Below are 72089 nucleotides of genomic sequence, written 5' to 3'. Positions count from 1 at the left end.
GATTGACCAATGATAACCATGATTAACCATGAATAGCCTAGTGATCCAAATTGGATCATTATATTTTTTGTCATCTTGATTCATTTCGAGTGGAAAAAGTGGAGGAATCAGCTCGCGCGACTATTTTTACTGGCGGGACCTAGTTTGGTGAAACAGGGCCTAAAACCGAGCGTTTTGAGGCATCAACTAACGTTTTTTGGGGGTAAATTTTCTTCTATTTAGTGTGAAACATTTTCATGCTATTCTACATACATAGATCTTTCCAACGACACAAGAAGCATCTCAAACAAAGTCCGTATGCAAAATTTATGCCACTCAAAATTTGACCTTCCTGTTTTCACACCTATAGTTTGGGAGGATGTCGCGTCAGCCCCCATTATTCATGGAAAAGGGGCTAGCCACATATTTGTGATGTAAAAGACTCTAGAAGAGTCTATATTGTAACTATAGTTAAGAGTTTATGTAGTCAAAATTACCTACTAGTAGGCTATCAAGCTATCTTGTAATGGGCCACTAGGAGGAAGATGCATTCCATTATTTCAAGAGAATTTTGTTACATAGCTAAGAAAAGATAGTTAGGAGAGATATGAGGTAGAGCACACAAAGAGGATATGTGCATTGTGGAAGCCCACAGGTCACAGACATTACTTCTTTTTACCTACAGCCATATTTCCACACAAATAGAGAGAGCGAAGCGACCTCATCTTCCATTTGATTTTTGTTCTCAAAGCGTTTCCTAGAGAGCATATCTTATGTCTTATGTGTGTTTGAGATTATTTTTTCATTTTCTTTTTTTCTACATAATTTCCGTTTGCATAAATGCACTAATTAAATTTAAATATACAAATCTTAATGTTTAATAGAGCTGTAATAGTGTAAAATTTTAGTATTTTAATATATTATTATGATATCTTTTGTGATGAACTATTGAGTGGAATATCCATGATAATTTATGGATCACCTATGCTTCCCATGGTTGAATATGAATCACCATAGTTTCACGTATTTGGCTATTGTTGGCATACTTTTCTATGATATATTATGGTTTACCATTTTGGAAATGGTTGACCATGTTCAATCATAGAGATTGGTTGACCATGTTCAACCGTTCTAACCTTGATTGACCCTAGTTGGTAATTGGGAAGGTGTAGTGTTGGCATAGATCTCAACTATGGGATATGGTCATCTAGTCAGATAATTGTGTTGGCATTTTTTTCAATAGTCTTAGATGAGGTTACATGATGATTTAATCAAATGTTGATATCTCTAGTGGTTTTAGAGGCTTGGGAATATGACTGCAGATGGACTAAAGCAAGAATGGTATATATATAGATAGAGGTATTTATTTTTTGGCCGAAATAGAGAATGAATGTTGCAATATTTTTAGCAAACCGCATTTTTAAAAGAGTAAGTCCGTAATTTCTTCCACAAACATGTGTCTGTAGTCGATATTAAAGAGAGAAAACCTATTTCTATGCCTATAGGTTCCCAAAAGGAAATACCATGAGCATCAACTAGGGATTTTCAACAATATTTGTTAAGAAGTTTGATTGACTTGGCCCACAATAGTTATGTTGGAATTGGTCTCCAAAGGAATGTAGACACATTAAATTTCATGTGATCATGATAATGGATTTATTTTCTCATCATTTGAATCATTCATGTCTCGTTGTTGAAGGTGTGAATTCATTAAAAGTCATGCAATTGTGATATTGGTTCATCTCGTCGTCATAAAATAGTGGAGCACACTAATCATGTTGATTTGATCGATAATAATAACATGGATCAGGTAAAAAATGTAGTGTTTGATGTTAGTTTCTTAGATCTGGTCCTCATGAACTAATTTCTTTTTCAAATAGTCGATTTGGGAAATTTAGATTGCACTAGGAATTGAAGTTAAATAACTATGGCATGGATGTAGCTGAGGTTTGATCAGTAAATGTGTGAGTAATTGAAAGTCCTATGCATATCTGTGGGAGATATTTTGATGGTTTTTTAGTGTGTGTGTATCTAATAAGTCTAGATCTATAACAGGAAATTTTTATAGTGTGTATAGCGCCTACGATAGAGATTATTGAATAGAAAAGTGTGTGTATTGGGTTTAGTGAGACAATGGAAGGTTTGATGATTGTGTGCATAGAAAGGATGTGATGGATAAGCCCATAAAAAGAGAATAATATGCAATGATTTGATAAAAGGTTATTTTCTTATAGAGTGTGCATGATATAATTGAGAAGTAGATCATACAAATTGTGTAGAGATAGATCTCTGTGACAGCTTTGATTTGCAGAGGTAAATCGCTAGACAAGAGTCTAATGATATTGTCATTACAGACTAATTTTGCATGAGAAGGGTAAATTTTTGTTTCAATGGATATACCTATGTTTCTTATGGCTATCTTGCAAGTGATAGAGATAAGAGTTAGAGGCTTCATACATATGCTATATTATTGTAGCCTTGACTTGTTTCACATAGCATTATGGCTGAGCACTATCGTATATGGATAGAGTGTTAGTCATAGTCATATTTATTTCTTGTTGTAGTTTCATCATCCATATAAGGCTTATATTTTCATTATATCCCACTTGTCAGAGTTTCATTATGCTTGTTGGGATATTGAGTTAAGGTGATAGGGTGTTAGGATCATTAAGTTGTTATTTCATTGATGTATCTATGTTGTTGGTGATTCAATGTATGAAAAAAATTGTATGACAAAAAGTTTTGTTGCAGAGATTAATTATGAATGGTTGAGTTGTAGGGGGTTTGAGATTTTATTCAGTAGTTGTTGATCTTGTATTATTTAGTGGGTCCATTTTAAAAATGGGATGAAACATTGCCCATAGATTTCTGTTTTTGGTTAGGTGTATCCTAGTCTGAAATATTGTCAAACATTTCCCACATAAGATCTTGAATATTGGGGCCTTCAATGATAGCAAGTTGTGGCTTTCAAATCAAATGTGTAGCAACATCCTCTAGGTAGTGGCCTGAGAACTAATTGCAAGCAGTGGCTTCTATCGAGTGGTGGCTAGATATAATATTGGGTGTTGGGGAATCCAACAACTGGTGGCATGAAAAGTTGTGGGTGTCATGGCTTCTAATAGATGGTGGTATACAAAGTTCAAGAAGTGTTACCTTCAAATATGTAGTGCCCTAGAGAAAGTGTTGTTTGCATGATTATCAAGTTGTGGCTTGCACACTGGTGGTGGCCAATTCATATGTGAAAGAAGAATTTAATTAAGATGAGGTAAAGTAGAAGAGGATGGTGTTTTTTCTCCCTGACAGATTTTCACCTTACATACTTTGTCCTCATGTGTTCATATCATGATTATTGTGCTTATGTGTATTTCTACTTATTATTCATGTTTATGTTTAGATATTCTTACACAGTATTTTGTCACGCTTTCTACACTTCCCTGTGACATACCCTAAAATTCTCATGACCATTATACAGTATAATCCTCCATGTATGTGGCTAAGATCCCTCCTAAGACTTTGTTTGGAAAATATCTTGAGGTTTCCCTAAAGAAATAACTCTTAAAACCCTAAAATGAGAGTCATTGCTCTTATGAGGCTTAAAATAGTGATAGCTACCTGTTGCATTGTGTTTGACTTGTGATGCCATCACTCTATTCTAGTGCATACCCACGATGATCCCGAAAAGGTAGTTTTCCCAAAGGAGATGAGAGGCTTCGTGATCTAGAATCTTCAAAAGTGGCAAGCTGGAGGCTTTTTCACATAGATGATGTTGAATCCTCCCATTTTTACCTCTTTATCTTATCCCTATGAGTTACCTCCTTGAGATGTGGGCCTAATCCTATATTTCGAGAAGTCCCAACTACCTCTCCCAGGATATAAATTCCTCTTCTCCCATTTCCAAATGGTTGGTCTATATCTATTTGCACCCTTATTCTAAGATTTTTACTAGCGGCTATTCATTAAACTTGGAGAGGGAGTGCTTGGAGAGTTTCTTGGTTTGGAATTGGATTACCACTCAAGGGGAGCCTTTCAACATGAAGGATTTGGTTGTAAGCTTCCCTTTATTTCCTAGTTGTTTTACAACTGTTGGTTCATCTTCCCAAAATATATATGTTCATGTATTTATTTAGCTTGACATTCCTTGATCAGTTAAGTAGGTTGTCATTGGATTTTCTATTGGTTTTGTCATGCTTTGTTGTCTCTTGATCAATTGTGTAGGTACATAATCAATGAGAGAAGCAGGAATGATTCCGTGACACAAGTGGTTCGAGGCTATCAACAAAGTAAATCAGAATATCATCAGAACGAGGTAGGTCATCTCTTTTGTTCTACTTTTCAATTATAAGCTAGGAAGATGTCTAGTTTATTGTCACTTAAGTTTCTAGACGCACTCACTGGGCTAGAGGGACTGTCTTTGTTTGCAGAGAGGATTAACCTTGTCAACAAAATGGTGAATGCACTGGGGAGCCTATGACCCTTTCCTTCCCTTTCTTCACCTTGTATTTTTACGAGTTTGATCAACCATTCATTCTTGGACCTAATTGTTTGCCTATAGTCCATCTCACTTTCTAGTAGATGCTTGAAGGTTGTTGATTTGAGCTACTCTTGAATATTTTGTGTTTTTTCTTTGCTTTTCTCGACTATCACATTTTTTACCCTAACAGTTACGATGATATTGTGGGTTTGTTGATTCCAATAACGATGATCACTACTTTCCTCTTAACAGTTCTGATGAATGCAAAAGATTAAGAAATTTAGGGTTTGTCTCCTTATTTTTAGTTATGCTTTCCTTCTCCCAATGATTTACCAGTGTGATATTGGTTGACTCTCTTATTATCTAATTGAAATTACCTTTTAACTTTGTTTGAGTGTGCTTGAATTTTGATTAGCTTGTTAAGGTTTCTAGGTCTTCTAGGTCAACCTTCATCCACTCGTTGGTCTTCTCAACAGAGATCAAAGATCAATTACCTGTCTTAAAGAGTCTTTGTGTGTTCAAACATCCTTTGCATATCACTTTTGGTTGTTGTGTCTTAAGCTTTTTTCATTAGTAGATACTGTGAAATTCACTTAAGTTCCATTTGACAAATAATAGATTACAAATTGATTGTCTCATTTGAATCGAAAGGAAGTGTTCGCTTTGAGTTTTCTGTTTTGAAAAGTGAAAGTGAAAGTGTTTATCTTTTCATAGTTTTCAAAGAATTTTGATTCGAATTCAAATCAATAATGTGAAGAATATTTTCATATTTGTTGGCTTTCTTGTATTCTCTTTTACTTTTTCACTAGATTACATTAGTTTCATTCTGAAAAAGAGAAAAAATCATCATAATATCTTAAGGTAGTTTTGCTTTAAGCTTTGTTTTTGCATTACTTTTGCTTATCATATGAAAGATTAGATTTCATATTTTGCATTTAGCATTTGGATATTGTCACGGATGCACTTTTCCATTTGGTTTGATGCATGATTTCAATTATCTTCTTCCCTACATAGATAGCTTTCATTGAATTGAGGGATTTCATTTCATCATGTAGTTTGCATTTTAGGAATAGATAACATCATTAAGGCCTTGAAATCAAAACATAAATTCGAAAGAAATTTAATTTTAATATTACATTATTATTAGATGGTGTACTTCCTTTGTGGTTGATAGGATTATGGAAATTACAATTTTTGTTTTTGTGTAATCTTCAATATGTTTATTAGTTTCTATTTATTATATTCAAAAGAAATATAATTTTAATATTACATTATTATTAGTATTATTATATATAAAAATAAAATAAAATATACATATTTCTTAATAATGAACTGTTGTTTTTGAAAAATAATTTGCAAATTTCAAAATCTGAAAATTATTTTAAAAAATATATTTACTTAAATTTCCAGAAAAAAGAAATACTTTCATGCAGAGTGTATCATAAACTCCAAAATCACATATAAATTCATTTGTTTTATAAAGTTGTTCATTCATCATAACTGAAGTGTTAGACTTCAACACATTATATAAAAAAGACATTATATTTAATAAATTGTTATTAATATAAGAAACTTAAATAAAAATAAATTAATATAAATTAAATGGTAATAAATATTATTAATACCATGCCCGGAAATTGTTTAAATTTTAAGGCCTTTCATAGAGGTGATATTTTATCTTTAATGTCATCCTTGGAATTTTAAGGCTTTTCATACCTATTATTGGAATTTTAAAGTTTTTCACAATCATAGTATTTTGTCTTTAATGTCATTATTAAAAGATGTTGACAATTTACCATGAAAAAAAGGGCGTTATTCTAGACTCAACAATTTTCGTTTTCAACGTGTTTTTTGCACAAAAAATTTGCTTTTACTTCCAATTTAAAAATATGTTGAAGATTTACCTTGTAAAAGAAAAACGTTATTCCAGCATCACACTTTTTGTTTTCAGGCTATTTTTTCATGTTTTTTTGGGGTTTTTCATAGGGTTCTCATTTTGAGGCAATAGTTCTCGTTTGATTGGTAACTTTGTTGTGATTAGATAAGCCATTAATTAAAGTAGTTGGTGTTTTATTTTCTCCAAAAATTTTAAGAAATTATTCTTCAAACGTATCCCAGTTGGTTGTTGACCCTGCAAGAAAGGAAAAGTACGATGACCCAACTCATCCTTCAAACATATAAGGGAAAAGTCTACAGATGAAATCCTCCTCAGAGACACCATTGAGATTAATGGGCAGCATGAAATTATGGATATGTTCTTCAGCTGGAAGGCCATCATCCGGGCTATACTTTGGTAACCATCTCTCTAGATGTTTGGGAAAAGGATGAAAAGGGGGCTTAAATTTTACAGCTTTCGGGGAGTTCCAAGGTCAATCTTACATTCTAGTGGAGGAAATGGATCTGGAAGGAGATGTACTTGATGAAGGGGTGGATGTAGTAGTAGTAGATAATGATGGCGCGGTGGAACTCTAACAACAGTAGTGATTGTTAGTTCAATAGAAATAAAGACAGTGGATGAAACTTGGGTTGTGGATGTGTGAATGGAAGAAGTTAAAGTGTGGTAAGAGGTTGGTAAGGAAGAAGATGGTAATGGTTGTGATGAAATCGATGGGATATTAGGTGTCAGTAGAGGAGAGGATATAATATTCTCACTAGCAATAGAATCAGTGCGAGACGTGAGATTTTTCTTAAGATGAGTTTGAAAAGGGAAGTTAGATGGCCTGAATCCTAACTTTTCACTCTGAGCTCTCGTGAGAAATTCTCTAGAAGATTTTTAAAAATATGTAATACCACCCTCAAAATGCTTAGTATTGTTAGTATGCTCTCCAGAAATTGAAAAACCTTGAAGCTTATGTATAATGGTTTGGAAGTCAAGAGCCTCAATTGGTTGTAAGGGAAGTGGAGTATTTACTGAAGGCTAACTGGAATATATTCTTATAGGGCTAGGAGGTCTATGAGAAGGTTCTACAACATTAGATCTAGGAGGTGGAATTTAGAATGGGATCTATAAGTTGAAGGAGATATTTGTGGAGGAGACTGCATCTTGGGATGGATGCTACTTTTAGTATGTGACCTTATTTCCATTCACAGTCTAATGGCTCTCCTTCTAGCATGAAAAATTTTGATAGCCAAAATTGACTACATAAACATTTGGGAATCCACCCGATCAGAGCCCTAAATTAGACTCTTTTTCATTTGGGATGGTGGTTCCGACTGCTATTTTGGGTATGGTTACCAATACAAATGGATTATGGATGGAATGGAAAAGGTGGTAGTGATGACTAATAAACTTAGAGAACAAATGATATAAACTAGAAATAATCTAATTTAATTACTTTACTTACGTATCTCAAATCATATGTGATGAAAAAAATAACGTTATTTCATGAAAATAAAGATTCTCATAAGCCAACATTCACAATATCTGTTAAGGAATTAATTTGATTAAATAGTCAATCAAATTAATAGCAAGCTCAACACATATGGAAAGCACTTTCGTTTTTCATTGTATTTTATAATGAATTGATCCCACACATCAATAGTGACTATGCTTAAATCAATAAAAGCATATATATGAACAATGCATAAACACTTAAAATAATTCCATTTAAAAATAAAAAACAAACAGAACTAATAAAAGTACCTGATCTGTAGACAATATGTTCATTGTAGGATTGTAAAGGTTAATATATATTATAAAGTAAAACTCAAGTATAAAAGTGCAACGAGAGTTTTCCTTTTTCTTCACAAATTAGAACCCTTTGCATGAGTTTGAGAGATGGATTTATAGCCATCTTTACAATAAGAGAGTGAAACAAATTCTCCTACAAACGCTCAACTAAAAACATAACAAATATTATAAAAGTAAATGGTTATACAAGTATCAAATAGTTGAAGTCGAACCAATAATCTTTTTCCATTGGCTTTCAATTTCTAGAAGTGCTGACAAATTTGGAGGAGATCAGGGCTTGATGTGCACTTGACAGCTGAAAATGGATGCCTTAAGAGCTGGAAATATTTGAATTGTAGGTTTTAAACCCCTACAGAAATTATCTGCATATAAATTCTAAAAGCAGAAAATAAACAATGGCAAAAGAATAAAACATATATCAAATATACAAAGAGATTTTCCCCTGGATCCCAAAACTCAGATTACCAGATGGATTTTTCATTATATTCCTTTCAACGTTACAATACATATATATACATGTCGAAGCATCCACAAACCCAAATCCATTAACCTTGGATTAGAACACAACTGTAGTTCCGTTGACCAAATCTACAAAATTCCATGGAAATAAAACTATTATGCCCAAAACCACGTGTGAAATCCATGCACAAAATCAGGGCACTGTCCCAGACTCTATGCCTGCTCCCTTACATATCGCCTGACAGGGAGGGTAGCCTTCCCCCCTGTGGATGCTATGCCCGACACAATGTACAAGGGGGGATTATGCCCCCCCAGTAACCCCCCATGTGTGGGGTAGTCGTGGAAAGAATATAACACACACCCAACATGAATGGATGTATTGATAAGTTCTTTTAGGACTAGCCAATGACTATGGGGTTTGATTAGAAATTTCCAATTAAGTTCAACATTCACCTTGGTTAATTGGTCAATTCTTTTAGCAAATTCTACTAGTTCCTCAAACCGATCCTTTTCTAATTTGTCTACATTTGACAACGAGTCCTTTGAACGACTGGATATTAAATTTGATTCAAGTAATAAATATGTAATGGATTCCACTATAGAATTAGAAAAATCATGTGCTTAATTGACCAACTTCTTTACCAAATGAATTATGGTTGTGTAGCATTTGGAAACAATATATTTTTGCATTTCATAAACTTTGGAAAAATCAGATTTCTTTCCATCAATACTATTTTGCCATTTTAGTAGTTTATTCAAATCTCATTTGGTGTCATAGAGTAGGATTCAATATCAACCAACTCCTGAGTCAATGTATCTCCCATCTTGCACTTTGTTTGAATCAAACTCTGTGTCTCACAAACAAGTTGATGTTGTTTTTGGAGTTGAGCATTAAGTTAATAGGCCTCTTGTTTGAATTTGATTAAATGAGGGGTTCTGACCTGAATCTTCTCTAATTTTTAGTGTAAATCGTTGAGTTTTCCATCCATTAGCTTTATATATTTATCGTGATGGTTTATAGTGCATTAAACTATTTCTACAGCTCTGTCAAGGTGATATCCTTTTGGTTTAACTCTATCTACCACTGTGCTTTCAATTGTTGCTTTTCTTTTACATATTTTTCTTTCCATGGCTCATTCGTCTCCTTCAGCAATACATGTGCCTCTATTGCTTTTTCCATAGTTTCAAAGGCATAGGTACGTGTAAATTAAGTCATTTTACCTAGCTTATCTATAGTAGGAACAAAGGATCATTTCCAAAGGACTTCAAGAGAAGTAGTTAAAGGAGCTTTTCCTGGGACTAATGGTTATGAATCATCTAATTTTCTCTTCTGTCTTCCCCTTTTCACAACAATTTTATGCATTAGGTTATAAAATCTATCCATAAGAGGAATCTCCTTGATATCCACAAAGATTTCAGAGATAGGATTAGTAGGGATAATTTCTACTTCAATATGAGTCACTACTAGTGTCTTTTCAGGTGCCATTTGATGCGACAAAGTATTTTGCTTAGTGTTGGGATTAATATTTGGATTTTTCTGTTGAGAAGTAGTCTCTTCTTATAGGTCACGATTTCTTGTGCTCCTTTTTCCAACTGTTTAATGATTTCTATAAAAATTTTCCATACCTTTTCCCACTTCAGGTGTTCTACATGAACTTTTCCTTCACGGTTTCAAGAACAGGTTGTTCCCATTTGTTGCGATTGAGTGGAAACCACTATGTCCATTAGGGAGGAACATACTTCTAAACAAAGAAGTACTAAATTCATAGGTAAAATGAACAACCTTGAATTTATAAAATTGATGAATTGCTCTCGTTCTTTTCCTAATATTTTTTCATGAACATTGTTTAAAATCGTGTTGTATGAGTGGGCTTCAACAAACAAATCATCAAATTATTGTTCTTCATGACGAAACTTTCAAACGCCAGAGGTTGTAGCAATGTGTCGTGCTACTCCATTAGGGTCATATTTCCTAATGGGGAAGATGGACAGTTTTAAGACCTCTATAGGTTGCACCTCTTTTTCTACATGACCATAATTAGCCAAGGAATAAATTCTGAGAGGGAGAGGAAACTTGATCCAAACCCTTTTATTGTAGTCTTCCAGTGCTTTAGTTATTCCATGGGCTCCTGTCTAGTAACCCACTTCATTGCATATCAGTTTATGAGGAATGTAGATAGACAAGACATGAGTTGCTACATAACTTCACCAAACTCTCATATCTGTAAACAATTCCTCACTGAACCATTTCCCAATTTTCTTAAGGTTGTCCGTGGTTTTCGGGGACACTCTCGGAGGCTTGGCTTCAAATACTATTTCATAAATAGGAATGATGACTCAATGGAAGATTTCATGAAAATGGTCAAAACAATTGGACTCTCAAAGCACATTATGATAAATATGAATTGGGAGAGGATCAAAAGGGGTCCATTTCCATCCCATCCCTGAGAAATCCAAGGAAAAATAAAGGAAGTCCATAATATATGTAAACATGTAAAATGGGTGAATAATGTTTTCAGAAACACTTTGAGAGGTGCAGAAAGCTGCAATGTTCTTAGCTAGGTAATTGGAAAATAGGGTGTCCCAATATAGCCCTCAAATGCCCCATCAATTAGGGAAACCCAGCCATAAGGAAACTCAAAAATGTTGGGATGAGAATATAATTTGCACAACATAGTGGCAATTTGACATAAAGGAGTAGCAAGTGAGGCTATAGAAAACTTACTGTCCTCCTCTAATTTATGTTTATTCAGGTCTTTCCTCCAATCTTTTAAGGAATCAGTAGCTTCTCCATGTTTATTGACACAATCTTGCACATATTTTTTTGTCCAAAGTGCATTGTGGTTTTGAAAAATAGTACATCCCCTGAATGTATTTCAACATGAATGAGGAAATCACTATGCGTGGGTGTGAAATTTCACTTTGTAATGTTGACCTTCTCTACTACCCTTCTGACCATATCGATATAAAACATTAATCTAGACTTTACTATAATTCTTTGAAAAAAGGAATTCACTTGAGGGGTTGCCTCTGACGAAGGTACTTCGCCATCCACTATCACAATCCTCATTGTAACTTGTGCCCTTAATCTTCAAAAAAAAAATATAAATATTCTCCCACAAAGTACTCCTTGAATCTCGTTTACAAACCATGGATGAGAAAAAGCGTGAACCAGGAAGCTTATTATCTATAATCTCCAATCCCGTTTACAAACCATGGATGAGAAAAAGCGTGAACGAGGAAGCTTATTATCTATAATCTCCTTGTTTGGGCTGATAGGTTGCGGTGCAAGAGCTTTCCTTCTTCATTTCATCTAGTTGCGAAGTATCAGAGCTCCCGTATGAAAAGAGAAGAAAAAAATTAGCGAAACAAAGTAAACATGTGTAGTAGTAAAAATGAATCGTAAATTGAAAGTTTAACCCATTAAATGAACTAATTTACCACTATAAATGTGCCATTGAATAACCATAATGAGTGTATTTAATTGATTGGACAATGGCTAGGTGGGAGGCCATGTGTAGAGTGCCACGTGAGAACCTTGGTGTAAAGCACCCAAAAGAAAGTTAAAATTGGAATTTTATAAAGTAAGAAGGCTTCGGGCTTACCGGTAATGTAGGAGTGAGAGAGAAGCGATAGCTCAGAAGGGGAAAAACCCAAAAGTAAATAAAATAAAGTTTTGGTTATTGGAGGTGCAGGGTGAATAGAGAGGAGAGAGGAGTATCTAGAAGACCGAATGCTCGTAAGATATTATAAATTGAATTAGGAAAATGTTATGGGCTTCTGGAGTGGCCGACTAATAGAGAAAAGTGGGGCTACTACTAATAAAATAGGAAATTATATTATATGAGCGGAAGTGGGGACTCATACTCATAAATAAATCCTATAATACTATATGAGTGGGAGTGTGGGCCAAAACTTATCTGCACGCTATGCAATAATTGTGATGATGTGGACGCAAGAGACCCGCGTGCCCGTAATCTTTTGGAATTAAAATTTAAAGAGTTACGGGTTGCTGGGGTTCCAGGTACCAACTTGCCTAGTAGTTAAGTGCCAAATCAAAAGTTCACTCTCCAAAGTGTTTAAAAATATTAGTTGATGCTGCAATGCAATGGTCCTTTAAAAGGCATATTTTATTATTTTTTAAATGCTTGATTAATGCAAAAGGGTTTTTTAGAGGGTAAATTATAAACTTAGAAAAAACAAAAGGGTCCTCATTATTATTATAATATAAAAATTAATGAAGGTTGTTGTTTCCTACAACACAAAGACAAATTCAAATCTAAATAGATAAAATGAACATGGAGGCCCTTAATTATGGGATCGCAAATAGGGTTTTCATTTTGCATACTCGTAAAAATCCCATATTGTGTGTGCTAAGGCTGATATGCACCAAGAACTAACCAGTCCATATCTAACCCGTGGGTTTTTTGTACTAGATCTTCAACATTATGAGAAAAACTTGCCCATCTAACTCTTTCAAGTAAGCTCATGCCTATCATATCTCCTATGGCTCCTATGGCATTCATAAGCGACCCAAACGCATGTGTACATATAAAAAAATGAAATGAAATCTATACTCCTAGGGATACAATCAGCCTCTACCTCATTTAGAATGAAAGAAAAAGAAAAAAGATTCACCCCTACATCATTCTCTAAAGTCCCAATTTCACAATAAAATTTTCTCCTCCTAAAAAAATCACCAAAAAAACCATAGCAAACTGCACCATCACCATTGTGTGAATTCATCAATTTAAAAATTATATATATAATGTTTAAAAAATTTAATAAAATCAGTAAAAGAATGAAAATCTTATCATTAATATATATATCAACCATTGATCATTTTTAATATGGAATTCTTATAACTTTTAAATCTGGTAAAAAACGTTGGTGACGTAAGTCGCTGCTTGTGTGAAAGATACTTGCTAAGACTTATACAAAATTCAAACCGAAGACAAAATGAATAAATACCTTATAATTAATATATAATTTAATGTTTTATTATGGTTTAATTATGTATATAATTTTTAATTTAATTTTAATTTTTCAAAAAATGAATTTGATACTATGAATTTTATAGTAAGATGGTGCATAATTATTATTTTTTTATTAGGATGGTATAAAATTAATATCTATTTTAATAATGTTTTATTTTTATATTTATATATAATTTTCAGTAAAATTATAATTTTGAATTTTATTTAAAATATAGAATAACTACATTCAATTCCAGAATTATATAATTTAAATTCCATTTTATAAAAAATAAATAAATCAATAACACCTCAAAACATACAAGAAGTAAGCTAAAACTGTGCTGTACCAACCAATTTTAAACAGAAATTAATTTAAAATATTTTAGACAAAAAATAATTTTAAAAAACAAACCCGAACACACCAGAAATTCGAAGAGTTAAATAAAGCGGTCATATTGCAACCGGATGTCCAATGCCTACCGCTTTTGTCACTGTTCAGTAAGACTAGCTATGTTGATCCTGCCAAACTAAAGTTTTGTTCAACAAATATACAAGTTGTTAATAGGTAATAAGTTCAACAAATATACAAGTTGTTAATAGGTATTAAATTAGTTAAGGTTATATATATATTTTTTTTGGGTAATTAATTTGTTAAAATTTAATTGTGGGTATAGATAGCTCAGGCCATTTAATTCTTTTTCAACCTGTGTTTTCAGAATAATCTGCTAAAATCTAAAAATGGACATATCTAAAAGTGGACATATACAACCGGCTAATTTAATTCTCGTTTGCAAACTACTTATTTTCAACCCATGTTTTCACTGCAGCTATCAGGTCATGCTTTTCGTGGGCTGAGCAAACCATTTAGGTGAACACTGCAGCTGTCAGGTCATGCGTTTGGTGGGCTGAGCAAACCATTTAGGTGAACACTCCAGCTGTCAGGTCATGCGTTTGGTGGGCTGAGCAAACTATTTACGTGAACATCATAGTACCAACTGTGCGTTTTCACTGCAGTAATCAGGTCATGTGTTAGTACCAACTGTGCGTGTTCACTGCACTAATCAGGTCATGTGTTTGGTAGGTTGATCATACCATTTCCATGAACATCATAGTACCAACTGACTCTATTATAATGCTGGAATTGTGCTTAGCAGCATTCGAAGTTCTCGACTGATAGTTTTGCCCTGTAGTTTTGTCAAATCTGTGGAGAATGGTCGGTTCTGGAGTTTTCGTGGCTCAATGATAGCCTAATTGTTAAAATTTTCAACGATTTGGGAGACTGTTAATAGCGTCCATATGCTAGAGTTTTATGAGAGTAATGTTCTAAGCACAAATCGTATCATTTAATGCTGCACTTTTATGGGAGTAATGTTTTAGGCACCATGGTGACAAACGTATCATTTATTGTAAGGCGTGTGTTAAACGGGCCTGAAATGGGTAGGATTGGAAAGAAATGGATTCTAAAGAAGTGGACACGAGGTGAGTCTCAAATGACTTGCAAAGCACCTCTATTTATACAAAATCATGGAGAACAGGTTGGGGTTAATTTGGTTGTTGGCCAACCTTGATGAAGTAAGGTTTGGTTGTGATACCCTTGCAAATCTTGATCATCGAAGTCATTTCCGTTGGCACTCAGTGGGTAGTGAGAGGCCTTACATAGTACGCTCTCGTTGTGGTACCATACAAGTCTTGTAGGGTCATCAGATCCTTTCAATTGGCACTATGGAAATTTGAGAGATAGAATGGTCAGTGCAAAGAATGATATTTTTCAATCATTCCATGAATTCGCTTTTGAGGTGACATTGATTGATATATTAAACGTGTAACAATGTCCAACTTTGTTTTATTTATAAACATTAAAAAGATATAATTAAACATGATTGGCGTCATCTTAGAGTTTCAGTCTTTGCATTGTTCATTCCTGTATTATGATGTATTATGAGGTTTGATCTAAAGCGGCTTACGCCATAGTTATCCAATTCGGTAGTGTCTGTAAAAAAAATTGAAAATTCTCGATTCATTCTATTCTGCGGGATTTCTTGTCAAATTCCAATCCTCTAGCGGGGGATAGAGTTGAGTTGGTGTGATGTGATTGAAGGACTGATGTGATGTCTCAAGTAGGATGTTTCTTTCCCTAGTGCTACTGGGGGACCGGGTGTGGTGTATTGATGTTTTATCTAATATTTTTGGAATAGGGTTGATGTGACGCCGTCACGGCCTTTGTTTTTTTTTTTTTGCGTGAAACCAGCGTTGATGGATGACGAGTGTTTATCTTTCCATGTGTTTTCTCCTTTTATATATATTGGTTATGAACTTGTATCCTCTTTCTTCCAGTAACCAGGCTGGAGCAAGGGGTTTTGTATATGCGATTCCAATCATATCTTAATTGTTCTATAACTGACTTATGTTTTAAGTTAAAAAGGTCAATGATGGCCCATCGCACACCCCGTGTTGGAGATCCTGAACGCAATATATTGGGCAAGCTCAATGAAGAGGAAAATTAATAAATTTTTATTAACTATAATGGAGACTCAATTTTGATTAATAAAGGATCCATTCATGAATATGTCATTCGAGTGGCCAGCATCTAATGTATAGAATTTTGTTTTTTTCATTTTTTTTTTTTCAAATTAATATTGTGTAAAATACAAGGTAAGGGAATAATACCACTAGACGACGATGATTGGATCAGAAGATATGATAAATGTTGGGTATTTTTTTTACCAAAATATGTTAGTATAATATAATGCAAACCGTGAACAACATTCTTTGAATAGTGCCCCAAATTACAATGCCAATCGTATGCGTTTTTCATTATAATACCGACAAGACGTTCATTCTAGTTTAATTCTGCAACAAATATTTTCAAACTCTGTATCACATTAGGGTTAGGCTTTTATTTGCTTGAAAATAAATAAACAATTATCTCTCAAAAATTATAAAAAATTTCAAAAATTTTGAAAATTGAAAGCCTCATGTGTATAAATTGTCATGAGTAATTCTTATTTTAAAAGCTTTATGAATCTCCAAATGTCATGGATTACTCTAAATCTTACAACTACAAAAGAAGTTCTCATTAGAAGATATTGATTTTGTGATGAATGGTTTGGTTAATGGGAAAACTAAGGACATTGAAGGTTACGAGGGGAAATCTTAAAAATTGGAGGTCATGTCATCATCCCTCACATCCACGGTCAAGCAAGGGTTCCCTAAACCATGGACTCAAAGCCTAATTATCCATATTTTTAAAAGTGGGGATACTAATAACCCCTCTAATTATGAGACAATTATGATCATAGCTCTCCTAGCAAGTTATATGGTATTATTTTGGAAAAGAAGTTGAGAATATGGCTTGAAAGTGAAGGTAAGCAGGCTAAAGGACAAGGAGGTTTTAGAAGGCAACATCAACAAGTGACGACCTCATTAAGCTTAGGATCATTGTGGAGGAAAATTCAATATCTTTTGTTGCTTTGTGGGCTTTAGAAATACTTTTGATAAGGTTCCTAGAAACAACCTATTTCGATAAGGTTCCTAGAAACAACCTATGGAATAGATTAGAAGAGCTAAAGGTTCCTCTTAAGTTGAGAGCTGCGGCTATAAGTTTATAGGAGAATGTAATTGCCAAGTTAAAGAGCAACGAGGGGTGGTCGAAAGATATTAAGTCTAATATCACATTTAAACAAGATTGCCCCCTCTCCCCTACCCTATTTGGCATTTACATCGACAAGCTAGAAGGTTGTTTAGAGGAAGCATGATGTGCTAGCACGATCTTTGCTGGGATACTCATCATCCTTCTTCTATATGCTGACAATATCATTCTTCTCGCAAGGTGCCCATCTTATCTTGATAAGCAACTTAGACTTCTTAAGGATTTCTACTCTACCATGGATATGATTGTTAATACTCACAAAACAAAAATGATTATCAAATCCAAGAAGGACACTTACTCTAATTTTATGTATGACAATAGTAACTTGGAGGAAGTGCCTTCCTACAAGTAACTAGGAATTGATATTCACCACAAGTTCAACTGGAACTATAGCGTTGAGAAAAGGATTAATGAGGCATGGAAAGCTTATTTTGGTCCTGAAAATAATTTTAAAACGGCAAACCTCGTAATGTGGGATAGAAAGAAGTTTCTCTTTGAAACTTTAGTCACTCCGATTATCTTATATGGATGTGAGGTTTGGGGTTGTAGCATCTCTAGAGAATCTTGGAGAAAGAATCGATAAGCATTTTATAACGTACAACCTCAAAGTTAAAAGTAACACAACATATCCTATTCTCCTTATAGAAGTAGGTCTTTCCCCTATCGAGAGCCTAGCTATGACTAGGTTTCGATTGTACAATCACAAACTCAATAACATAGGAGACCATAGACTTCCTAAACTAGCTTTAAATTCCAGCCAAAACCACCTAGGGCTCAATCGAGGGTGGTACAAAGACACCAGAGCTTGGTTAAACCATTGGGAGATCGACAAGAATGTTGCATTGCAAAACATTAATAACATTAAAAATATTGTTACTTCTAAGTTCAAAGAAAAAATGTGGTGTGAGAAAGATTTAGCAACTAAAAGAAAATTAAGATATTATGAGGAGGTCATCAACCCCACCCTAGAATATCAAAAGTATCTCTTTGTTTTAACTAGCTCAATGAAGAAAATTAATATAGCAAAGATTAGAACAAACTCTCATGAGCTCCATAGTGAAATGGGTCATTGGGCAGTTCCTAAAACACCATGGATGGAAAGGTTCTGACATCTCTGTGAGAATATGAACATCGAGGATGAAAATCACTTCCTCTTAGAGTGCCCCGTGTACAACCACATTAGATCTTAGTTTCAAAATCTCTGTTGCAATACTCACCTTCCTACAATTTTACAATGTCAAAATTATAGTGAGCTCGGAATGCTTCTCTCCAAGCTTTTTGAGCATAGGAATAAAATCTTAAATCAAACTAAATAATTCATTTCTTTAGGTCCGATAGACCAAAGTTTGGTCTGAGCAGAGGTTAACCATCATCATCATCATCATCAATGAACTTCAAAAGAAATTAAGCCAACGAATGGTCAAAATGTGAGAAAGTCCCACCATTCATTCTGCATGATTTATTGGAAAAGTATGGTAAAATTTTGTAAAATACAACTTAAACAAAGGAGTCATTTTGTAATAAAAGATTGCCCCACCAAAAAATGTTTGCATTGTGTTGTGGACATAAATTATGGTTTATTGTTTGAGTAAAAATTATTGGTTTTTATTAACTTAATATTACTACTATAAACATATTTATTAATGTGGTTAATATAGGTAGATAAACATATTTACTAATGTGGCTCATATAGGTAGACATGTGTGCTTTTTGGCCATTGATGTATAAAAGGTAGATGAGCAACCACTTTAGTAAATGGTAGTTATGCTAGTTAACAACCTAAGTTTATGGGGTGGATTTATTGGTTATGGTTAACAAGGGTTGACAAGGTTCGTCATGGTTGAAGAGGGTTGACTTAGGGTATTGTTACATCAATCTATAATATTACAATAGTGTTGACATTATTAAATTGTTACACTAATATTGATCATGGTTGATCATTGTTACACATGATTGACAATGGTTCATGTTAGATTAATATTAATTCTAATTTTACAATTAATGTATCAATATATTATTTTTACATCAATATAATAATGTTACATTAACATTGACATGGTTACTCTATTACATTAATATTGACCATGGTTCACCATTCTTAACCATGTGTGACAAGAATTCATGTTACATAAACTTTAATGGTACATTAACTTTAGAAAAATGGTTGCATTAATTTTGATGAAGTGGGTTGATACGGCTAGACATGTTTCATAAGGTTGACCATGGTTGATGAGGGTTGACCATTATTGGTCAAAGTATAGCATGGTGGAATTTAGTTAACAATGATTAATAACTACTACCATGACTAACTAAGGATTATGATGAAAGATTATGGTTAACCTTGGTTTATCATTGTTGTCCATGGTTGATCATTATTACTTGGTCAACATTAATGTTGGCAATGGTTGACCATGGTCAACCATGAAATCTTCCATTAATGTTAATGTTAATGCTAATGATATATTATTTCTATAAAAATTGCTACATTAATCATTGAAAAGGGTTAATAGGGTTGACCATTGTTGATGAGGATGGCCATGTTTGAAGAGGGCTAACCATTGTTCATCAAGGGAGACAATGGTTGACACAAGTTGAACATGATTAACAATGATTACCTTGATTGACTTCGATTAAACATGAATGATAGTGAATCAAATGGTTGATGCCTTCGGACCATGATTTAAAATGATTACCATGGTTGGGATTTTTTCTTTGTGTTGTCCAAGAATTTATTTACTTAGAAATTTTGCACATTTTCTACACAACCATATGTCACATACCCTAAAAATTGTTAAGGAAAATATGACATGAAATTTCTTTTTTCGATTGTATGTTTGTGTCATTTTATTTATGCAACCACATTGGGATGTTAGTTGTGTAATGTGATTTTGTTATAATGTGTAACATTCACCAAAAGAAATTTTTTAATTATAATTATGATGTTCATTTGTTTATCGCTAGGTAACTATATTGACATTTTTCATCACATTGTACTAGCATTTGTTTCGTAGTACTTTGATGCCATTTTTCTTGCACAATGGCATTGAGATGTTAGTTTTGTAATGTGACTTTTTTATGAAACCAAAAATTTTATTCTATAAAATAAACAAAAAAGATAATTGTTTTGAAGAAATTGTGTTTAGACTTAAAAATCCAGATCTCACATTAACACCTACTCATATTAACGACATAAGAAATGTGTTTGTAATCTTGCATTGGGACAGTTGATATACATTGTCAAACGTAATCAAGCACATCAGTAAACCAGTGTGTTTTAAACCATATTATTATTAACATTATTAACATTTTTAAACATTGACTTTGGTGAGCATGGTTTAAAAGTGGGTGAACATGGCTAGACCAAGTTCACCGTGGGTGAACATGGTTTAACTAATTTCACCATATTTGGCCATAATTTTCTATGATAGGTTATGATTCTTTGTATTGATGATGAATGACTATGGTTTACCATGTTTGACTATACTAAACATTGTTGGCTAGGTTGACCATGGTTTTTGAAGGTTGATTATGGTGACTATGATTGACTAATGATAACCATCATTAACTATGAATAGCCTAGTGATCCAAATTGGATCATTATAATGTTTGTCATCTTGATTCATTTGAGGTGGAAAAAGTGGAGGAATCAGCTCACGGGACTATGTTTACTGGCGGGACCCGGTTTTGTGAAACAAGGCCTAAAACCGAGTGTTTTGATGCATCAACTGACGTTTTTGGGGGGTAAATTTTCTTCTCTTTAGTGTGGAACATTTTCATGCTATTCTACATACATAGATCTTTCCAACGACACAAGAAGCATCTCAAACAAAGTCCGTATGCAAAATTTATGCCACTCAGAAGTTGACCTTCCTGTTTTCACACCTATAGTTTGGGAGGATGTCGCGTCAGCCCCCATTATTCACGGAAAAGGAGCTAGCCACATGTCTGTCATGTAAAAGACTCTAGAAGAGACTATATTGTAACTATAGTTAAGAGTTTATGTAGTCCAAATTACCTACTAGTAGGCTATCAAGCTATCTTGTAACCGGGCCACTAGGAGGAAGATGCATTCCATTATTTTGAGAGAATTTTGTTACATAGCTAAGAAAAGATAGTCAAGAGAGATGTGAGGTAGAGCACACAAAGAGGATATGTGCATTGTGGAAGCCCATGGGTCACAGACATTACTTCTTTTACCTACAGCCATATTTCCACACAATAAAGAGAGCGAAGCGGCCTCATCTTCCATTTGATTTTTCTCCTCAAAGGGTTTCCTAGACAGCATATCTTATGTCTTATGTGTGTGTGAGATTATTTTTTCATTTTATTTTTTCCTACATAATTTCCGTTTGCATAAATGCACTAATTAAATTTAAATATACAGATCTTAATGTTTAATAAAGCTGTAATAGTGTAAAATTTTAGTATTTTAATATATTATTATGATTTCTTTTGTGATGAACTATTGAGTGGAATATCCATGATAATTTATGGATCACTTAGGCTTCCCATTGTTGAATATGAATCACCATGGTTTCACGTATTTGGCTATTTTTGAGCATACTTTTCTATGATATATTATGGTTTACCATTTTGGCAATGGTTGACCATGTTCAATCATAGAGATTGGTTGACCATGTTCAACCATTCTAACCTTGATTGACCCTAGTTGGTAATTGCGAAGGGGTAGTGTTGGCATAGATCTCAACTATGGGATACGATCATCTAGTCAGATAATTGTGTTGGCATTTTTGTCAATAGTCTTAGATGAGGTTACATAATGATTTAATCTAGTGGTTTTAGAGGCTTGAGAATATGACTGTAGATGGACTAAATCAAGAATGGTATATATATATAGATATAGGTATTTATGTTTTGGCCAAAATAGAGGATGAACGTTGCAATTTTTTTATCAAACTGCATTTTTAAAAGAGTAAGCCCATACTTTATTCCGCAAACATTTGTCTGTAGTCGAGATTAAAGAGAGAAAACCTGTTTCTATGCCTATAGGTTCCCAAAAGGAAATACCATGAGCATCAACTAGGGATTTTCCAACAATATTTGTTGAAGAAAGTTTGATTGACTTGGCGCACAATGGTTATGTTGGAATTGGTCTCCAAAGGATTGTAAACACATTAAATTTCATGTGATCATGATAATGGATTTATTTCTCATCATTTGAATCATTCATGTCTCGTTGTTGAAGGTGTGAATTCATTAAAATTCATGCAATTGTGATATTGGTTCATCTTGTCATCACAAAATAGTGGAGCACACTAATCATGTTGATTTGATCGATCATAATAACATGGATAAGGTAAAAAATGTAGTGTTTGATGATATTTTCTTAGATCTGGTCCTCATAAACTAATTTCTTTTTCAAATGGTTGATTTGGGAAATTTAGACTGCACTAGGAATTGCAGTTAAATAACTATGGCATTGATGTAGCTGAGGTTTGATCGGTAAATGTTTCAGTAATTGAAAGTCCTATGCATATCTATGGGAGATATTTTGATGGTTTTTTAGTGTGTGTGTATCTAATAAGTCTAGATCCATAACAGGGAAATTTTTTATAGTGTGTATAGCACCTGCGATAGAGATTATTGAATAGAAAAGTGTGTGTATTGGGTTTAGTGAGACAATGGAAGGTTTGATGATTGTGTGCATAAAAAGGATGTGATGGATAAGCCCATAAAAAGCAAATAATATGCAATGATTTGATAAAAGGTTATTTTCTTATAGAGTTTGCATGATGTGATTGAGAAGTAGATCAGACAAATTGTGTAGAGATAGATCTCTGTGACAGCTTTGATTTGCAGAGGTAAATCGCTAGACAAGAGTCTATTGATATTGTTATTATAGACTAAGTGTGCATGAGAAGGGTAAAGTTTTGTTTCAATGGATATACCTATGTTTCTTATGGCTATCTTGCAAGTGATAGAGATAAGAGTTAGAGGCTTCATAGATATGCTATATTATTGTAGCCTTGACTTGTTTCGCATAGCATTATGGCTGAGCACTATTGTATATGGATAGATTGTTAGTCATATTCATATTTATTTCTTGTTGTAGTATTCATCATCCATATAAGACTTATATTTTCATTATATCCCACTTGTCAGAGTTTCATTATGCTTGTTGGGATATTGAGTTAAGGTGATAGGGTGTTAGGATCATTAAGTTGTTATTTCATTGATGTATCTATGTTGTTGGTGATTCAATGTATGAGAAAAATTGTATGACAAAGAGTTTTGTTGCAAAGATTAATTATGAATGGTTTAGTTGTAGGGGGTTTGAGATTTTATTCAATAGTTGTTGATCTTGTATTATTTAGTGGGTCCATTTTAAAAATGGGATGAAACATTGCCCATATATTTTTGTTTTTGATTAAGTGTATCCTAGTCTGAAATATTGTCAAACATTTCCCACATAAGAGCTTGAAGGTTGGGGCCTTCAATGATAGCAAGTTGTGGCTTGCAAATCGAAGGTGTAGCAACATCCTCTAGGTAGTGGCATGAGAACTAATTACAAGCAGTGGCTTTTATCGAGTGGTGGCTAGATACAATATTGGGTGTTGGGGAATCCAACAACTGGTGGCATGCAAAGTTGTGGGTGTCATGGCTTCTAATAGATGGTGGTATACAATGTTCAAGAAGTGTTGCCTTCAAATATGTAGTGCCCTAAAGAAAGTGTTGTTTGCATGATTATCAAGTTGTGGCTTGCACACTGGTGGTGGCAAATTCATATGTGAAAGAATAATTTAATTAAGATGAAGTAAAGTAGAAGAGGATGGTGGTTTTTCTCCCTGAAGGGTTTTCTCCTTACATACTTTGTCCTCATGTGTTCATATCATGATTATTGTGCTTATGTGTATTTCTACTTATTATTCATGTTTATGTTTAGATATTCTTACACAGTATTTTGTCACGCCTTCTACACTTCCCTGTGACATACCCTAAAATTCTCCTGACCATTATACAGTATAATCCTCCATGTATGCGGCTAAGATCCCTCATAAGACATTGTTTGGAAAATATCTTAAGGTTTCCCTGAAGAAATAACTCTTAAAACCCTAAAATGAGAGTCATTGCTCTTATGAGGCTTAAAACAGTGATGGCTACCTGTTGCATTCTGTTTGACCTATGATGGCACCGCTATATTCCAGTGGATACCCATGATGATCCCATAAAGGTAATTTTCCCAAAGGAGATGAGAGGCTTCGTGATCTAGAATCTTCGAAAGCGGCGAGCTGGAGGTTATTTCATATAGATGAGGTTGAATCCTCCCATTTTGACCTCTTTATCTTATCCCTATGAGTTACCTCCTTGAGATGTGGACCTAATCCTATCTTTCGAGAAGTCCCAACTGCCTCTCCCAGGATATAAATTCCTCTTCTCCCATTCCCAAATGGTTGGTCTATATCTATCTGCACCCTTATGCTAAATTTTTTCCTAGCGGCTATTCATTAAACTTGGAGAGGGAGTGCTTGGAGAGTTTCTTGGCTTCGACTTGGATTACCACTCAAGGAGAGCCTTTCAACATGAAGGATTTGGTTGTAAGCTTCCCTTTATTTCCTAGTTGTTTTACAACTATTGGTTCATCTTCCCAAAATATATATGTTCATGTATTTATTTAGCTTGACATTCCTTGATCAGTTAAGTAGGTTGTCATTAGATTTTCTATTGGTTTTGTCATGCTTTGTTGTCTCTTGATCACTTGTGTAGGTACATAATCACTGAGAGAAGAAAGAATGATTCCGTGACACAAGTGGTTCGAGGCTATCAACAAAGTAAATCAGAATATCATCAGAATGAGGTAGGTCATCTCTTTTGTTCTAATTTTCAGTTATAAGCTAGGAAAATGTCTAGTTTATTGTCACTTAAGTTGCTAGACGCACTCACTAGCCTAGACGGATCGTCTCTGTTTGCAGAGAGGATTAACCTTGTCAACAAAATGCTGAATCCAATTGGGGAGCCTATGACCCTTTCATTCCCTTTCTTCACCTTATATTTTGACAAGTTTGATCAACCATTCATTCTTAGACCTAATTGTTTGCCTGTAGTCTGTCTCAGTTTTTAGTAGATTCTTGAAGGTTGTTGATTTGAGCTATTGTTGAATATTTTGTGTTTTTTCTTTACTTTTCTCGACTATCACATTTTTTACCCTAACAGTTACGATGATATTGTAGGTTTTTTGATTCTAGTAGCGATGATCGCTACTTTCCTCTTAACAGTTCTGATGATTGTAGAAGATTAAGAAATTTAGGGTTTGTCTTCTTATTTTTAGTTATGCTTTCCTTCTCCCAATGATTTACGAGTGTGATATTGGTTGAATCTCCTATTATCTAATTGAAATTACCTTTTAAATTTGTTTGAGTGTGCTTGAATTTTGATTAGCTTGTTAAGGTTTCTAGGTCTTCTAGGTCAACCTTTGTCCACTCATTGGTCTTCTCAACAGAGATCAAAGATCAATTACCTGTGTTAAAGAGTCTTTGTGTGTTCAAACATCCTTTGCAGATCACTTTTGGTTGTTGTGTCTTAAATTTTTTTCATTAGTAGATACTGTGAAATTCACTTAAGTTGTATTTGACAAATAATAGATTACAAATTGATTGTCTCATTTGAATCAAAAGGAAGTGTTTTCTTTGAGTTTTCTGTTTTGAAAAGTGAGAGTGAAAGTGTTTATCTTTTCATAGTTTTCAAAGAATTTTGAGTCGAATTCAAATCAATAATGTGAAGAATATTTTCATATTTGTTGGCTTGCTTGTATTCTCTTTTACTTTTTCACTAGATTACATTATTTGCATTTGGAAAAAGAGAAAAAATCATCATAATATCTTAAGGTAGTTTTGCTTTAAGCTTTGTTTTTGCATTACTTTTTCTTATCATATGAAAGATTAGATTTCATATTTTTCATTTAGCATTTGCATATTGTCATGGATGCACTTTTCCATTTGGTTTAATGCATGATTTCAATGATCTTCTTCCCCACATAGATAGCTTTCATTGAATTGAAGGATTTCATTTCATCATCTAGTTTTCATTTTAGGAACATATAACATTGTTAAGGCCTTGAAATCAGAACATAATTACAAGATCAAATTCAAAATCTATCAATTAATCTAAAGAGAATTTGAAACATTAACATTAATATTTAGTCGTCTAGGCTAGAGAAGTATTCCGACATCTTTAAAACTTAGCAGTTGTCATTCGCTTCGGCATTAGACAACACTAGCATAGACTTGTGTTCCTTGTACCATCGCATATATAAAGGGAGACCCCCATAGCTTGCAAACCTTTATCCATAGGAAGCCAGGTCTACCGCCTCGTAAACATGATATAATGAACACAACATTCGGTGAGATTGTCTACACGTACGCCAAGTCCTTGGTAAATTTATCTGATGAGGCATCGTTACTTGGTACTCCTTTTACCTAGATTCACCTGAGCAGTCATTTCGATATTTTCTGACTCTTTAATTAGCCAAGGAATAAACTCCAAAATCGAGATGAAAGATGGGCCAAACCCTTTTATTGTAGCATTTCAGTTCTTTAATTATTCCATAGGCTACAGTTTATTACGCCACTTCCCTATATAGTAGTTTATGAGGAATGTAGAGAGGCAAGACATTGGGTGAAGCACAACTACCCCAAACTCTAATATACGTAAACAATTCCTCACCGAACCATTTCCTAATTTCTTAAGCTTGTCCATTATGTCTAGGTACATTATGGAGGGTTTATCTTGGAATACTATTTCATAAATAGGATTGACGACTTAGAGGCAGATTTCATAAAAATGGTCAAAATAATTGGACTCCCAAAGGGAATTGTGATCAATATGAATTAGGAGAGGATCAAAAGTGGTGCATTTCAGTCCCATGGCTGGGAAATCAAAGCAAAAACAACAGTTGTCCACAATATATGCAGACATGTAAAATGGGGGAATAATGCTTTTAGAAACACTTTGAGAGATACTAAAAGAAAAAATGTGCTTAGCTAGGTTATTGGACAATAGGTTGACGTGATCAAATATATATCCCTAAGGTGCCCCATCAATTAAAGGAACTGAAGTATGAGGAAACTCATAAACATTGGGATAAGAATATACTCTACACAACATGGTGGAAATCTGATTGAAAGGAGAAGCGAGGCATTAGAATAATTATCGTACTCCTCTACTTTATGTTTATTTAGGTCTTTCCTCCAATATTTTATGGAATCAACAACTTCTCCATGTTTATTGAGAAAATCTTGCATCTATTGTTTGTGCATTGTGGTTCTGATAAATGGTACATGGATCGAAGGTCTTTCTGCATGAATGATCCAATCACTATGGCCTTTTAGGTGTGAAACTTTCACTCTGTAATGTTGACATTCTATACTACCCATCTAATCATATCGATATAAGGCATTAATATGGATCTCGCTACAATTCTGTGAAAGAAGGAATTCACTACATCTTGAGGGGCTTCCCCTGAGGCAGGTGCTTCGTCATCCACTGTCATGGTCCTCACTATAACTTGTGGCCCTTCATCTTCAAATATATTATAAATATTCTCTCATGAAGTATTCCATGAAGCCCATGTACAAAACATATGAGAAAATTCCTGCACCAGAAAACTTATCATTTATAATCTCCTTGTATGGGTTTAGGGGTTGTGACGGAGGAGATTTCTTTTTAGACTTTTCCCTCTTAATTTCATCTAGAAAGGAAGTATCAAATATCACCTGTGAAAGGAGCAAAGGAAATTAGTAGAGTAGAGTAAATACCAATAATAGTATAAATAAATTGTAAACCAACAGTTTAACCCCTTAAATGAACTCATTTACCACCATAAATGTGCCATCGAATAATCATAATGAGCATGTTAGATTTTCAGCTTATGTGGTAGTTTTTTGCAGTGGCATCATCCGGATTATCCACATTTTTGTATTCATTATGTCGATGTTTCAAACCCCAAAGGGAGTCCATCATCAAGACTTAAATTAGATAGAATATGAATGAAAGTTCTTTGAGAGAAGAGTCTTTCGACCTGAGTATAAATAAACCTAGATCCCTGATTTTTATAAAGAATCCGACATTTATATATGATTTCTTATTTATTTTTATTTATTATTATTATTTTTATTTCTTATTATTTTATTTTTATAATAATAATTTTATAATAATTTCTAATTTAGTTTATTAATTATTTAATCGAGATTATTTAGCTTTAATTATTCCAATTGTTTTACCTAGTACCTAAAAATATTTTAATTGATATACTTAATTCATAAATTAGTTTAATTAGTTAATTTATTTCTTTCTATTGTTTTTATTTTTATTTAATTAATTAATTTAAATTTAATTGATTTAATTTAATTTTAATTAATTTTATCCATAATTCTTTTTTATTTTATTATTGTTATTTACCATTTTCATTGTTAATCTTATTTAGCCCTAATTGTCTAATTAATCAATCAATTAATTAATTTATAATCTTTATTTTATTTATTTATTTATTTATTTTTTAATCAAAAGTTAATTTTTGGTTATTATTAATAATTTTAGTTTAATTAATTGACTAATTTTAATTAATTTTTATTTTATTTAATTGACTAATTTTTATTAATTTTTATTTTTATTTTTAATTAGCATTAATTAGAATTAATTTAATTAATATAATTAATTAATTAAAATTGAATTAAATTAATTAATTTTAATTAATTTGATTTAATCAATCTAATTAAATTTAATTAAATTTAATTAATTAATTAATTAATTTTATTAATATGAAAACCTTTGATACTATGCTTCCAAAGGCTTGGACGGGTTTATTTGTCCGATCAGGGTAAGCCAATTTCCACTAATTTCACTCCCATTGTCCCTGTTTGAGGTTCTAATGAAATTTCATAATTTCGATGGCCTCTCTGATTTTTCTTTTTCGATAATTATCCTCTCTTGCAATAATTTTAGTGTCTTCCAAACACACATGATGTTTGGTTTTGGACGAGTGTTCTGCAAGGGCTGATGTACGGGATCTCTCATTCTTTATATCAGCCTCGTGCTCTTTAAGTCTTATTTTCAGAGACTGACCTATTTCCCCAATATAACTCTTGCCACAAGAGCAATCAATCTTGTACACACCCTTGAGTTGTTGACGATCAATGTTATCCTTTACTGACCTCATCATTTGCCTTATTGTTCCACATGTTGTAAATTGAGTGTTTATGTTATTCTTTCTTAAAATTTTTGCAATCTTATCTGTAATCCCTTGGATGAATGGAAGGTAAAATTTTCCATAATTTTCTTTCTTGTTTTCAGGAGGATGCTTAGAGAGGACCTTATCCTGAGCTCTTCTTATAGCTTTCCTGATACTCAACTCTCTGTATCCTAGCTTTTTGAAGACAGAGGTTAAGTGTTCAATTTCTTCTTTTAAGTGATCAGGGTCAGAAATCCTGAGAGCCCTAATAGCTAGAGTGTTTAAGACGCCAAATTTTTGGGAAGGATGGTGGTATGAGTAAGCACAAAGATAGTTATTAGTATGAGTTTTATTTCTATAGACCTGGTGTCCCAAAGTACCATCCTCTTTTCTACTGATCAGTACATCTAGAAAGGGAATCTTACCGTTCTCTTCAAGCTCCATAGTAAACTTGATTTCGGAAGATATAGAGTTAAGATGATTGAAAAACTTCTCCAGTTCAGCCTTGCCATGAGTCCATTTCAGGTTAGTGTCATCAACAAATCTTTTCCACCAAGCTAGCTTCAAAGGGTATGAGTCAAGGGCTTTTCTTTCAAAGTACTCCATGTATAAGTTGGTGACAATAGGTGAGAGCGGGGAACCCATGGCGACTCCAGATATTTTCTCATAATAGTGATCTTGAAAGCTGAAAAAAGTGGACTATAAACAAATTTCTGCAAGCTTTGTTGTTTTAGGATCAATGGCCATCTTTATAACATGAACAGCTTCATCTAGAGGAATCTTTGTAAACAAAGAAACCACATCAAAACATACTAGAATATCATCTTTATCCACCCTTTCATTCTTAATAAGCTTTACAAAATCATTTGAGTCTTTTATAAAAGAGTCTGTGTTACCGACCAGAGGTTTTAGGATCTTAGCTACATACTTAGCTAATTCATAGGTAGGGGAACCAATGGTGTTAACAATTGGTCTAAGAGGGACCCCTTCCATATGAATTTTTGGTAATCCATAGATTCTAGGAATAACCTCACAGGATGGAATCAGCTTCTTTTTTGTTTTATCTTCCAGGTTTGTTTCCATGATGGCTTTCTTGACTTGTTTTATCACCTTGGGAATAGGGTTGGAGTTGACTCTTCTATAACTCCCACAATTTAAATTCTCATTCATCTTATGAATGTAATCTTCCTTATTTAACACAAAAGTGGCCCCTCCTTTATCACCTTTAAGTACAACTATCTCATCATTATTTCGGAGAGATCTAAGAGCCTCTCGCCCCTCTTTATTTAGGTTACTCTTTGGACGCTTAGATTTCAACATAACAAGGGAACATTCCTGTCTTAATATCTCTTCATTATTTAATGAAAGGCCTTGAGTCCCATTCTCAATGTTGCAGATGATGCTTTCAAATGGAATGTTGTTAGGAGAGACCGCAAATCCCAATCCTTTGCTAAGGATATTAATTTCTTTAGGAGTGAGCATTATGGATGAGAGATTAATGACTCTCTTATCATGTTTATTTGGAACATTAGGGTTCCTAATAACTGACCTATCATTGTCGGAATTATTAGATTCTGCCCTAAATTGATTATGAACTGTAGTTATGCTATTTCTGTCCTTATATTTATTATCATAGTGCGCTATAGTATTTTTATTCTCCAGGATTCTTCTAGCATCAATGCTACCATTTTTATTTCAACTTCCTTTATAGTTTCATTCCTGCTAATTGCGGATTCAATGCCACCCTCATTTACGCTTACACTGGTTTCATTAATATTATTGTTGTAACTTGATGTGCTAGCGTTGTTGGTGTAGGCCTTGTTGCGCTCCTTGTCACCATTGCTGGAACCAACACATGAGAAAGTGCAGGAAACCATGTTGCTTACCATGTTAATGTTGTTACTATAGTTCTCGTTTTTGTTCTGTTTCATGTTGCTAATGTAAGGAACAGTGTGGGAGACTATATTGCCCATCATGCGTTCTGGTGGCTTGTCGCAGGGAACAATGCAAGAGACCATCATGCGTTCTGGTGGCTTGTCGCAAGGAACAATGTAGGAGATCATCATGCATTCTGGTTTCATTTTTATGGCGTTATCATTCATGATTTCAACACACGGTTTCAACTTCATTCTGCTGGAAACCATGCTTGAGTTTCCAGCGTTATCATTCACAGCATTTGCTTTACTACCATCATTCACCTTGGGATTATTGGAAACTACACGATCTAAAATTGTTTCTATGCTGTCTTTCCTTGGTGAAATCGTTTCTGCACTGCCTTTCTTTAAAGCTCGATTGCTTTCCACAGTAGATTCACTGTCAACATCTGCGTTTAGTTGTAAATCTGCGCCTTCTTCTAACTTGGCTAGCTTCCTGGACTGTCTTTCCTAGGCAATTCTACCCTCGGTCTCGGCCTTCAAGGCAGCTTTTGCATCAATTATTTTCCATAGATCAAAGCTGATTATCATAGTTAGTTTTAAATGAGTGGAAAGGGCCGATTGACTGAGCCTATCCAACGCAGCCCTGGTTCTTCTGATTTCACTTCGAATTAGGGCCAAACTTAATTTTAAAAATGATATATTATTATATTGATTAAATAGTCTATGATTTACCTTAGCAAAAGGAGGAATGATTTCTTGTTTCTACATTGTTTCAGAAATTGTAGATCTGCAGTTCTTCTCTCAATTTTTATCCTTAAGATTTCGAGAAGACAGATCTCCTTCCATGTATCCCCTCTGTACAGGGAAGCTAAGTTAGATTTTAAGCTTATGTGGTAGTTTTTTGCAGTGGCATGATCCAGATTATCCACAGTTTTGTGTTCATTCTATCCACGTTTCAAACCCCAAAGGAGGTCCATCATCAGGACTTAAATTAGATAGAATATGAATGAAAGTTCTTTCAGAGAAGAGTCTTTTGACCTGAGTATAACTAAACCTAGATCCCTAATTTTTATAAAGAAGCCAACATTTATATATGATTTCTTATTTATTTTTATTTATTATTATTATTATTATTATTTCTTATTATTTTATTTTTATAATAATAATTTTATAATAATTTCTAATTTAGTTTATTAATTATTTAATCCAGATTATTTAGCTTTAATTATTCCAATTGTTTTACCTAGTACCTAAAAGTATTTTAATTGATATACTTAGTTCATAAATTAGTTTAATTAATAAATTTATTTATTTCTATTGTTTTTATTTTTATTTGATTAATTAATTTAAATTTAATTGATTTAATTTAATTTTAATTAATTTTATCCATAATTAATTTTTATTTTATTATTGTTATTTACTATTTTTCATTGTTAATCTTATTTAGCCCTAATTGTCTAATTAATCAATCAATTAATTAATTTATAATCTTTATTTTATTTATTTATTTTTAAATCAAAAGTTAATTTTTGGTTATTATTAATTATTTTAGTTTAACTAATTGACTAATTTTAATTAAATTTTATTTTATTTAATTGACTAATTTTAATTAATTTTTATTTTTATTTTTAATTATAATTAATTAGAATTAATATAATTAATATAATTAATTAATTAAATTAAAATTGAATTAAATTAATTAATTTTAATTAATTTGATTTAATCAATCTAATTAAATTTAATTAATTAATTAATTAATTAATTAATTTTATTAATATGAAAACCTTTGATACTATGCTTCTAAAGGCCTGGAGGGGTTTATTTGTCTAATCAAGGGAAGCCAATTTCCACTAATTTCACTCCCATTGTCCCTGTTGAGGTTCTAAGGAAATTTCATAATTTCGATGGCCTCTCTGATTTTTCTTTTTCGATAATTATCCTCTCTTGCAATAATTTTAGCGTCTTCCAAACACACATGATATTTGGTTTTGGATGAGTGTTCTGCAAGGGCTCATGTACGAGATCTGTCATTCTTTGTATCATCCCCGTGCTCTTTAAATCTTATTTTCAGAGACTGACCTGTTTCCCCAATATAACTCTTGCCATAAGAGCAATCAATCTTGTACACACCCTTGAGTTGTTGATGATCAATGTTATCCTTTACTGACCTCATCATTTGCCTTATTGTTCCACATGTTGTAAATTGAGTGTTTATTTTATTCTTTCTTAAAAATTTTGCAATCTTATCTGTAATCCCTTGGATGAATGGAAGGTAAAGTTTTCCATAATTTTCTTTCTTGTTTTCAGGAGGAAGCTTAGAGAGGACCTTATCCTGAGCTCTTCTTATAGCTTTATTGATACTCAACTCTCTGTATCGTAGCTTTTTGAAGACAAAGGTTAAGTGTTCAATTTCTTCTTTTAGGTGATTAGGGTCAGAAATCCTGAGAGCCCTAATAGCTAGAGTGTTTAAGACACCGGATTTTTGGGAAGGATGATGGTATGAGTCAGCATGAAGATAGCTATCAATATGAGTTTTCTTTCTATAGACGTGGTGTCCCAAAGTACCATCCTCTTTTCTACTCTAATTTATCTTTGAAAGAAAAGCCCTTGACTCATACCCTTTGAAGCCAGCTTGGTGGAAAAGATTTGTTGATGACACTAACCTGAAATGGAGTCATGGCAAGGCTGAACTGAAGAAGTTTTTCAATCATCTTAACTCTATATCTTCCGAAATCAAGTTTACTATGGAGCTTGAAGAGAACGGTAAGATCCCCTTTCTATAGACCTGGTGTCCCAAAGTACCATCCTCTTTTCTACTGATCAGTACATCTAGAAAGGGGATCCCGTACATCAGCCCTTGCAGAACACTCGTCCAAAACCAAACATCATGTGCGTTTGGAAGATGCTAAAATTATTGCAAGAGAGGATAATTATCGAAAAAGAAAAATCACATAGGCCATTGAAATTATGAAATTTCCTGAGAACGTCAACAGGGACAATGGGAGTGAAATTAGTGGAAATTGGCTTCCCCTAATCAGACAAATAAACCCCTCCAGGCATTTAGAAGCATAGTATCAAATGTTTTCATATTAATATAATTAATTAATTAATTAATTTTAATTAAATTTAATTAGATTGATTAAATCAAATTAATTAATTTAATTCAATTTTAATTTAATTAATTAATTATATTAATTTAATTAATTTAATTAATTAAATTAATTCTAATTAAAAATAAAAATAAAAATTAATTAAAATTAGTCAATTAAATAAAATAAAAATTAATTAAATTTAGTCAATTAATTAAACTAAAATAATTAATAATAACCAAAAATTAACTTTTATAAAAAATAGATAAGTAAATAAATAAAATAAAGATTATAAATAAATTAATTGATTGATTAATTAGACAATTAGGGCTAAATAAGATTAACACTGAAAAATGGTAAATAACAATAATAAAATAAAAAAGAATTATGGATAAAATTAATTAAAATTGAATTAAATCAATTAAATTTAAAATAATTAAGTAAATAAAAATAAAAACAATAAAAAGAAATAAATTAATTAATTAAACTAATTTATGAATTAAGTATATCAATTAAAACATTTTTAGGTACTAGGTAAAACAATTGGAATAATTAAAGCTAAATAATCCGGATTAAATAATTAATAAGCTAAATTAAAAATTATTATAAAATTATTATTATAAAAGTAAAATAATAAGAAATAATAATAATAATAATAATAATAATAAATAAAAATAAATAAGAAATCATATATAAATTCGGCCTCTTTATCAAAATTAGGGATCTAGGTTTATTTATACTCACGTCGAAAGACTCTTCTCTCAAAGAACTTTCATTCATATTCTATCTAATTTAAGTCCTAATGATGGACCTCCTTTGGGGTTTGAAAAGTCGACAGAATGAACACAAAACTATGGATAATCCAGATCATGCCACTGCATAATGAGCATGTTTAATTGATTCGACAATGGACAGGCAGGAGGCCACATGTAGAGTTACATGTCATAGCGTTGGTGTAAAGTGTTCAAAAGAAAGTTAACATGGAAATTTTATAAAATAGTCGGGTTTCTGGGCTTGTGGGAAGTAAAGGAGCGAGAGGTAGGTTATGTTCTGTAAGGGGAAGAGCCCAAAAATAAATAAAATAAAGTTCGAGTATTAGACGTGCAAGGTGAATAGAGAGGAGAGAGGAGTACCTAAAATCCCATATGCTCGTAAAATATTATGAATTGAATTAGGAAAACGTTACGGGCTTCTGGTTTGGCAGGAGAACAGAGTAGAGTGGGGCTATTAGTAATAAAATAGTTCAGTTGTATTATATAAGTGGAAGTGTGGCCTCGTACCCATAAAGAAATATTATAACATTATATGAGTGGGAGTGTGGGCCAAAACTTATATGCCCATTGTTCGAGAATTGTGATTATGTGGAGCGCGAAGACCCATGTGCTTGGAAGTTTTTGTAATTAAACTTTAAAGAGTTACAGGCTTCCGGGTTCTGGGTACTAGAGTGCCTATTAATTAAGTGACAAAGAAAAAGTGCACTTTTCAAAGGGTTTAAGAATATTCATTGAGGTTGCGGTGCTTTTTTAAAAGGAATAACTTATTATATTTTAAATTCTTAATTAAAAATAAAGATTGTTTTAAAGCGTAAATTATAAAATTAGAAAAACTAAAAGGGTCCTTATTATTATTATAATTTAAAAATACTGGGGGTTGTTGTTTGCTACAACAGTTGGCAACCCATTGGGGGAAACAACTATATTTTGTTATGAATATATGAAATTTATAAAGATAAAGAAATAGAAATTAGATGATATGTAAATGCCATAATTCAAATCTCCCATCAAATATTTCCCTCGTACACAAAACATCAAGAAGAATTTTATTATCATTATTTATGAATTGATGAATATTTTCCCCATAAATTGTACAATTATAGCAAAGTATGCATAAGAAATAGTAGATATTATTAGTGGTTAGCTTTGAGAATAAAAATTAATTAGTGGAGTTTTGTGTTAAAAAAAACATCAGTACCACAGGAAGAGCGACTGCTATCGATAGGCGTCCATAGTCTTGACAAGGTTATTGTTTATCCCTGGAAATGTTAGTATGCCATCCATTAGAAAGATGTTTAAAGAAAATATATTTTAAACATTTATTTTTACATAATTTATGTTAATTGAAAGCCACTATCCTCGCTTGGTGACTTAATATTATGAATTCCATTCACATGACCTAACAAGAGTGAGAAATCCAACTTGTCTTATAGTCATATGGATAAAAGCCATTACCCTGGCTTGGTGACTAGATACTGTAATGTCACTACTATTAGAACCCTTGATCATAGTAGTTCAGCTTGTGATGAGACCTCCTATATTTCATTTGATCTTTATATTTTTGAATTACACTGTAAAAATATTTAACTGATTGATGGGGAGGAAAATCCACTCTTGAGTGATGAGATGACGTAAAAATTCTAAGATAACTAATATTTTCTTGATTAATTTTGTATCTTGGAAGCTGATTAATTTGAGGCAACTTTTGATAGACATATTTTTTTTCATGACCTTGGGATTTAAAATAGTTTAGGAAATAATTACAGTAAACCACAATGAACCATAACCACTGATTCTATTGTTTTGGAAATCTAAACAAAAACATAGTAATATTATGTCAATTGTGATTTCCTTTAAAGATACAACTTCATATACAAATAGTAAAGAATAACATATAGCCCAATCACAAATCCAAGGACATAGCACACAACTACAAAACCGATGCATGTAAAGAAAGGCATGGAAGTAAAACTACTCATGAAAGGATAAAAAAATGAAACACATGAGATGTACATATGCTTATTTACATATTTATAAGATTAATGATGAGATTTCATGAAAAATATTTTTTATGAATTAGTCCATTTATAGGAAGAGTTTCTTTCCTTCATTGAAGATATTGGAAGATGAAGGTTGATGGACCAACTTATTTAACAATCTGAAATGGGTCTAACCATTGTTTTTTAAATTTAGTGGGTTTACATTTTTCTTCATGGGCATTGTCCCATTTTAACCCTAGGTCACCAACTTGAAAATGTTTATTGCCAATTGAACAACTGTCGAGCCACTCTTCGAAAATTTTTTGATGTTCAACGTAAGTCTAATTTACTTTCTCCCTATCATCCTCTAGTTTAAATATCTAAAGTAGTTTGTGTTGCGGGGATGATCAAGGTTGTTCCTCAATTGATTGTACTAAAGCCATGGAAGGAAAAGAAAAATTTGGTGGGAGAAATTCCCCTTTCCCATAAACCAGGAATTAGGGTGAGTTTCCTAATGATGATTTATAAGTTATTCTATTAGACTAAAGAGCTTAAATAAAGGCCTTATGCCAATTTATTATATTTTCATCTATTTTTCATTTGATAATCCTTAAGATATTTTTAGTGGTAGATTATGCTAATCCATTACCTTGACAGTAACAATTGGAAAAATACTTAATTCTAAATCTTCTTTTAAGTACACATTTAGTTATCGCGTTACCGAAAAAATATAAGACATTGTCAAACATTAAGGCATTAAGGAGACCAAACCTAGTAATACTATGTTGATAAAAAAAATCAATGGCTTGTTCTCTATTAACAACTTTTAAAGGGATGGCCTCCACCCATTTTGCGAAATAATATGTAATTGTGAGGATATAATTATGATTTGAGGAATGAGGAACAATCTCTTCTATAATGTTCAGTCCCCATTATTCAAAGGGTTGTTCAATGTTTATTGGTTATAATGGTAAGGTAGCCTTCCTTTCTTTGCCTGAAGCTATTTGGTAGATTTTGCATTTCCTAACATAAAGTATGAATGTCTTTAAATAGAGTTGGCCACTAGTATCCAACATGAAGTATTTTATGTGCAGTTATGTCACCTCCATAATGTTTACTAGCTAGTACATCAAGCATCTCCTAGAAGACCTTATCAACCTTGAATTTTTTAAGGCATCTAAGAAAAAAAATCATATTTTTTCCAAAAAATAATTCCATTTACAAGTTGATATTGATTTTCTTTCAATCTTAAGGATATTTTAATTTGAGGTTCAAATTCAGCAGGTGCATACGAGTGAGATAAATAAAAGATGAGGTATGGATATTGAGAATCAAATTAGAGAATGATTACCTCTTGTAATTATTTATGTTCAATTAAGATGTTATATGATGAAGTGTCACAAGAATCAATAACCATATTCCACAAGCCTTGTCCCTACGCAATCTTAGTAGATTTGATCTCTAAGTCAAACTCTTAAAGAGTTGTAATCCTATTTTCTCTTTTGTATTTGAGATCTTTCTGAATAAGTAGTCGTCTTACTGCTGAAAATGACACAACACCTTTGTATGAGATTTATATAGAAAGGGTATGAAATCTTTGATAGACTTGAAGACTACAAAGGCTTTTTTCTCGACATTTGAACAATTTAGTTATGTGCATTGTAATGTTGAGTTATTGAATTCAATAGGGCCTTCTTCTCTTGCATAATTCTTTTGTGTTAATACAGCTTCATATGAATGATCAGAAGTGAAAGTATGTAAAATAAATTATTTTGAGTAATAAAGAGGAGACAAGGAAGGATATTCAATTATGGCTTGCTTGATTGAGTCAAAAGAATTTCTCTCAATTATACCCCACTTATAAGTTGATTTCTTCATAACCATATTTTATAATGACAGGACAATTTGACAAAAACTCGAGATGAAACGCTTTGCGAAATTGATTTGTCCTAGAAAGGATTGCATTGATTTTTTGTTGTGAGGTAATGCAATCATATAAATGGATTTAATTCTATTAGGATCTATTTGATTCCTTCTTTAGAAACAATTAATCCTAATAGTTTACCCTCAATCAAATAAAAAAATGAATTTTTAGGGTTCCTAGAAATACTATACTTTCTACACCTTTCAATTTTTTTTTTGGGTCTTCTAAATGATTATATTAGTTTCTAGACTAAATCATAATGTCATTGAGGTAGATTACCACTTATTTACTGATAATACCCCTAAATTCTATATCCATGGCTCTCTAAAATGTGTCTCTTGCATTAATTAAACCAAAGGAAATTTTATGATAGGCATACGTACCCTATTTGGTTCTAAATGTGGTCTTCAACCTGTTAGAAATATGTAAAAAAATATGATTATAAAATGAAATGTAATATACAAAAGGCAGTAATTCACAGCCTGCTACTAATTGTAAAATTTTCTCCATAAGGGGCAACGAGAAATTATCCTTCTCAGATTCTAATTTGGTTCCACTAGAAGATGTAACATCTCAATTAGATGTAACATTGGCCAACAAATCAACACTTGCATTTTGCAATTTGGGAATAGGAGAAATATTAAATGTAAAAAATTGAGATGCTAAGTCCTGAGCCAAAGATTAATAATGTTTAATACAGTTAGAAACACAATGCATGTTGTTTCTAACTTATTTTATGACTATATATAAATCACCAAAGACTTTCAAGAACTTGACATATACACTAATTTCCCTTTTCATTCCCTAGATAATTGCTTCGTATTTTGCCATGTTAATTGAGCACTCAAACTCAAGCTTTCTAGTAAGCATGTTTTTTTCATTTTTTGGACTATCTAGAATACAGTCTGCTCCTGCACTATCATTAGACTTTGATCCGTTGAAATAAAGGGTCCAAAACAAACATTTTACATAATTATCTACAGAATAATCTACAATACTTACACATCAAGAGGAATCTATTTGTGAAAAAAAATCATTTTTTTATGAAAGAGATTCTAAAAGATGAGGATAGACCTGTGCGGGAAAATTACCAAAGAAGGATTCAATAAAATAATTACCAAAGATATTATTCATGCAAAGAAGAGGTTAATTTTCTGCATCAATATCAGTCACTGTATACTTCATGTGTTTTTCTCTATCAATCCTAATCTGATTTGGTTTTCCATTATATGGTAGCTAGATATGAGACCAATTACTAGGGAAATAACCATTAAGTTTTTCAGACTAGTCTATACTTAATATAAAACCATAACATTTTGGAATGTTAACAGCTATAATGTAAATTATTCAGAAATATTTAGGATTTGATGACAATCTAATTAAAACTTCATTCATCTATCCTAAGACTTTGACCTTTTATTTTTCTAGTTGAAGTATTTGAGTGACAAATTTTTGTGGCTTCACATTCAATTTTAAGAAAAATGAATCGGGCATCATGTTTGATGAAGCGCCTAAATCAACTAGAGAGTTATGAACATTTTTTTTAAAGACTTCAAAGGTTAAGAGGAAAGGAGGTGTGTGTGAATCCAACCTATTTCCAATGAGAATTACATTTGTTGGATGAATCTTGTCTGAAGATGAAGTAGGAGGCTTAGCATTATTTTTATTCTTAGGATCCTTAGTTGTAACAATATTTTATGGAAATGAAGAAGTTGGGACAACATTCAAAGTATTAATAAATAATTTCTACTATTGTTTTAGTTTACTGACTTCATAGAGTGGTATAGTTTCCTTAGTTTTCTGCATATATTCAACAATGTTATATTCAATACTATCAGATTCAATCAAGGTTTTGGATGAAGGTAAAATTGAATAAGAAGTTTTATGAGTACTAGATGAAGAACCAATAGATTGGTTAGAATTTTTCTTAGGCATACCTTTTTTACCTAAAAAATCACTTCCAACCTTTTGAGTTTTTGAGGGTGTATCTATAGGTCCTTTACTTCTCATTGTAATAGGAAGATCTTCTTCATCTTCCTCATTTGAGGTAGGTATAATGCAATCCAAAATCTTGTTTGCTTCAATTACTTCTTCTTCTTCTTCAATTTCTTCTTCAACAGGTTGTGCTTCCTCTTCTTCGTCTTCTTCATCATCTTTATCAACAATGGATATCTATATAGGTAACTATGTAGGGGGGACAGTTGTCTGAATTCTTCTGATAGGTCTAAAAAATTGTCTTGAGTAAGAAATTTCAGCTACTTCCTTCTTTAACTCAACCATTTCATTTGGAAAAATCTTAAGAACCTTTTGTAATCCTTCCATGTCATATGTATCGTGGGTACTTTTCTTGTTACCTCATCTTCAAATGTCATTTTTTTCATAGGCTTCCTTACATCGACAACTTTATTTTCCAGTTTCAAAATTATCTTTTCAACAACCAATGCTTATTTCATGTTTTTTGGAAGTGTTTGTTCATGTTGTATGTTGAAAAACATCAGTATAGAGGAGGGAAGATCACTAATGTACCAATAAAGTTGTACTTCTTCACCTGGCCTAGCTGTAACTAGGATATTATTTAAAATTTTATTAAATCTGGAGTTAAATTCTTTACCTTTTTCATTAGGTGTGACTTTGAGAAACATAGTAACCGATCAAATGAAAAAATTACCGATTACATGTTTTTTTAAGGTAGAAAAAAAATCACCAAATTTTGAAAAGTGGTTATTCATAATACAGTTTTTTTTGGAGCATATTTTTGGTACTTTAAATTTTCTTATGTCTCAAGTACTAACATTTTTTTAGATGTTACGACGATTTTCCAGTTGATTTTGAAAAGCATTGATGCAGCATCAACCCCTTTTTTGTGCATGGCTTATTTTTGACACTTTAAATTTAATAAAGGATTAAGTGTGAATAATTTTTTTAAATGTTGATTATTTAATGATTTATCAAGTTGTCTTATTCATCTTCTTGTTTTTCGCCCTAAGGGGTTTATTTTTTAAGGTTTTTCCAAAAAATGTGATTTTTGTTTTCCTTTGTAACGTTTTTTTATAAAGAAATTTTTAATTTGTTTTGAAAAGTTAAAAAAAAATAATAACATTAATATTTTGAGATTACGTTTTTTTTGTATATTTATATATCGTTAATGAATACTTCAATACACATAAAATAATTGACGCTCAAAAATAACAATTTTAAACACTTGAGAAAAAATATAGATTTCGCATATAGATATAGTTAAAAATATATGTATTTCAAGACATTTTCGGTGGAAATGACGTTTTCAACAAAATAATTTTATGTAAAAATTGAATATAAAGTTCAAAATCTAACAAATTTTATGAAATATTTAAGATTTTATTTTCAAAGATAATGATATTTTAAATATTTAAAAAAAAATGATTCAAATGAGATTTAAAGTAAAAATAACAAAAGAAAAAAGGACATACAATTAAAACAAGAATAGAAACATTAAAAAAATACAATTAAATTAAAAAGAAAAAAATATGAAAACAACTGAAAAAAAAATTGACTTAAAAAATAATTAAAAATAAATGAAATGAAAAGAAAGATAAAAAAAAATAACATATTTAAAAAAATAACATATTTAAAAAAATAACTATTAAAAAAAATTAAAATAATAATTACAAAAAAGAACATTAAAAAACTCTAATAAAAAAATAAAATTAAAGAAATAAAAAAACAGAGAAAAATAAAATTTTAAAACAATAATTAAAAAACCACATAAAAAAAATTATTGAAATAAAAAATATTAAGAAAACAAATTAAAATTATTAAAATAAAAGAAAACAAAAAAATAATAATTGAAAAAAACATAAAAAAAAAAAAAAAAAAACTGTTAAAATTAAGAAGAAAAAATAAAAATTTAAAAGAATTTAAATTTATAAAAAAAACAAAAAATTAAAAAAGAAAATGGGCCTTGGCGGGTGGGGAGTTCTGGGAAGCTCCCCACCTGCCGAGGCCCCAAGCCCTCTAGGCAATAAGTTGATTCCTGGAGCCTCCCTCACTCGCACATGCCCAAACCCGTTGTTTTTTATCTACTTTTTAATTTTGAATGTATTCTTTTTTAATTTGATTGTTCTTTTTTCAACTTTTAATGTTTCTAATTTTTTTCTTTTTCCACTGGAAAAATCGTAATCTTTCATTAATTTTGAAAAATTACATGTTGTAGATGCTATTAGCATATGTTGTATCCTTCTTGCCACTAAGGGCTCTGTCAAAATTTATAGTTTACCAAAAACTTGTGCTACTTTGAGCTTTCATCACCACGCAGGGTGTTCAGTCATTTTCTGTTATGGAGAAAAATATAAAAGAGTCTGTTATATGGTTGTACATATGCCACACAGGGCAATTAACACACACACACACACACACACACACACACACACACACACACACACATATATATATATATATATAACCTGTAAGATGTATACACTGAGCTTTCAATGCATGTTTCTCAAAAAATTACATGAAAACCAGTAATCAAGAGCTCTCTGCCCTGTGGTAGATCTGATCAATGTATGGTCAGTGGTAATAGTGGTATTCATTTGCTCCACGCTATTCCTAGATCATCCACTCTCCTCGGGGAAGTGTTGTGGCCTCCTCGGATAGCCCGTCAGAATAGCTGTTATGTTCCCTGTAAATGTGATTGCATGAGATGATGTTAAACGGTGCCTTAAATATATGTACTTCATCCAAAATATTACTAAGTGTGTGAGAGTGACAAACAGTAATATTATTGAACCAATTCACAATGATCTTTGAGTCCCCAAATATATTTAGACTCATACAATTATGACGCAATGAGAAATGCAAAAGATGACGAAGAGTAATGAGTTCTGCAAAATTGTTAGTTGTAGCTCCTAGTCTCATCTTTACTTTGAAAAAATGCCGATCATTTAGGTAAAGAATAAAAGCACCACCGCAACCATGGGGTTGTGCCGCACCATCGAAGAATGCCGAAGGTATAATTTTATCAATAGGTGCAGAGTCATGTGGTCTCTAGGGATGAGGTTGATGAGGTTCAGGTAGCTCGTTATAAGAAGATATAATGCGGGCTGAGATGTGTGGCCAACACACAAGTCGGCTGTCAAAAATAATGTTTCTAAGTTTTATTTTTGAGCATTTTTTTTTTTACTTTTTGGTTTTTTAAATTGTATGTTCTATTTTTTACGTTTTGTTTGGTTATTTTTACTTGAAACCTTATCTTAATTATTTTTTTCAAAAGAGGGTAAAAAAATAAAAAATAAAAAAACTTAAAATGTCATCATCTTTGAATATAAAATTCATCAAAATTTCATAAAATTTGTTATTTTTCCAATTTCTTCATAAAAATCCTTTATTTAACACACTGCTTTTTGCTCCCTCACTCGATTTATTTTTTTAATTTTTTTTAAGTACTTTTTATTTTATTTTAACTTTTTTTATTATTTATTTTAATATATTTTTAGTTTTTTTTTTTTTAATTGTGTTATTTTTAACATTTTTTTGCTTTTCTTTTTTTTAATGTTGTTGTTTATTTGCTTATTCTTTTGTTTGTTTTATTAATTTATCTCATCAATATTATTTATTCTTTTGTATGTTTCCTTTTTGGGTTAAGTTTTTAAATTCTTTTCTTAAATTATGTTTTTTTTAATATTTAAATTTTTATCTTTTATAAGTAATTTTTTTTATTTTTTCTTTAATTTCCTTTTTTTTTACATTTTTATGATTGATAATTGTTTTGTTTTGTCTTTTTGATATATTATTTTATGGTATTACTTTTTGTCATGTTTTTAATTTTTCTATGTTTTAATATATATTTTTGTTTAGTTGTTATTACTTTTTAAAAAAATTTGTTTATTTTTATTTTTAGGTTTTTTTCAATGTTTCCATATTCACAATATATTTGATTGGATATATATGTAAAAAAAAATATGTAAAAGTAATAATTCTCTGAGAACAATTTGTTGTTGATGGTGTACTTCCTTTGTAGTTTATAAGGTTCTGGAAATGACAATTTTTGTTTTTGCGTAATCTTCAATATGTTTATTAGTTTCTATTTATTAAAATCAAAAGAAATATGATTTTAATATTACATTATTATTAGTATTATTATATATATAAATAAAAATAATATATATATATTTCTTAATAATGAATTGTTGTTTTTAAAAATAATTTGCAAATTTCAAAATCTTAAAATTATTTAAAAATAAAATAATTACTCAAATTTCCAAAAAAACAATTACTTTAATGTAGAGAGAATCAAAAGCTTGACAATAACATATAAATTCATTTGTTTTGTAAATTTGTTCATTCGTCATAATTGAAGTGCTTCCTATCTAGTGACTTCAATACATTATATAAAAAAGACATTATATTTAATAAATTGTTATTAATATAATAAACTTAAAATAGAAATAAACTAATATAAATTAAATGGTAGGAAATTGTTTAAATTTTAAGGCCTTTCATAGAGGTGATATTTTATCTTTAATTTCATCCTTGGAATTTTAAGGCTTTTCAGAGACATGATATTTTATCTTTAATACCATGCGTGAAAATTGTTGGAATTTTAAGACTTTTCAGAGACGTGATATTTTATATTTAATGTCATGCATATCACTGGAATTCTATGGTTTTTCACCATCATGATATTTGCATAAAAAATTGGCTTTTACTTCCATTTTAAAAGAAATGTTGAAAATTTACCCTGTAAAAGAAAAACGTTATTCCAGCATCAACATTTTTCGTTTTCAGGCTATTTTTTCATGTTTTTTGGGGGTTTTTTGGTTAGAGTTCTCGTTTGATTGGTAACTTTGTTGAGATTAGATAAGTAATTAATTAAAGTAGTTGGTGTTTTATCTTCTCCAAAAAATTTAATAAATTATTCTTCAAAGGTAACCCACTTGGTTGTTGACCCTATAGGAAAGGAAAAGTACCATGATCCAACTCATCCTTCAAATGTATAGGGAAAAGTCTACAGAGGGCATCCTCCTCATAGACACCATTGAGATTAATGGGCAACATGAAATTATGGATATGTTCTTCAGCTGTAAGGCCATCATCTAGGTTATACTTTGGTAACCATCTCTCTAGATGTTTGGGAAAAGGATGAAAAGGGAGGTTAAATTTTACAGCTCTTGAGGAGTTCCAAGGTCAATCTTCGATTCTAGTGGTGGAAATAGACCTGGAAGGAGATGTACTTGATGAAGGGGTGGATGTAGTAGTAGTAGATAATGATGCCCTGGTGGAAATCTAAGGAGATGTATTTGATGAAGGGGTGGATGTAGTAGTATTAGATAATGGTGCCCGAGTGGAATTCTAACAATAGTAGTGACTGTTGGTTGAATAGAAATAGAGGCAGTGGATGAAACTTGGGTTGTGGATGTGTGAATGGAAGAAGTTAAAGTGTGGTAATAAGGTGGTAAGGAAGAATATGGTAATGGTTGTGATGAAATCGATGGGATAGTAGGTGTCAATAGAGGAGAGGTTGTAATATTCTCACGAGTAATAGAATTAGTCCCAGATGTGAGATTTTTGTTAAGATGAGTTTGAAAAGGGAACTTAGATGGATTGAATCATAATCTTTCACTCTGAGCTCTCATGAGAAATTCCCTAGAATATTTTTAAAAATATGTAATACTACCCTCAGAATGCACAGTATTGTTAATCTGCTCTCCAGAAATTGAAAAACCTTGAAGCTTATGAATAATTGTTTGGAACTTAGGAGGCTCAAATATCTTCTTATAGGGCTAGGAGGTCTATGAGAAGATTCTACAATCTTAGATCTCGGAGGTGGAATTTAGAATGGGGTCTATAAGTTGAAGGACATATTTGTGGAGGAGATTGCATCTTGGGATAGATGCTACTTTTAATATGTGATCTTATTCCCATTCACAGTCTGATGGCCGTCCTTCTAGCATGAAAAATGTTGATGGCCAAAATTGACTACATCAACATTTGGGAATATACCCAGTCACAACCCCAAATTAGAATCTTTTTCATTTGGGATGGTGGCTCCGACTGGTATTTTGGGTCTGGTTACCAATAAAAATGGATTATGGATGTAATGGAAAAGGTGGTAGTGGTTTCTAATAAACTAATAGAATGAATGATATAAACTAAAAATAATCTAATATACTTAATTTACCCAGGTATCTCGAATCATATGCGATAAAAAAATAATGTTATTTCTTGAAAAAAAAGGATTATGAGAAACCAAAATTTGCAATATCGGTTAAAGAATTAATTTGATTAAATAGTCAATAAAATTAATATTAATCTCAACACATATGAAAAGCACTTTCATTTTTCATTGTATTTTATAATAAATTGATCTCACACATCAATAGTGATTATGCTTAAATCAATAAAAGAATATATATGAACAATGCATAAACACTTATAATAATTCCCTTTAAAAATAAAAAGCAAACAAAACTAATAAAAGTACCCGATCTGTAGACAATCTATTCATTGTAGAATTGTGATGGTTAAGAAATATTATAAAGTAAAACTCAAGTATAGAATTGTAATGGTTAAGAAATATTATTAAGTAAAACTCAAGTACAAAAGTGCAACCATATTTTTCCTTTTTCTTCCAAAATTAGAACCCTTTGCATGAGTTTGAGAGATGGATTTATAGCCTTCTTTACAATAAGAAAGTGAAACAAATTCTCCTACAAACGCTCAACTAAAAACATAACAAATATTATAAAAGTAAATGGTTACAAAAGCATCAAATACTTGAAGTCGAACCAATAGTATTTTCCCATTGGTTTTGAATTTCTAGAAGTGGTGACAACTTTGGAGGAGATCTAGGCTTGATGTGCACCTGACAGCTCAAAATGGATGCCTTCACAGGTGGAAAAATTTGAATTGTAGGTTTTAACCTCGTACAGAAATTCCCTGCATATAAAATCTAAAAACACAAAATAAACAATGGAAAAAGAATAAAACATATAACAAATAAACACAGAGATTTTCCCCTGGATCCCAAAACTGAGACTACTAGATTGATTTTTCATTATATTCCTTTCAATGTTACAATACATATATATACATGTCAAAGCATCCATAAACCCCAATCCATTAACCCTGGATTAGAACATAACTGTAGTTTCCTTGACGGAATCTACAAAATGCCATGGACATAAAACCATCATGCCCAAAACCATGTGAGAAATCCATGCACAAAACCATAGGTAAGTCCGCCCACCTAAAATAGTCTCCAAAAAAAATTTCTAGGGGCGTTGTCCCAAACCCTATGCAGGGGGCTACTGCCCCCATGCATACCCCCTGATAGAGGGGGTATCTTTTCCCCCTGTAACTCTCCTACTGCACCCAATGCAATGTACAGGGGGGGATTACGCCCTCCTTGTGACCCCCCACTGGACGTCAGGTAATCGTGGAAAGAATATAACACACACCCAACATGAATGGATGTATTGGTAAGTTCCTTTAGGACTAGACAATGGCTATGGGGCTTGATCAGAAATTACCAATTAAGTTCAACATTCACCTTGGTTAATTGGTCAATTATTTTAGCAAACTCTGTGAGTTCCTCAAACCAATCCTTTTCTAATTTGTCTACATTTAACAACAAGTCGTGTGGATGAATGGATATTAAATTTGATTCAGGTAACAAATATGTAATGGATTCCACTATAGAATTAGAAAAATCATGTGATTCATTGACGAACTTCCTTACCAAACGAATTTCGGCTTGTAGCTTTTGAAAATAATATATTTTTGCATTTCATTAACTTTGGAAAAATCAAATTTCTTTCCCTCAATACTATTCTTCCATTTCAGTAGTTTGTTCAAATCTCATTTCGTGTCATACAGTAGGATTCAATATCAACTAACCCCTCAGTCAATGTATCTCCCATCTTGTACTTTGTTTGAATCAATCGGAATGTCTCACAGACAAGTTGATGTTGTTTTTGGAGTTGAGCATTAAGCTAATAAGCATCTTGTTTGAATTTGATTAAATGAGGGGTTTTGACCTGAATCATCTCTAACTTTTAGTGTAAATCCTTGGGTTTTCCATCCATTAGCTTTATCTCTTTATCATGATGATTTACAGTGCATTAAACTATTTCTTCAGCTCTGTCAAGGTGATATCCTTTTGTTTTAACTCTATCTACCACTATGCTTTTAATTGTTCCTTTTATTCTAAGTATTTTTGTTCCATGGTGGTTATCCTTTCATTCATCTCATTCAACAATACATGTACCTCTATTGCTTTGTCTATAGTTGTAGAGGCATAGGTACATGTAAATTAAGTCATTTTACCTAGCTCATCTATAGTAGGAATAGAGGATCCTTTCCAAAGGACTTCAAGATAAGTAGTTAAAGGAGATTTTTCAGGGCTAATGCTAAGGACTAATCTAATTTTCTCTTTTGTCTTCCCCTTTTCACCACAATTTTATGCATTAGGCTATAAAAACTATCCATAAGAGGAATCTCCTTCATATCCAGGAAGATTTCAGATGTAGGATGAGCAACGATAATTTCTACTTCAAGATGAGTCACTACTGGTGTCTTCTCAGGTGCCATTTGACATGACAAAGTCATTTTCTTAGTGTTGGGATTACTATTTGGATATTTCTATTGAGAAGTAGTCTCTTCTTATAGGCCATGATTTCTTGTGCTCCTTTTTTGAATTGTTTAATGATTTCTTTAAATTCTTGCCATACCTTTTCCCACTTCAAGTCTTCTATATGAACTTTTCCTTCACGGATTCAAGAACAGGTTATTCCCATTTGTTGTAATTGAGTGGAAACCACTATGTCCTTTAGGGAGGAACATATTTCTAAAAGAAGTTGTACTAAATTCATAGGTAAAAGGGACAACCTTGAATTTCTAAAATCGATGAACTACTCTTGTTTTTTACTAACAATTTTTCATGAAAAATTGTTTAAAATCATGTTGTATGAGGGGGCTTCAACAAACAAATCATCAAACTATTGTTCTTTGTTACGAAACTTTCAAACACCAAAGGTTGTAGCAATGTGTCATGCTACTCCATTATTTTCATATGTCCTAATGGGGACGATGACCAATTTTAAGGCCTCTATAGGTTGCACCTCTTTTTTTGCATGACCATAATTAGCTAGGAATAAATTCCGAGAGGGAGAGGAAACTAGATCCAAACCCTTTTATTGAAGTCTTTGAGTGCTTTAGTTATTCCATGGGCTACCCTCTAGTAAGCCACTTCATTGCATAACAATTTATGAGGAATGTAGAGAGACAGAGCATGAGTTGTTGCATAACTTCCCCAAACTCTTATATACGTAAACAATTCCTCACCGAACCATTTCCCAATTTTTTGAAGGTTGTCCATGGCTTTTGGGGACACTCTCGAAGGCTTGGCTTCAAATACTATTTCATAAATAGGAATGATGACTCGGTGGAAGATTTCATGAAAATGGTCAAAATAATTGGATTGTCAAAGCACATTATGTTAAATATCAATTAGGAGAGGATCAAAAGGGGTCCATTTCCATCCTATGGCTAGGAAATCCAAGGAAAAACAAAGGAAGTCCATAATATATGTAAACATGTAAAATGGTTGAATAATGTTTTCATAAACTGATTCGGATTTAAGCAGGAACACAACAAATTACAGAGATAACCATAAATACAGAGATGCAGGGGAAATAATACTTCATTTCATTACTGTAAAATACTGAAATATGCTTACAAACAGAAATGGAGATAAACCAGCTAGGGCGATGGTAGCTTATCTCTGAAAAGATATGTGGTGGCTACATGCCTCTGAACTATGTTTTTTTTTTTACAGAAACGAGTAGGTTGTTGTATTAATACTTGGATGGAAAGTCGTAATTCGGTTTACATAGAGATGCACAATGAGCTTGCATTTTTTACTAGCCGCAGTTCTTACAACTTTGTCTATCTTTCCTAGGCTGCTAATACAGACAAACTGCTTCATTAAAAGACAATAAAACATTTTAAACAGACTGATTTAAGGTATGGGGTCCCATCTTTCCTCTCCATCTCTTAGGAGCGTTCCAGAAGGGAGAAACACTGCTTTGTTGGCTTCTGCATCGGCTTCTTTATTGTTTTCTCTCTTAACATGCAGGAACTCCAGATTCTGGAAAGTGTTAATCAGAACTCTAATTCTGCTGAGGAGTCTTGCTAGTCTTACATCTGATGGAGTGGTTTTATCCACCATGAGCTTAATTATGGACTGAGAGTCTCCAAAGATGATTGCATCTTTGATGCCCAGATAGGTGAGCATCTTGAGTCCCTGAAGGAGAGCCAAGGCTTCAACTTGAATGCTGGACTTGAAGCCCACTCCCCAGGCATATCTAGATTTGATTCTGCCATCTGCATTCTTAATGACCCCACCAGCTCCAGAGTTGTCGGGATTGCCCTTTGCGGCTTCGTCAAAGAACAAAGTTTTTCTTGCCTTTATTTTGCATAATTCATCTAGATCTTCAGTATTGAGGTGGATTTGCCATTGCTTTAGGGAGAGGGGGGCCTGATTTTGTCAATGAATTGAAGGCCCAGAGAATTTCACCAAGCTGCGTCTTGATCACTGAGGCCTTCTCTGTCCAACTGAACTCCCATACAGTCCTTCAGATGACTTTTGATTTTGATCCAGATCATTGCAGGATCACTCTTTTTGTCATTAAATATCCTGTTGTTTTGTTCCAACCAAATGTGCCAACAGATGATTTTTGGCAGAGCGATCCAGGCTATTTTAATCTGCTGGTTTTGAGTGCCACCAGGATACCTGTGTAACCAGTTAGCAAACAGATCTGAGCAGTGGTTGGGCGTGATGAATTCAACATTCAGTGGACTTAGCACCTCTTCCCAGAGAAAAGATGCGAAATTGCATGACAACATCAGATGGGCGGCTGATTCCTCAGAGTTTCCACATAGAGAGCAGCGCGAGGGGCCATTGAATCCTGTTTTGTGCAATCTGTCTTCCGTTAGGATCCGATGGTGACCAAGAAGTCAACAGAAAACATCAATCTTGGGGATCGTAGGATGAGACCAAATCCCCTGCCAGGGTCTCGGGTTAGGCGGCGCGTATGATTTCTGAATGAGCTGCTTATATTCCTGTGAGACAGTATACTTGCCTGGGATCGATCCCCAACCTCGTGTATCTGCCTTGCTGATATTTAGAGGAGCTTTGCCATTTAGATGATTAAGGAGATTGGAGTAGTCTTTAGTCATGTGCGAAGGCACCTCAATGTTTCTCCAGCATTGCCAATTGTTATTTTCCCACTGTGATAAATCCCACAATATTTTGACTCCAGTGCTATCCATCCAGTCTTTTAGCAGGGACAGAGAGTAGTCATCCACAATGGGGTTGCTGCCCATAATGCAGTCTTCCCATATTTTAATACGTTTCCCTTTCCCATGGATCTAATGCAAGTGTTGTTTGATTAAAGCAGAGGCTCTGTCACATAGTTTATGGATCATAGTCCTAGAGGTGGTGATAGGATTGTCAAGACAGCGGGCTCTCTGCCCACGGAAGTACTTTTTCCATAACACAAGTTGAGCCCAGCCCGACTTTGACGCGATTATCCTCCATAGCAGCTTTGCACCCAAGGCAATATTTTGATTGTTAATGTTCTTGAACTGCAGACCCCCTTCCATTCTGGGCAGGGAGATTGTATCCCAGTTTATTAAGGGTATTCTCTTCTCATTGGCTTTCCCTCCTTTCCAGAAAAAAATCCTGATATACTCCTCAATTTTCCTTGTGATGCCAAGAGGAGCCATCATCACTGTAGCCTGATAGATAGGAAGACTATTTAGTACAGCTTTTATTAGCACTGTTTTACATGCTAGGTTGAGCCAGTTGTATCCCCAGGAACAGATTTTTGACTTGCTTTTATCCAGCAACGGCAACCAGTCTTTACTGAGGGCTCTTTTTTGGAAGATACGGAGTCCCAGGTACTTGAAGGATGACAAGGCAGAGGAGGCTGCAAAACCAAAATAGTTAGAAATAGATTGAATCATTCTGGCCTTTATATTCCAGCAGTAGATGTGGCATTTGCCTTTGTTGAGATTATTTCCTGAGTCCTCACAAAAGTCATCCAACAATTCCTTGAAATTTTTTGCTGAAGGAAGGGAGGCAGCGCCCAGGAGAAGAGTATCATCTGCGAACAGGGCATGATTTATACATTTGATGCCTCTTGCAATGTTTATTCCCATTATTTCTTCATCATCCTGCTTTTTGTTCAAGAGGAAACTAAGGACGGAGGCTTGGATCACGAAGAGCAAGGGTGATAAAGGGCACCCTTGCCTCAGCCCTCTAGAGGCCTTGAAAAAGTCTGTGGCCCTTCCATTCACCAAAGGGGCGATCCAAGGTTCACTGATACAAGCCTTTATCCAGTTGATGAACCTAGGACTAAACCCAAATTTGTGCATGACATCCAACAAAAACCTGTGCCTTACTCTATCAAATGCACTTTTAAGGTCTAATTTGACCACCATGCCTTTCTCTTTTCGGGTCAAGCTTGAGTGTATCGCCTCCTGGACCAGGATAACGTTGTCCACAATCTGTCTTCCCTGGATGAAGCCTCCCTGGTTCTCTGGAATGATGGACAGAAGGACAACTTTCAACCTATTGGCGATCATTTTTGTTATCAGCTTGTAACCTATGTTACAAAGGGAGATAGGGCGAAATCTAGAGAAAGTGTTGGCTCCTTTTTCCTTAGGGATAAGGGCTAAGAAAGCCGAGTTGGTACCTCCTCCTATTTTCTGGAAAGCTTGAGATTTTCGAACCATTTTGCCTAAATCTTTTTCCACTATCTGCTAGCAAGTTTGCAAGAATCTGGCGGTGAAACCATCTGGGCCCGGAGCCTTGTCGGGCTCCATGGCGAAGAGGGCGGCTTTAATTTCCTCATTAGTGACATATGCTTCCAATAATTGATTTTTTCTGGCCGAAAACAGAACTGGAACCTCATCCACTAAGGATGACATCTGTCTCTGGTCCTCTTTTTCACTATACAGGCTTTTGAAATGACAGAAGGCGGCATTTTTTATGCTTTGGATATCTCTATGGGTGTTATTCCCTTCCTTAATTTCAGAGATGGAGTTAAAGCTTTTCCGAGCCTGGGATTGCTTGTGAAAGAAAGAAGAATTCCTATCTCTTGCCTTGAGCCAGAGTCTACGAGATTTGACCCTCCAATACTCTTCCTCGGCCAAGCTTTCTTTTAGAAGCTTTTGCTGAAGCTCAGCTTCCTTATCCAAGACTTCCTTTGTGATCACTTCATTTTCCGCCTTCAACTGATGGATATCTAGGCATTTTTGGATCTTTTTCCGTTCCATTGCTGGATTGGGTAGGAGTTTAGCCCATGTTTTCAGAGCAGCCTTCACTCTCCTGAGCTTTTCTTCCCGAACGCAGAAGGCTAAGCCGTTGACAGGCTGCTTCCATGTATTTTTTACTAACTGCATGATTCTGCTCCTTGACCCACAAGGGTCTGAATTTAAAATGAATGGGGCGTTGGTCCATATGGGCCACGAGATCTAGCTTGATGGGTCTGTGATCAGACACACTGCATGGAAGAATGTGCATTATAGATTCTAAGCCAAGAAGAAGAAAAGAACTTTGAACAAAAAATCTGTCTAACCTTGCAGCAATGTGACCCAGGCCAAGTCTTCTGTTGGACCAGGTATATTTGCCTGATGAGGGCTTGATGTCGATCATGTCCTAGTCCTGAAGCAAGTCCTCCACCCATTCGCGTGTTGGATCCCTTACTATGCTTCCTCCGCGTTTTTCGGCCAAGGATAAGGTGAGGTTTAGATCTCCGGCAATGATGATGTTTTCCAGAATTTCAGAATCTGCCAATCCTCTAATGGATTCCCAACATACCTTTTTCTCTCCAGCATTGACTGGAGCATACATGTTAGTAAGGCAAAGGGTCTCATCTGAGCCCACATACTTCAGCTTTCTGAACAGCCAGTGAGAGTTGGCGATTTCTTAAACCTTCATGAATTTGTTTGTGTTCCATAGAGTTCCCAGGCCTCCTGAGGCACCCCGGGCTGAGACTGCTTGCCCTTAACTTTTTTCTATAGATTTTTTCCTATGTGGAGGAAGGCCTTATCCTCCATTTTAGTCTCCTGGATGAGGAGTATGTGAGGAGAATCGTATCTTATCAGACTTTTAATGGCTTCTTCTTTTATTTTTCTCCCCATACCCCTGTAGTTCCAAGAGACGATCTTCATTATTTGCTTTTGGAGTGGTGAGCTCCTTTGGAGCCCTGGATCTGGTTTCTAGTCATCTTTGGAGTCTTAACCAGGAGTTTCTCAAGGGTAGGTTGACTTCCTTGGACTTTGTCTTTGTATGTCTCCTGCTCTCTCTTTTCTCGGGCAGATTTTCAGCCTCTCATTGACAATTTGGGCGAAGCCTGTGCACTTGCTATTTCTCCTTCCTCTTCTGAATCCTCCGAGCTTTGCCCATCCTCAGTCTCTTCTGAGGGTATCTCTTACGTTATGATTGTATTTTTATCGGCTTGCTTTGACTCCGGCTAGGGCTCGTTGTGAGATGGTCCTTCATTTTGTGTCTCTGTTCCTCGGGAGTTTTCTGTTGCTGAACTTAACTGAATAAATTTGTTTCCTTGATCCTCCATGTGAGGGGTTTGAAGCCCTGAGCCGGCCTGTGGGGCTTTGGTATTGTTATTTCCGGATCTTGGAGCTTTGTTTTTGGCTCTTTTAACCTGAGTCCATCCTTCCTCCTTACCCTCCTCTGCATCACTGTTCTTCGGACAGTCTCCAGCAAAGTGGCCGTAGACATGGCATTTCCTGCACTTAAACGGGACAGTCTAGTTTTTGGACATGCGACCAACTGCCCACTTTAATCTTTATCGCCTCTGGCAGACCGATCTCCAGATCAACTTCAACATAGATTCTAGCACAGTCAAATTGATCTTTGCTGTTGGCACGGTCGATGAATTTACCTAGGGTATTTCCGATGTGCATGAGGGATTCCCAGTTCCAACAATGCATTGGCAGATTAGGCAAACGAATCCACACGGGGACGGCTAAGGGAACGTCCACTGTTGGGTCGAAATTAGGCATCCATTTGTTCAGATATAGCCCTTGATGGCCCATGAAGTAAGGGCCATTGCGGAATATCAGCTCCTTGTCTTCTTTTTTAGCGAATTCAAACAGGAAGAAACCCTTCCCCAGGAAATACAAGGTAACTCTGCTCTTGATGAGTGGCGCCCAGTTCCTTGCGACCCAACTCTCTGTGGATTTTGGGGAGGGCCAGAGCCCAGTGAACTGTCCAACTAATGCATGCTCAGCAAGGGAGAGGGCAACCTAGATCGGCTTCTCGGGAGGAAGCGAGATCTCAGGGATGTCATCCAAGCGTTTAACAAATTTCGCTGGCTCAGTCGTTTTCTTTTTGGGAAGAGATCTCAGCAGGCTGACAAAAGCCTCGGCTTCAGAGGGGGCCACAGGAGGCTCCATTGGATCAAAATTTTTCTCGAACCAGCCGAGCTCAACCTTGAGCAGCGAGCATAGCCCCCAGAGCAGCTCAGATTGGACAAGGATGGATTCGGATCATCAAAGGAAGGAAGGGGACTGCGCGCAGAGGGCCGAGGCGGCGGATCAGCAGTCGCCAACCCTAGGATGGAACGCGGTTCTGATCAAGTCTCTTTAGCTTTTCCCCCTCTGAACTATGTTACAATGAGGCTCAAAGTCCTATTTATTGTTGAGAAACAATGGAAAACCCTGAACATTCAAAACGTAACCCTAGAAGATGAAATGCCAAATCGTGGGCCTCGTTTGGGTAAATTGGTACATCAACTTCCCGGGGTCATAACTTTGGCATACGATCTTCGTTTGACACGCACAATAGATCATTAGAAATATCTATCTGAACACTACAACATTGGGAAGATAAACATCCGTCCATGGACCCATGTTGCGCCCATATTTTCCAAAAAAACATCATTTAGGGCCTCAAAACGGCTAGGGAAGTTTAGGACCCAAAAAATCGCTAAAAATATTAAATTGTGCTACAATTATGGAAACTAAAAAGATGAAAGAGACAGTTGTGGGGGTTCAAGTGGGATAGATGGGTGGCCACCAACATCCACCTGGATCATTCCTCCCCCCTTAGGAAGTAATGGTCCCCATTACGTCGAGTTCCTCCATCTGTTGAACTTCGTCCCTGGTGAGCTATTCTGTAATCTCTAATGTGTCCAGTAATGGTGGGAAGCATGGTAGGGGTGGTCGAAATTGAACACTCGATACAAGTGAAGAAATGGAGGAATGTTGTTCTCCAAAGAATTGTTTCCCACAACCTTGGTAGTAGTGTAAGGACCATGTCGGAGTGGTCTGAGCATCTAATAGGCTCTTGTAAGGCATTATTTTTGCATATGTCACCAAACTTTGTTGCCCACCTGAAACTTGTGTGTTACCCCTGTGGGTGAGGAGAAGTTGTTTGTGTGTTCTGTCATGACCGTATCCCTTTTTTGTTGCTACTACATGGAGGAACCCCTCGTGGGGTTTTTATGTGGCTACGATCTTCCCCTTACTTTGGGAGCGCATTAGACAGAAAATGAATTTCCTAGTCTAGGAGATGATCTCCCTGCATTTCTTAGTAGAGATCAAAGAGGTGGCGGTAGGTGGGGCTACCCCTTGTACCCTGTATAATGAATTACCCAAACTAATAATAACAGTGCGGGGCCTTCACCCATACACAACATGTCGCCTCGATAAGTATGGTTGGCCTAATAGTACATCACAAACATCCAGAGGTGCAACATCACACAATACCTCGTCTGTGAAGGGCTTGATGCTGTAGGGAGGCGACATTGCTAGCAAACTTAGAGATCTCGTCCTTGGTGAAGCCACCCAATATTGTATAGCTGCAGGTGTGGTGTAGTTGGTAGGCCCAACCGCTTCATGACCTCTGCTGAAATGAGGTTCTTTTGGCTCCCACTGTCAATAATGAATTGCAGTGGTGAACCCTTCACCCACATTTGTGAGTGGAAAAGTTGCTCCCCCTCCTCTAGATCTTTGGGCTCGTTCTTCTAGATCTTGGCAGTGGCAACAATGGCGCTAGGCACTACATCAATGATCTGCTTTCCTTTTCCGTTCCCCTTGTCTGGTTCTGACTTAGGGTCAAAACATGCATCTGATTATGAAGCCTTCAACTCGACTACCAACGATTACTTGGCCTGACACTCACTTGTGTTGTGAGTGGTGCTCTTGTGGAACTCACACCACTTTCATGTGTCCTTCTTCAACATCGTCGTGTTTTTCTTTTCTTGTGGCTTTGAAGGGTTGTCTTGGGTCACCCTGCCTTGGCTTTGTCCTTTAGTTTTCGGATTCGCAGATCCAAAGTATCGCTTCTTCTGTTTAAACTTCTTCTCGATTTTGACAGCATATCGGTATGTTGTGCCAAGCAATCAGATGTTTAGGAACTCCATCTCTTCCTGGATGTATCTATGTAGGAAACCATGATATTTGAGTACCAAATGCAGCTTAGAATTCTTGATACCTAATTATGTGCACAGGGTATGAAAAATGTTGGTGAACTTTGGCACATCTTGGCCCCTTCCTTGCCGCAGCATGGTCCATTTCATGTCTTTTTCCTTATAGCTTTTGACAGGGTAGTACTGCTCCTTGATGGCATCCTGGATTGAATCCCAAGTGGGTACGACTGAAAATAGTTACCATGTACTTTCATCCTTCTCCTCGCAGTAGATTTCCCACCAGTCCTTGACGTGGGGGGCTGCTTTGAGAAGAGTGAAAATAATCTTTTCCTGACTGGAAAAATAATGAACAGAAAAATAACCCTCTAGAAGATTTAACCATTTATCGATGGCATTTGTGTCTATCTGACCCTCGAATATGGGGATTTCAAAATTAACTTGTACCTTAAATGGTGTGTTGTTACCAGAGTAGCTGTTGGAATCCGATGAGTCGCCCCTGGGTAGACAATGAAGGATCTGGGTAAAGTTGTCCATCATCGCGTTCCTTTGTCACTCGAGGGCTTCTTCGAGCAATATTTTGATAGGGTCTCCTGCCCCATCGTCTTTCTTTTCATCCGCCATGGGAGGCCGTCGAGATTTGTGAGGCTGGTCTTGCAAAGGTTCGACTAGTTCAAGCCCTAACTCCTTATATCCGAACCTCGTTGGGGACATGCAAAGAAAAACAAAGAAAAACCAGACCGCTCTTATACCACTGATCCGGATTTAAGCATGAATGCAACAAATTACATAGATAACCATAAATACAGAGATGCAGTAGAAATAATGCTTCATTTCATTACTATAAAATACTGAAATATGCTTACAAATAGAAATGGAGATAAACCAGCTAGGGTGATGGTAGCTTATCTCTAAGAAGAGATGTGGAAGCTACATGCCTCTGAACTGTGTTACATTGAGGCTCGAAGGCCTATTTATTGTTGAAAAACAATGGAAAACCCCAAACATCCAAAACCTAACCCTAGAATATGAAAGGCCAAACTGTGGACCTTGTTTGGGTAAATTGGTACATCAACTTCCCGAGGTCGTAACTTTGGCATACAATGTTTGTTTGACATGCACAATAGCTCATTAGAAAGATATATCCAAGCACCACAACTTTAGGGATAGCATCATCGGCCCATGGACCCATGTTGCTCCCAGATTTCCCAAAAAATGTCGTTTAGGGCCTCAAATCGGTCCCGTAAGTTCACGACCCGAAAAATCGCTAAAAATAGTAAATTGTGCTACAATTACGGAAACTGAAAAGTTGAAAGAGATAGTTCTGGGGTCCAAGTGGGATAGGTGGGTGACCACCAACATCCAGCTGGATCATAAACACTTTGAGAGGTGTAGAAATCCAGAATGTCCTTAGCTAGGTAATTGGAAAATAAGGTGGCCCAATCAAATTTATCGCCCTCAAATGACCCATCAATTAGAGAATCCCAACAATACAGAAACTCAAAAATTTTGGGATAAGCATATAATTTTCATAACTCATGGCAATTTGACATAAATGAGTAGCAAGTGTGGCTATATAATACTTACTATCCTCCTCTACTTTATGTCTATTTGGGGTTTTCCTCCAATAATTTATGGAATCAATAGCTTCTCCATGTTTATTGACACAATCTTTCACATATTGTTTGTCAAAAGTGCATTGTGGTTTTGACAAACGGTACATCGTTTGAATGTATTTCAACATGAATGACACAATCACTATGCCCAGACGTGAAATTTTTTCTCGGAAATGTAGACCTTCTCTACTACCCATCTGACCATATCGATATATGGCATTAATCTAGGCCTCACTATAATTCTTTTCAGGAAGGAATTTACTACTTCTTGAAGGGTTGCCTCTGACGAATGTACTTTGCCATCAACTATCACAATCCTCATTGTAACTTGTGGCCCTTCATCTTAGAAAAAATTATAAATATTCTCCCACAAAGTACTCCTCAAATCTCGTGTACAAACTATGTCTGAGAGAAATCCTGAACCAAGAAGCTTATCATCTATAATCTCCTTGTTTGGGCCAGTAGGTTGCGGTGCAAGATATTTCATTTTAGATTTTTCACTCTTCATTTCATCTAGTTGGGAAGTATCAGAGCTCCCCTATGAAAAGAGCAGAAAAAATTAGCAAAGCAAAGTAAATATGGGGAGTAGTAAAAATGAGCAGAGTGGGCCTACTACTAATAAAATAGGTAGTTGTATTATATAAGCGGAATTGGGGCCTCATACTCACAAATAAATCCTATAATATTATATGAGTGGGAGTGACAGCCAAACCTTATCTACATGCTATCAAATAATTGTGATGACGTGGATGCAAGAGACCCGCATGCCCGTAACCTTTTGGAATTAAAATTTAAAGAGTTACGGGTTGTCGGGGTTCTAGGTACCAACTTTCCTAGTAATTAAGCGCCAAATCAAAAGTGCACTTTCCAAAGTGTTTAAGAATATTGGTTGACACTGCAATGGTTTTTTAAAACGCATATTTTATTATTTTTAAATGCTTAATTAAAGAAAATGTGTTTTTTAAAGGGTAAATTATAAGCTTAGAAAAAACAAAAGGGTCCCCATTATTATTACAATTTAAAAATTAATGGGGGTTGCTATTTGCTACAACACAAAGACAAACCCAAATCTGACTAGATAGAATGAACATGGAGGCCCTTAACCATGGGATCACATTCCATCCAAATAGGGTTTTCATTTTGCATACTCGCAAAATCCCATATTGTGCCTGACAATGCTAATTTGCACCAAGCACTAACCAGTCCATACCTAACTAACTCGTGGGTTTTTGTACTAGATCTTCAACATTATGAGAAAAACTTGTCCATCTAACTCGTTTCAGTAAGCCCATTCCTATCATATCTCCTATGGCTCCTATGGCACTCGTGAGCGACCCACATTCATGTGTACATATAAAAAAAGTGAAATCTATTGACCCCTATGGATACAATCTTGCGTTCGCCTCCACCTCTCTCATCTAGAATGAAGGAGGGATGGAATAGACACATTGGTGTAGCTCCACCCAATCACATACACAAAGAAAAACAATCACTAGACTTACCAAAGGAAAGAGAAAAGAATTCATCCCTACATCATTCTCTAAAGTCCCAATTTCACAATAACTTTTTCTCCGCCAACGAAGATCACCCAAAACCATAGCAAAGTGCACCATAACCACCATTGTGTGAGTTAATCAATTTAAAAATTAGAATTATAGATATATAAATATAGATATTAGTTTATAAAATGTTTAAAAGTTTTAATAAAATAATTTATTTAACATTTTCTTTAAGTTTAAAAAATGCAAATCTTATTATCTATATATATAATGTGGAATTCTTATAACTTTTAAATCTGATAGAAAAAGTTAGCTACGTAAGTCAGGTGTGAATAAATACCTTATAATTAATATATAATTTAATGTTTTATTATTGTTTATTATGTATATAATTTTTAATTTAATTTTAAAATTTCAATAAATGAATTCGATACTATCTATTTTATATTAAGATTGTGCATAATTAATATCATTTTTTTTTTGCTTATTAGGGTGGTGTATATTTAATATTTATATATAATTTTAAGTGAAATTATAATTTTGAATTTTATTTAAAATATGAAATAACTAATTCAATTCCAGAATTATATAATTTAAATTCCATTTAAAAGAAAAACCAAAAAAACTTAAAAAACAAAAAGCTAGCTAAAACTGTGCTGTACCAACCAATTTTAAACAGAAATTAATTTAAAATATTTTAGACAAAGAAATAATTTTAAAAAACACACCGGAACACACCAAAAATTCGAGGACTTAAATAAAGCGGTCATACTGTAACCGGATGTCCAATGCCTAACGCTTTATGACTGTTCATTGAGACCAGCTGTGTTTATCGTGCCATATTTTTTCTAAACGTATTAAATGAGTTGAGTTGTATATATTTATTTTTGGATAATTAATTTGTTAAAATTTAAGTGTGGATATATATAGCTAGGTTTATTGAAGTGAACACTCAAGCTGTCAGGTCATGCGTTTGGTGGGCTGAGCAAACTATTTACGTGAACATGATAGTACCAACTGTGCGTTTTTCACTGCAGTAATCAGGTCATGTGTTTGGTAGGTTGAGCATACCATTTCCGTGAACATCATAGTACCATGACTCTGACTATAATGCTCGAATTGTGCTTAGCAGCACTCAAAGTTCTCGACTGATAGTTTTTCCCTGTAGTTTTGTCAAATGTGTGGAGAATGGTCGGTTCTAGCGTTTTCGTAGTTCAACGACAGCCTAATTGTTAAAATTTTCAATGATTTGGGAGACTGTTAAAAGCGTGCATATGCTGGAGTTTTATGAGAATAATGTTTTAGCACCATTCTAGAAAACGTATCATTTAATGATGCCGTTTTATGGGAATAATGTTTTAGCCACCATGCTGACAAACGTATCATTTAATGATGCCGTTTTATGGGAATAATGTTTTAGGCACCATGCTGACAAACGTATAATTTATTGTAAGTCGTGTGTTAAACGGGACCGGGACTGAAATGGTAGGATTGGAAAGAAATGGATTCTAAAGAAGTGGACACAAAATTGGAGAGTTGCCTTTAATGTAATTTTTTGAAGTTGAATAGGGAGACCTAACAAATTATGGTGAAATCTTGATTTGTGTTATTTAAACTAGTTTTTTGATTGTATATATGGATTCAGCACCCTCTAAAATCTCTAGAGCACTTTTATTGTGGCAGTTTACCCATAAACTTGTGATTTCAATGAATTCCTACCAAATTTTAGAGAAATTAAACTGGAAAAATCCACCAAAAAAACTTCCAAAAAATCGAAGTAAAGACAACTCCCAAGACTGGGATGTGACAGACCTTACACGGTAAGGTGTGGTTGTGATACCTTGCAAATCTTGATCATCGAAATCATTTCTGTTGGCACTCACTGGGTATTGGTTGGCACTCACTGGGTAGTGAGAGACCTCACATAGTAGGCTCTTGTTGTGATACCCATACAAGTCTTGTAAGGTCATCCAAATCCTTTCAATGGGCACTATGCAAATTTGAGAGATAGAATGGTCAGTGCAAAGACTGATATTTTTCAATCATTCCATGAATTCGCTTTTGAGGTGACATTGATTGAAATATTAAACTTGTAACAATGTCGAACCTTGTTTTATCTATAAACCTTAGAAAGATATAATTAAACATGATTTTCATATCGTTTGTGGCGTCGTCTTAGATTTTCAGTAATTCGGTCGTGTCTATAGAAAAAATTGAAAATTCCCGATTCATTCTATTCGGCGAAATTTCTGGTCAAATTCCAATCGTCTGTCGTGTGATAGAGTTGAGTCAATCTGATCTGATTGAAGGACTGATGTGATGTCTCAAGTAGACCAATGGGACACTCAAAGGCAATGATGTGATGTCTCAAGTAGACCAATGGGACACTCAACTGCCTTTGCTTCTTAGGATGTTTCTTTCCTAGTGCTACTGGGGGACGGCAATTCTTATTTCTTATCCCATAGAAAAGTTAATGCACTCTGACATGCAAGGGGAATAGCAGTTTCCTTGCATTTATATTTCTCTTAAAGTTGACTTTGGCACTTTAGCAGCAAGGAAACTGCTATTCCCCTTGCATGTCAGAATGCATTAACTTTTCTATGGGGTAAGAAATAGGAGTTGCCCTGGGGGACCGGGTGTGGTGTATTGATGTTTTGTCTAATATTTTAGGAATAGGGTTGATGTGACGCCGTCACGGCTTATGTTTTTCGATGTGAAACCAGGGTTGATGGATGACGAGTGCTTATCTTTCCATGTGGTTGCTCCTTTTATATATATTGGTTATGAATTTGTATCATTTTCTTCTTATCAGTAACCAGACTGGAGCAAGGAGGTTTGTGTATGCGATTCCAATGATATCTTAATTGTTCTATAACTGGCTTATGTTTTAAGCTAAAAAGGTCAATAATGGCCCATCGCACACCCAGTGTTGGAGACCGTGAACGCAATATATTAGGCAAGCTCAATGAAGAGAAAAATTAATAAATTTCTATCCTTATTGATTGAATTTCAAACATTTTCTTAACTATAATGGAGACTCAATTTTGATTAATAAAGGATCCATTCACGAATATGTATGGAATTTTGTTTATCATTTTTTTTTTCCAAATGAATATTGTGTAAAATACAAGGTAAGGGAATAATACCAATCGACGATGATTGGATCCGAAGATATGATAAATGTTGGGCATTTTTTTTACTAAAATATGTTAGTATAATATAATGCAAACCGTGAACAACATTGTTTGATTAGTGCCGCAAAATACAATGCCAATCTAAGCGTTTTTCATTATAATACCGACAAGACGCTCATTCTGGTTGAATTCTGCAACGAACATTTTCAAACTCTTTTTCTCGCCTTCACACGTTAGGGTTAGGTTTTTATTTGCTTGACAATAATTCAACCGTTATCTCTCAAAAATTATAAAAAACTTCAAAAGTTTTGAAAATTCAAGCGCCATTGTGTTTAAAGCGTCATTCTTGATTAATGAACTTCAAAAGAACTTAAGCCAACGGATTGTCAAAATGTGAGAAAGAGAGTCCCCGCCATTCATTCTGGACGATTTATTGGAAAAGAATGGTAAAATACAATTAAAAAAAAAGCCATTTTGTAACAAAACACTGCCCCACCAAAAAAATGTTTGCATCGTGTATAAATTATGGTTTACTGTTTGAGTAAAAATATTGGTATATACTAGCATAATATTATTACTGTAAACATATTTACTAATGTGGTTAATACAGGTAGACAAATGTATTTACTAATGTGATTGATATTGGTAGACATGTGTGTTTATGGCCACTGATATATAAAAGGTAGATGGGTAAGCACTTTAGTAAATGTGGTTATGCTGCTTAACAACCTAAGTTTATGGGGTGGATTCATAGACTATGGTTAACCAGGATTGAAAAAGTTCATCATGGTTGAAGAGGTTTGACAAAGGTATTGCTACATCAATCTATAATATTATATTAGTGTTGACATTATTAAACTGTTACATTAATATTGATCATGGTTGATCATTGTTACCCATGATTGACAATGGTTCATGTTAGATTAATATTCATGCTAATTTTACAATTAATGTATCAATATATTATTGTTACATCAATATAATAATGTTACATTAATATTGACATGGTTACTCTGTTACATTAATATTGACCATTGTTCACCATTCTTAACCATGTTTGACAATGATTCATGTTACATCAACTTTAATGTTACATTAACTTTAGAAAAATGGTTGCATTAATTTTGTTGAAGTGGGTTGATAGGGCTAGGCATGGTTCACAAGGTTGATCATGGTTGATGAGGGTTGACCATTGTTGGTCCAGGTAGAGCATGGTGGAATTTAGTTGACAATGATTAACAACTACTACCATGGTTGACTAGGGATTATGATGAAAGATTATGGTTAACCTTGGTTTACCGTTGTTGTCCATGGTTGACCATTATTACTTGGTCAACGTTAATGTTGTCCATAGTTGACCATGATCAACCATGCAATCTTCCATTAATGTTAATGCTAATATTATATTATTGCTATAAAAATGGTTACATTAATGTTTCAAGAGGGTTAGCCAGGTTGACCATGGTTGATGAGGATGGCCATGGTTGAAGACGGCTAACCATTGATGATCGAGGGAGACAATGGTTGACCTCTCCGGACCATGATTTTAACTATTTACCATGGTTGAGTTTTTTTTCTTTGTGTTGTCCAAGAATTTATTAACGTAGAAATTTTGCACATTTTTTTTTTACACAACAACATGTCACATAGCAACAAAAAATTGTTAAGGAAAATATGACATGAAAATTCCTTTTTGGATTGTATGTTTGTGTCATTTTATTTATGCAACCACATTGGGATGTTAGTTGTGTAATGTGATTTTTCTATAATGTGTAACATTCACCAAAAGGAAATTTCTAATTATAATTATGACGTTCATTTGTTTGTCACTAGGTAACTAGACTAACATTTTTCATCACATTGTACCAGCATTTATTTCATCGTATTTTGATGCCATTTTAAGTGTGGGTGAACAAGGCTTGACCATGTTCACCATGGGTGAACATGGTTTAACTAATCTCACCATATTTGGACATATTTTTCTATGATAGATTATGATTGTCTATATTGATGTTGAATGACTATGGTTTACAATGTTTGACATACTAAACATTGTTGGCTAGGTTGACCATGATTTTTGAAGATTGATTATGGTGACTATGGTTGACCAATGATAACCATGATTAACCATGACTGACCTAGTGATCCGAATTTGATCATTATATTGTTTGTCGTCCATATCGATGCATTTGTAGTGGAAAAACTGGAGGAATCATCTCACGAGGTTGTTTTTATCGATGGGACCCAATTTGGCGAAACAGGATCTCAAACCTTTCAAGAGAATTTTGAGGCATCAAATGACGTTTTTTGGAGCTAAACTTTCTTATACTTTAGTGTGACACATTTTTATGCTATTGTAAATACATAGATCTTTCCAACAACACAAGAAGCATGTCAATGAGAGCTCGCATGCAAAAGTTATGTAACTCAGAAGTTGACCTTCTTGTTTTCACACCTATAGTTTGGGAGGAGGTCACGTCAACCCCCATATTCATAGAAAATGGGCTAGCCACATTTTTGTGATGTAAAAGGCTCTAGAAGAGTATACATTGTAACTCTAGTTAAGAGTTGATGTAGTAGAAATTAACCACTAGTAGGCTATCAGGCTATATGATGACTGAGCCACTAGGAGGAAGAGGCATTCCATTATTTCAAGAGAATTTGTTAGGGTCCAACCCTAACCCCCTTATTTATGTAATACGGTTGAGTCATAGTTATAGTTAAGTAAAGAGTCAATAAAGCCCATATTAATAGTTGTAAGTGGTCGACCCACATTTAAAGAAGGGACCACAGTTAGTTGCAAATGGGCCATGGTATTAGATAGATGGTATTAATAAGAACCATGGTATTCACCCATGGTATTGCATTTATGAATCCTATAAGGATATAGACTCCCCTCAAGGAGCATCGTGTCTTATTTTGTAATTGAGCCCAGCTCTATTGGAGGTTGCCCCCTCAAAGAGGGAAGTGAACATTGCTTTTCTTTCTGAATAATATAATACATGCTGTTATTTGTTATTGCTTTTTGTTCTGGGTATATTTCTTCGCATATTTGGTATTATGGTATCTTCTCATAGGTCAAGAGCATAACAAGTGGTATCAGAGCACCTTCTAGGGCCGATGGGGTATCCATTTTTAGTAAAAAAAAAATTGACTAGAGACATGTTCCAACGTCTTTAAACCATGGGATTTGTCATTGAGCACATAATCCTATGGATTTGGGGAGGCATGCACGCACGAAATACAAGAGGTGGTCACACTTGTTGGACTCCCTTGTAATCACTGTGGGTACCCCATCGAGTAGTAGCGCATTAGATAGAACTGCGCACGGACTGTCTTCCAAGTACCCTCTGGGTATATCGGGAGCCCCCTAGGCTCTCTTGAAACCTCACCTTAAATAAACCGTTGGTCATCTTGCTATTGTTAGCCTCCTGTTGCAACAAGTGTTCATTTTTCATGATTGACATTTTTACATGCCAAATATGTCATACTTTGCAGGCTACAGTGTTCCATATTTCGACAAGATGCCATGAAGGGTGCTAGTCCAAATGCCACTGTTGTATTCCAATTTTGATGAATTGTTCCAGTTTTGAAAATTTTTTAAAGGGAGGTCCAAACAGTCTAATCTTGGTCTCCCTAGGTTTCAATTTCCTGTTTTAGAATATAGAGAATGATATCTGTCCAAACAGTTTAATCTTGGCAGATCTATAGATAGGTAGAGAATCAAAGGAGCCCAACTGCCTAATCTGGGTCCCTGGCAGAAATAAGTGTAGACTTAGATAGGAGAACAGAAAAAAGAAAAATTGTAAAGCTGGGTCTGCAAGTCTAAGTGCACCCAAACCAAAAAGAAGAAAAAATGTTAGGTGAGTAGGCTGGGTAGGTAGCTGTAAGGTGGCAGAATGATGATTTATGATCAATTTTGTGTTACAAAGTGTTTTATCTTTTTAGATCACAGTTATTAGGCGGTTTTCATCTAGAGGAGCTCAAGCTGGACATCACTAACTCCCCATTCTTCTAATTCCCCAAGTCACTCACTAATTTCCCCAAAGAGGTCAAGATCTGATTGATTCCTCTTAGTTTCATCATTTTCCATGTCATTCGTCTTAGTGAAGATCTGCCTCACTCAAGGATTCTTTATTTCTCATCTATGAGTCACTTTTCCCTCGAAAATTACCCTAAGGTCCCCCACCTTAGCGCCTGCTTATCATCTCCATATTAACTATTAACTCTAGTATATAATTCCCTATCAGTTTTCCCCTTCCCCCTACTAAAACTATGTATATAAAACTTCCCTATGTAAATATCCCCTCCTTGGCAATATAGCCATATTTCTTCTTAGTCAGGGAAAAAGCAGTCTATCTGAGGCTGTTTTTAGCCCATCCGTGTCATAGCAAGAGTTAGGTGACACCTGGTCATGCTAACAACCTCTCCCCTAGCCCTAAAACCCTCAAAAAACCCATATTTTGCCCCTATCCCTAAGTCCCAAGTGTAAATATATTAACCCGCGCTCATTAAAGCCGTAAACCCATTTTCCTAAGTCTAAAACCCCACCAGCGCGCATATTAAAACATGAATATTCCCCGGATCCCCACCCTTATACCTCCGCCATTTCACATTTGCCGCCAACCATTAGATCGCCCGCCCCACAGATCTACGGTGGGCGGGCCTTCCCGTCTCCCAACGTGCCTGAAGGATAGCATCCGGGAGATGGGCAGTATTGCTGCCGTACTCCCGCCACGCGTCACCTTCCCGGGCATGGTGGAGCCCCCTCCACCGAAACCACCTTTGTCCAAAGGCGATGCACCCGAAACCATTTACCGCCCTCCTCCATCCTACGTCAGCACCACGTCGACGCTGACGTCATCCGCCTGCATGGCCTCCTGCCACTGTACCGTCGAGTCGCCCTGCCACGTCCCTGCCACATCATTAGACCTGTCGTACTGCCACGTCACCTCCATACATGCTGATGTCATCATGCTAACATCACCCGCCGTACGAGGTCCCACCCACTGACGTCATCAACAACTTTGGCACGAAGGGCGAAAATCACACTCTGGAGCCCCGGAATGAGTTTCTGAGGCAGTTTTTGATGCGCAATTTGTGCCTCGCGCATCGCTAGATAAAATAGGCCTGAATGGGGAATCTTTTCATCGCGCAGCCCCCAGCAAGCCCGAAAGGTGTCGAGTGACCCGTTTTTCTTCGTGAAGCATGCAGAAAGGAACAAAAGACAGTTCTAGAGGAAACAGAGGCCGAACAGTGGCCATTAATTTTTTATTAGACCCACAGCAAAAGAGAGAAGCGACCCAATTCATGTGTTAGAGAGTATCAGAGGAAAGAGAAGCAGCAAAGTGTACCAGTTAAATTGTTTAAAAGAAACCTTCAGTTCCCAAAGCAGGTTAACATTTAATGGCTGCCAACAAAGTCAAATCAGGTGGTGAAAGCCCATTCCAGCTCTCAAATCACAGTTGAAGCATTTAAGGACACCGAACTACAATGGAGCAGAGACCCATGCACAGTTATTGCAGAGACAACTGCACCAAGCCACCGAGGACAACACATTTACTCAGTCCCCATACGGTGGCCCTCAGCGCAGCTGAAGATATTTTATGCATTTATTTCTGGATGCGATTAGGTTAAACTAATCATCTTTCCTCCAGACCTGTTTAGGTCAAACTGTAAATAAGCAATTTTGAAGAGTTTTCCCTATATATACCACCTTCTGCACTATTTTAAGGGTTGGTCGATTGATAATTCTCACTAGAGACTTGCACTGTATACCTGAGATTTTTTCTATAATCAAAGACTGCTGAAGAGTTTGGAGTATGACTGTTTGATGTGTTGTTAAAGATTTCTGAAGACTGAATGTGGAATTCCTGTGCTGCAGCCTGGAACAATAAGTGCATCTTACCTCTATTTTATTGTTAACCACTATCTAAATAGCAGGAAGAAAGATTAGCTTAGGATTTGTTTACAACACTCTATGCTCAATTTCTGTTGTTTCTGTATGTTTTCATCTGAATGAATTGGTAATGAATATGAATTCCTTCTGGCTCATATTTACCCTAATTCACCCCTGTTCGCTAATTATCTAGGGATTCTTTACTGCCCCTAGGTAGAGCTCTGTTATCTCCTTCTGTTAAGCTGAAAGAGAGATTCTTGATTGCCTCTCATTCCTTAGCATTCATTCCATCTTTAAACCTGAAACATTGTTTCATGCGCAGCTACCTTGCTCCATATATCTCTCTTGTGATCAATAAAACGCACCACCAGTCTTCCTCCTCAACTCCATGCCCAATGGTTTGAAACTTGTCAGACTATGCTTTGCCTCTCTACTTGAACACATCAAATTTCCCACCAAAATCAAAACAAACAACCCTCAAGCCCAATACCTAGCCTAAAATCAATTTCAACAAATCTGAATCATAAAGAGAGAGCCCTCTCTGATTGCAGGTTAGCTAGAACCTGTAGTCCAAAGTTGGTTTATGGTTACCTCGGCCGTATCCCTTTATTACAACTTGAGGGACAACCTGAGCGATAACATAATGGCGACTCCACTGGGGACTCTCCTCAGTTAAATTCACAAAGAAGGTTGTAAAAAATCCACAGGAAAAATGGATTTTCTAATTGCTGTATATACCTTAAAACTATAGATGAAGCCTGAATGTCAGGCAGGAAGCCTTTGAAACTGTTTTTGTTTTACATTTACAGGAGTAGATAAAAGCTGCTTCAGTCAATCTTCATGTTAGTCTTAAGCTATACATAGCCATTCCAAAATCTGATCAGTTCCTTGCTAATCACAAAAATATTCCCAGAAAAATACCAAAAAACAAATTCGGAAGCTGGCTTCTAAGAAAAATCCACAATACACAAGGTCGAATCCAGACCCGAATCCCCCAGCTATTTTTGAGAACCCTAACATAATCCCAAAAATCCTTAGGAAGCAAGAAAGAGAGGAAAATTTTGCTGATTTGAGTCCTAAAACAGCTTACCCTAGCTGTATTCCGACTCCTATCAAGGTTTTATTTCGTTCAACCCCTGTTTCCCCTAATTCATCATCCACATCTCATAGCACTCCTTCTACACCTTCATTCACTGCACATACTACCACTACTGTTGTTCCCACCGTTCCAACTGTTCCTGTTATTCCATTAATCCCCGTTGTTCCACTTATCCCTGCGAATATGGCTAATAGTTATGCACCCCTGTAACTACCTACTAATCCTGGGGCTTTACCTCAAGAGTACCAATCGAAGATCACATATTTTGATAGTACTGGTCCTTTTACTGCCCTTCAGCACACAAAAAAGATGCAAGATTATTTTGAAAACTACAAAATAGATGATGATAGCGTGA

The 72089-nt window shown here is 34.5% G+C and overlaps 2 protein-coding genes across 2 annotated transcripts; both read right to left on the bottom strand.

Moving 5' to 3' along the window:
* Nucleotides 1–51049: 51049 nt before the first annotated feature.
* On the bottom strand, nucleotides 51050–52416 carry LOC149172038 (uncharacterized). Its single transcript, XM_089426179.1, has 2 exons — nucleotides 52173–52416; nucleotides 51050–51468 (listed from the first exon to the last, which is right to left on the bottom strand). The coding sequence occupies exons 1-2, from the start codon at nucleotides 52414–52416 to the stop codon at nucleotides 51050–51052; spliced, it is 663 nt and encodes a 220-aa protein (XP_089282305.1).
* A 1440-nt stretch (nucleotides 52417–53856) lies between these two features.
* On the bottom strand, nucleotides 53857–54498 carry LOC149172037 (uncharacterized). Its single transcript, XM_089426178.1, has one exon. It carries the CDS (start codon nucleotides 54496–54498, stop codon nucleotides 53857–53859), a length of 642 nt encoding a protein of 213 aa, XP_089282304.1.
* Between the last annotated feature and the right edge of the window lie 17591 nt (nucleotides 54499–72089).

The sequence above is a fragment of the Pinus tabuliformis genome, chromosome 4_2 (genome assembly GCF_031772625.1).
Source record: "Pinus tabuliformis cultivar Carrire ecotype Pingquan chromosome 4_2, CPIR1, whole genome shotgun sequence".
Taxonomy (NCBI): domain Eukaryota; kingdom Viridiplantae; phylum Streptophyta; class Pinopsida; order Pinales; family Pinaceae; genus Pinus; species Pinus tabuliformis.
The sequence above is the reverse complement of the archived record's forward strand: the minus strand, read 5'-3'. Positions and strand labels throughout refer to the sequence as shown.

What these genes read in the sequence shown, in the direction of transcription:
- LOC149172038 (XM_089426179.1), bottom strand. Translation starts at nt 52,416, where the DNA reads ATGGGCAGCAACCCCATTGTGGATGACTACTCTCTGTCCCTGCTAAAA. An exon ending in AGGTTGGGGATCGATCCCAG is followed by an intron (nt 51,469 to 52,172) that starts GCAAGTATACTG and finishes TCTTTGACGAAG; the next exon opens with CCGCAAAGGGCAATCCCGAC.
- LOC149172037 (XM_089426178.1), bottom strand. Translation starts at nt 54,498, where the DNA reads ATGCAGTTAGTAAAAAATACATGGAAGCAGCCTGTCAACGGCTTAGCC.